Genomic DNA, 72,089 nt, shown 5'->3' with positions numbered 1-72,089 from the left:
TACTTTTGAAACGAGATAAGTTTTTTACTGTCTAAATAATAACCTTGGGCAAACTGAAAGCACAGAATCGTTTACAGACGCTATGTCTCTTTACCGAATACGTACAGTGAACGCCACTGCGCGCGGTCGCCGCGATGGAGTCTCCCGAACCGGCTTCTTGCGTGAAAGGTAGGCAAACGCTGAGAGCAGAGTATGTGAAATATGTTCTTATAGTGTTTGTATAACTAAATGGAGCGTAATAGAACGAAGCCTCAATGCAGCGATCGCGCAGATTCCCAGCGACCGGCGTGTCGGGATGCTTGTCCGCGCACTGTTTCGCTTTCACCGCGTGCGCGTTTTCGCTCCGTGCGATAAGCTTTAGGCCGCAGAATATGAGCATTTGACAGTATACAAGCAACCATTGTTGCGTGGGCGCTATCAGAACTATTCAAAAATAATTTCATTGTAGAGGCTTCGACGCCTACGGGGACTGTGATGCGCCGTCGCGACGATTCAACGCTTCTTTCTTCTAAATTCTTGGACGTTTCAATATTACTTCTCGAGTTGCGCCGCACTGTATGTTTATCGGCGTTCACAGCGTGCGATTTCCCGCTGCTTCTCTTTTGGTAATCCAGTGCATTAATCCATAACACAAACATGACCATATGCCATGAATGTGCTTCTTACCACTCCCTTTCCACTCCAGTGAACTTGCCAGTATCTATAGCATCGACAAATTCATAGACCAAACCGTCATGACATTAGTCGGGCAGCGGACTCGGGCGAGCGTCTCAGTACGCGTTTTCCGAACATCGCATACCCGGCGGCGTAGCAGAAATCTTTCTCGCGTCTGTGCTTGCTGCATACCCGAGTTGTAGCCGATGACCGTTTGCCGGTTTTATGTTTCGCGAGCCAAGCTTCACGCAGCTTCTTGTCCTGCGGCTACGTGTGAATAAGGCTGACACCGGGCTCTGCTGCGTAAGTCCGGCACTGCGGCACCGAGCAGTAGCCTACCATGTTGTGCGCCTTCAAAGGCAGCCACTACCTATTGAAGTGCTTTCAAGCGTTGTAAAGGAGACACTCGAAGCGGGAGAATCTCACCACTAAATGAAGACCGCAGCGTACGAGGGAATTTAAACTCTCGTTTTCAGCTCGCTTCGGCGCTCCCCAAGCAGCCGACGCGGCCGCTATGTCCACGTGATCCCTCCTAGCACGTAACGCCGACGGTGGCGCCAGCTTTTCCAGTGGTGGAGCTCGAGGCCAATATCAGAGCGAGTCCAGATAGGGCAAGTATAAAAAATAATTAATGGCTTACGCGTAATCATTGCACTGTTTTAGCGATGCTTGCAAAAAGACATGTAGGTAAGTACGATATTTTAGTTCTTAGTAAATTTCAGTAGTATGTTTTGTTCGCTATGATATTCAAGCGTTTGCAAGTAAGAGTATTGTGATAAGTATCTCCTAGCTTTATTGCAGAATTCCATCGCAGTAAACATGATGCTTCATTATTTTCTTATTCTTCAATTCACCGGAATTATTTCTTAACAATGGATGCCTAAGTAGAAAGTCTGCGCCCAACAGTCCATAGATTAGAACTTAATATTTTATGTGCAACGAGAGTCATCATGTCAGAATTGGTGCACTGAAATCCAAGCGAAGGGTTTCTCCGTTCAACTCCCATGTATTTAGAGGCACCACGTATTTAGATAACATGTTCTTAGACACCATGTATTTAGACAGCAGCTCCTTAGGTAAACATGTGCCTTAGGATTATATATTGAGCGAACAAACTTTTTAAACGCTTGGAGATTCAAGTTCCTGTCTTGTCTTCTGAAACTGGAGGTGTTTACAACTAATTTTGTGCCGCGCAGTGACAGCTTCTTTCGCATTAATTGCAGCCAGTCCGTTTGCTTCTATGGTTAGAAAATCGTTTTCACATTTTCAGTCATAATGCCATTGAACAAGTTCATAGGAAACGGTTACGTAGTACTCCTCTATTCTAATATCGAACCAAGCGATGACGCCATCCAAGCCGTACGGAGAAAATTTCTTCATCATTTTTGTGTTTGCAGTGCGATAAAGTGATCAGTTAAAAAACTAAAAGACTGCCGACTACTGTTAAACAAAAAAAAATTTTTTTAATAAGGACATTCAGAATTGCGTGACGCGTGAGGTGTCCAGCGTGGTTCGAAGACAGTCTTCTTCAACTTTTTTTTTTCTTACCATTCGTATGCGAATCCCAGACAAGTGAAAGAGTCTCCGAAGACAATTATTCCGATGACTCATCCACTGTCGAAGCATACAACGCGAGCAAAAATAGGCACAGCAGATCTCAAACGGTAGACCACCTGTGCAGTAATTTCCTTGCAGTAAGAATATCCCAGTGAAGGAGAAAAAAGAAGCTTTTGAGTAGGCTGCTAATCATAGAAAACGCTGTCGAGACGATCCTGGGTATAGCGCAACTCGGTATAGATTTTGAAAAGTACGTTCTCGTGGAAATGAGATGCAATAGTTTAGCACTGTGAATGCTTAATTACTGAAATTAAGAATTACGCTGCGGAAGCACGATATGAAGTTAGAAACCACATCCTTAAGAAAAAAAGGAAAACAGCGAGGAGCTTAGAGACAGTCACAGGCGTATTGACTTTAGCAGGGAAGAAGTTTGGGCGTGTTGGTGGGATGTATTCAGACTGGGATACATAGCACAAAAAATATCAAGGAAAGAGCTCGAATTTTTGGGCATAATAGTCACATGACTGTCTTTTCCCCCTTCCCTTCAGCGTGTTCTATTGTAGTGGCGTCCCAGTGAGTATATATATACTCACCAGCTGCAATAAATCAATTGTTGAAAGTTAGCGCTCGTCCTGTGTTCTGCTTGTCCCTGTGTAATTTTTTGCGCTATGTATCCCAGTCTGAATGCGTATTGACAGGCAGTCGCGCACGAATGGTTTTGAATGAATATCATGTTTCCACTACCCAATAATTTTATTGTAAGCAATCCGTACTCAGTAATGTTATAAAGAGACACAAGATATTAATAAATTAAGCTGTGTAAGTAAATTACCAATGTACAGAAGCAAAGCGACCGCTCTTATCCAGAGAGAATGTTTGAAAAGCCAGAAAAAGAAAAGAAGCAAAAGCGAAATGGTGGTGCCGACGTCGCCTTGAAGTTCCTACCGCACCATGCTATGATGTTATATATATTGACAACCTCAGCTTACGGGGCTTCAATATCTTTAACAGCAAAGAATAAGTGCGTTGGGTTAGAAAGAAACCAAGCGCTCAACTTAGCAAATTTCGACAGCTCATGTTCCACCAGAGCGACCCAAATATGAAAATATGTTTATGTATAAAGGCTTACCCCCTACTAGCTTAAGTCTTTGGTGACGTGAAGTGTTTGTACGTCATACTCATCCTATTTCTATATCCACTGCAGGACGAGGGGCTGCCCCAGCGATGCCTAATTACCCCTGTCTTGCACTGGCTGATTCCCACTTGCGCCTCCAAAGTCATGCATATACTAGTGCAGTAATTTTTCCTATAAGTATATAGTTACGCTCTTCTACTGAGTCCCATGTTAATTTCTATTTGTCGTCCTCAGCTGAATGCAGTATCTGCAGAGCTTACTGTAATTCCGATTCAATTTCTGTGTACTTTACGCACAGCGCACAAAAGAATTCACGTGTGAGAATTATGTCGATTATATTGTTACGCTTGAGAGGTATTTAATTAGTCAGAGTGGTTGAGTGATGGCGCACACGGTGAGCCTGAACGTTGTTTTTCCCTTCTTACAGTTGTCTGACGGTGCTTCTGTGGATCGAATAGGAAGCGTATATGTGAAATGATGCATTCTTCGATAGACACAGAGTGAGCGTACTTATAGCGTTGGATTTGCACTTCTACGGTCTTCTTGTCGCATGCCAACTGTAGCAAAAATTGTCCTGCAGAAGAACGTAAATGTTCACTGTGTTGTTGTCAACCTCATGTTGTGGGGCGATTAGGGCAAACTTTCAAGCCGCGTCTGCGATTCTCTATAAATCCAATAGTACTTCTTAGGCCATTTCACCAGTTTTCGCGGTACAGTTACGGTGGGGCTTTCACCGCCGATACTAAGGCGCCGATGCAAGGGCGTGTGCTCCAGCGCAGCTGAGTCGCATTCATCGCCGAACTCGAACAAATATAGTTTTAAAGATAAGCTTTTTTTTTGCCTCTTCTCCCGACTTTCAGGGCGCTGCTGCTTCTGTGGTCTGGCTCATACGCACCGTTGGGTTTCTTGCAACACCACCAGATGGTGCTCGCCTCCGCGCATCTTGCAGGGCTTGGCGGCGCAACCTACCCCGTTCCAAAGGGGACGCTCATAACGTCCATCCATCCATCCATCCATCCATCCATCCATCCATCCATCCATCCATCCATCCATCCATCCATCCATCCATCCATCCATCCATCCATCCATCCATCCATCCATCCATCCATCCATCCATCCATCCATCCATCCATCCATCCATCCATCCATCCATCCATCCATCCATCCATCCATCCAGTCAGTTAGTGAGTGTCTGGCGATTGCCAAGACCGAGCAGCGCTCCCTCCTATGCTGCTTCCTAGAGGTAGGAAAGGCATAGGACAATGTACCGCACGCTGCACTTTTTGACTGCTTGCCTGAAATGGAAATCCCGGCTACATCACTATCTGTCGTGTAGTAAAGGGCCTGTACAAAAATAACACTGTCACAGCTCGCTTTGGGGTGTAATATACGCACCTGTCAAGGTTACGAGGCGACTACGACAGAGATACCTTCTATCCCTACAGCTATATATATATATATATATATATATATATATATATATATATATATATATATATATATATATATATATATATATATATATATATATATATATATACATATATATATATATATATATATATATATATATATATATATATATATATATATATATATATATATATATATATATATATAAACGATAAGAAAAGGGGTTAACCGAGGGGCCCAATTTTTATTAGTCATATCATGAGAAGCCAACAAACACTGACACCAAGGACAACATAGGGAAAATTACTTGTGCCTAATAAATGGAAAGAAGAAACGATAGGTTAATGGAAATTAAAGTGGATGAAAAAAAAGATCCTTTTTCTCGTTGAAAAAAAACCCTTTTCTTCTCGTTTGTTACATACGAGGGTCTCGAATACGGCAACATTGATGCCTTCACGTCGCATATGTGGGATTATTGGCCAGTTGCCTTCACCCAAAAAGATCACGTTCTCGTGACGCCTGTGGCAACAAGGACGTCCCACGTCCGCCGCCAAGGTCTGTGAGTGGTGGCGCTGGCTAACACTCCTAGGGTTCTGCTAGTACACATAAGTACCCAAGAAAGTGGTTGGGGAAACAGCGCCACGGTTGCTTAATTGGTAGAGCATCGCACGCGAAATGCCAAGGTTGTGGGTTCGGTTCCCAGCTGCGGCAAATTGTTTTTTCATCCACTTTAATTTCCATTAACTTATCGTTTCTTCATTCCATTTATTAGGCACAAGTTATTTCCCCTATGTTGTCCTTGGTGTCACTGTTTGTTGGCTTCTCATGATATGACTATATATATATATATATATATATATATATATATATATATATATATATATATATATATATATATATATATATATATATATATATATATATATATATATATATATATATATATAATTCTCTGTGTGGCCAACCTAGCGCACAAACTTCTCAGTAGTAGTTTCCGTTTCCAGCTACGATTTAATACGATGGGCGGGGATGAGGGATGCAAATCATCTGTTCCCACCTTTGCTGGTGACTTTGTGTGGGCTGGAGCGGCGGAGCGGCTCCAGCCAACAGAGTGGCTGGAGCGGCGCCAGCGAGAGCTTGGTCGAATCGCTCTCGGCTGTAGTGGTGCGGTGGCCAACCTAGGATGGTCGACCTTTGAGGCTCGGGAGGCGGTCAGCAAAATCACATACCGCGTCCGCCTACTCTACATGCCTCGAGAGCAGTGAGCGCGGCGTCTATTTGAACACTTGCCTACGATTGCATGCGCACTCCGTAGGTGAGGTGCTCATGCAGCATAGAGAATAAATACGGCCTGTTTCACTCCCCAATAAGCGAAAGCTCAATGGCGGATAGGGTAACATAGCCACGGGAACGAGTGCAGGGCGAAGAAGAAACACGTTGGATGCGAAATATTGCCGCGAAGTCTACGTTGGCTGGTGTAGGAGTTGAGGAGGACTTCGGTATGAAAAAACTTGGGGGGTTTATTTTACATTATTTATTGTGAGACGTCATTGAACAGTCGTACAGTCATTACGGGCCGGCAGCAACTCGGACGCTGCGGCCCGCGGCAGGAAGTTCGAGAGAGATGAATCAGGGAATGCTTTGCGATCTCTGGCATGCTCCTCTGCTGCTCCCGGTCTCCGTCTTTTAAGCCCTTCGATGACTGGAAGACGCGTCATGTTCGGCCAATTGGAGAGTCCGCTCAGATGACGCCATTTTCGGCCAATGGTAGGCGCCCGTGCGGTGGTGTCACACCCGGCGGCTCCCTGCGGTCTTGCCTTGCTGACTTACGATGCTGACTTACGGTGCTGACTTACGCGCCGTCACAAAGGCGGACGGGGGGGGGGGGCGACGCCTGGGCCCCAATTGTCCGAGGGCCCCCTACTCCCGGCGGTATGGCCTCTCTGGCTTGCAAATGCCCTCTTCAAAGGCGGCCGGTGCGACGCTGCCAAGCCTTCCCGGTACATCACAGCCATCTGGCTTCGGGACTCACGTTACCTGGAACAGTGCCGGGCTATCCCCTCGCTTTCTGGAAGAGTCAAGCAGTGAATAGCTCCACAGGCTGTGTACGAAGTAGGGGCCTTCAACTTGTTTGCACGTGCGCTCCTTTGGAATGCGCTTTCCGTGTTTCTGCGCTTCTCAATTAGCTGTGCTGCGATTCGATGTGGTCTGGGGAACTCGAAGGGGGCTCAGAAAAAGGTCCCGTATCTAACACTGGGTACCGATGTCGTAAGAACACTATTGGCATGGTGCACCTATATGAGAATTCACTTGGGAGTAGTTTGCTTTTTGCAGCTAGAGCTCGTGTGCTCCGTACACTTGCGTGCCTTCAAAGCATAAACAATGATGCGCGCGATATGCGGTGTCAGGCATGCGGAGAGGAGGACGAAACAGTTGAACGGGTGGTGCTACGGTGTGAGGGTATTTGGACATCTGTTGCGCAGGGTGTATCCCTGGACGCTGCTTTTGGCTTCGAACAAACTAGTGGAGAAGACCATGCATGCGGTGCCGACAGAGCCGCAGTCACGGAGATGAACATACGCCTCGAATGCTGGCGAGTGGCACTTGCAGATAGGCACTAATGTCTGCCGATCAGTGAAGCATGTTTTCTCCCTTTTCCTTTTTTCTTTTCTTTTCTTTCTTTTTATTTTGGTGTTCGCATCTTTACTTTTTGCTACCTGTGCTTGATTTCCTCTAATAGGTAGGCAATAGAGCGTCGTCCTGGCTTAAGCGTGGTTGCTATGTCCAACCAATGCGAAGTGTTAGTAACAACAACTACATCATCCGGCCGGTGCCGCCGCGGAAGCGGTTCACAGTTTGTGCGTATGGCACGTGCTGTGCTTGCTTTTGCTATGCGACAAAAATGAAGGTGTTTGGCTGTGGAGGTCGCGTGTTGGGCTGTGATAGTGCAAACGTTACAATCATCGATAGCTTCAAGAGAGCGCTTGGAACTGGCGTCTCGACAGCGTGCTGGCCAAGTATGCAGAACGAGCACGTAAACACGCGCCAGCAGAATGGCTCCAAAGCGCGTACTCAGCGTCAAGGACACCTAGACCTGAAAGAAGGGTCGCGCGGAATAGGAGTGGCTTCGCTACTTAGCGAAACGTGGTGCAAACCGCTGCTGCCAAGGTGCGATGTGCCATGTGAGGAAACGATAATGCTCAACCCTCTCAGAGATTATGCACAATGACGCACAACGACGCCTCCAGCAAACACAGCAAGCCAGCAAGCCCTGTGTGTTCTGTGGACTACGCAGGCAAACAGCAGTGGTGCACGCAAGGAAACGTTTAACATCACTCACCACGCTCATATTGGACTAAACGCTGAAGAAATTACACATTCACCACCAACAGCACCGCTAATTATCTTCAATCAAACCAAACAGCTTACAAAACGTTGCTTACGTCGATTCCCACAGTGCGTCGGATCCGCAGAACGTTTTTTAGAAATTTATATTACATTGTTTTTTAACAGTTTTCTGGTCGTCGTGCGGGAGCTTTGCGACATCTGAATGTTTACATGCAGTGGTGGGCCACTCGGGAAGAAGAGCCTCCCTCTTACAGGTACGCACCACTTTAAAAAAGCAGGGTAGTTCCCTGGTTTGGTTACTGCACGCGTCTTATTAAAGCGATAGCTTTCTCTTTGTACTTCCCCCTGTTTTCTTTGTTAACCTCGCCTGGACAGAGGTAGCTCCTGTACAGGGAAGCCAAGTGAGTGGAGATGGCGGCCTGAGTGGAGGAAGAGGGCACAGCGCCGGAATGGGTTTCACGCGTTCTGACGTCACGGGTGGAAATGTCCACGTAGCTGAGCCGTATGGCATTTGGTTACGATCTTTGTGTACGAGATCATCGTGAACAATCTTACACGGGAGCGTATGTTTGACAGTGCTTTTATTTTAAGTCGTAGTGTATACCTAACTCCTTTTCTCTTGCGTAGAGTAGCAAACCGGCTGTGCGTCTGGTTGACCTCCGTGCCTATCCTTCCCTTTTCGCCCTTTCTTTCCTCTTACTATGAAACAAAATAAACTGCACTGCAGCACCTACGTTCGAACTGCATGATAACTGCAATGAAAATGAAGTCAAGCATTAAGTTTAATGCTAAAATTACTAGAAAGAAATCTGGCGCAGCAGGTCATTCAACCAGCATGGAAATCGTAGGCAGTGTAAAATCTTTCTAAGAACCGGCACGCTTTTTTTACAAAAGCGAATTGTAATTCTGTTATTTATATGTGATGTTCAGTTATGATAACTGTTAGCCTTGCAGTGTTTCTTCCTAGCAGTCAAATGTATCAAGGTAAAAACCAATTATCTTTTGAACCAGAAAGGCGATGAGGCTGGAAAACATCCAGAATAAGAGAGAAAGAGAGAAATATAAGCTTTAATGACATGCTGGAGATCCATCAACATTCTACAGCACTATATACTAATGTGATATACCGTACACTAGTAAGGTAACGTAACCACTACCACCTCACTTGAAACTCAACAGAGAAGACAACGTTATTTTAAGAAGACTACAAATGAACTCCTATGGTAACGGTATTCTATTGCACAGGATATCTCCAGCGCAATTCTGCTACCTTTGCAAGTTTTGCGGAGTTGCCGACACTGCAATGTGTCAAGTGGGCGACTACCGGGAGCAGAATGTATCAGCCTTGTGAAGACGACGACGAGATGTTGTGGTTGCATGAGAGCGCCGAAAAAATAATTCGAAGACGACGACAACAGCGGTGGCACGAGGCGTGAAGCCAAACATGAAGTGGCCATCGAATGAGTGACGTACACGGCAGTGGCGTGTAGCAGCCATATAAATCGGGCCACGGGGCGAGGGACTATGGAGGTGGAAATTGTCTGGGTACCGGCACACTCTGGGAACCCTGGGAACGAGGCGGCTCACATGAATGCTCGAGGTTTCGTCAGCCGAGCAGGTGAGCCGGACGTTCCAGGGAGGTCCACGAGAGATGGGCTGGTGTCCTTTCACGACATTACTAACCATTACAAACTTGAGCGGAGAGTTTACCCTCCACCGGACAAGCAATTGGTGAAGGAGCAGGAAAGCGTCTGGCGAAGATTGCAGACGAGATCTTTCTATACCCATACGTGTTAAACAAAATCTACCCGGACGTTCAGGCGGAATGCAAATGGTGCCAGGAACTGGCCACCTATGACCACATAATGGAGCTGTAGCGTAGCGCCGCCACCGGCGGATATTATGCGCGATCCTTCTCTCGAGCAGTGGGAGGCCGTGTTGGCCAGCTCAGACCCGGTCGTCCAGACCAGGGCCGTGGAGTGGGCCACCCAGGTCGCCGTCAGCCATGAGCTGATGGCCATCTAGCACGGAATCGTCCGCACATGCGTTCTGACGAAAATAAAGTTTTTCCATCCATCCATCCATCTGGCCAGCCATCTAGCAAGGAGTTCGCCAGTGCTTCAGGCACCGGAGTGAAGTACCCTGGCGTCGGGCCCGTGCTTCATGCCTCTTACTGGACCAGGATGTTGTTCCAGAGGCGTCGTTCACGCGTTGTTTTGATCGCAAGCAGGAGGGTGCCGACTGACGGAGAAATGAAGCCCATGTACCTGGAATACAGGTGGAGCCATCGGACTTGGTGTCCGACGTTGCGGCTTCTACCGTGCCAAGGCCAATTATCTCAAATTGGCCAACTTGCTCACGTTCCCAACGTCAAAACCTAACTTACTCCTGCATCATTGGATCCCGGTTGTTCGCCTGGGGGTGGCCGGGATTTTTCTTCGGCGGTGCCTGTCTTCGGCACCGCTTCTACATTCCTAACAATGCCTCCGTCGCCACCTCTAGTCCATATCGCAGCTCCAGTGCAGACCATGAAACTGTAGGCCCCTTCTTAACTCGATCTTTTCCTTGTAGACTTTTTGAGGGTTTGATTAGATTGCAGAGCTTCGTTTTCTTACTGGGCTGTATTTTCTGAAATGAACGGCTTGTTGTCTGGTAACGAAGGGCTTCGTCACTTCATGCGCTGAGGTTGTGCCTCAGCAGCGATTAATTAATAGAAAGAACCTCATCAGAACCACCTTGCGCCACATAATGGTGGAGTCTCGGGACTCACGGGACACCGCAAAAAGCGAAGACGGAAGATCAAGGAACAGCCAAATGAGAGGCGACAGATGAGGACCAGGAAGAACTGTGGGAGGCCATGCTGTTTTACCCAGTCCTGGACGACCAGCGAAAGCTGGTGGAGCGGGTCAGGGTGGCATCGAGAGCCCACGAATTCCTGAAGTGAGGAAGCCTATGGGCGATATAAAGAAGATCTATTTATTTATTTATTTATTTATTTTATTTATTCATACTGCAGGCCAACATACTGGCCCATGCAGGAGGGGTAATACAGTTTACAAGGTAATAACAATGCAACAAAGATAATAAAAAATGTATATATAACCAGTGCATGAAAATGATGCATCCCATAGCCACGTTACAAAGATCATAATGCTTCCCTTAGCACAGTAACTGTCTCCTTAATTCACAAATAATTGTTTCTGTTTATTTCTCTCTCTCTTTCTCTCTCTCTCTCTCTCCGTCTCGTTTTCGTGCTCATAACAGAATCATAACAAACTGATTTGATGACGGTGGGGCAGCTGGATTCGACGCAGTCTGACTGTGCTCTCACCGTGTTGCAAAGATACAATCCCGCTACGGAAATCCAGCTGCACAGTTTGCCGTCATCGGGAAAAGCTTCAACCGGTTTCGGCTGTTCCAGCCATCGTAATATCCTCGGTGGAAGGATTCTGCGCCAAGTATTCAACGCGCCTGCGCGTCCACACACCAGCGCCTATAAGACCTATAAGCGCCTATGGGACCCATTCGTCGTCAAACCATTTTGGCGGCTGCGGGACATCTGCATTCTAAGCAACCTGACCGTGCTCTCACCTTGTTGTACAGGTTGGTCGTTCTACTTATATATTTTAGCCCTTATTCTCAGTTTTGCTGTCCTTGCTGCTGCCAGTGCTAATTTTTTGTGCATGTTGAAATATTGCTCTGCGAAATACAATGGCAGCTCTTCTTAATAAGCTCAGAGAAGAACTTGAGGAGGAACTGAAAAAGGTAGGAGTAAGCTCAAAAGACATCTGAGGAAAGAACTAAGAGAACTTAAATATAATCGTGATATTTTCATTGTAAAGTTTGAAGCAACGAAAAAGGAACCTAAGTGTTGAAAAGAAAAACAATGGAGGATTAAAGAAAGCAGATGAAACCTTGATAAACGAATGCCAAGGCAAGAGGAAGCTGCTCGAGGACCATGAATTAGAATAACTGCGTGCGAGCACTACTCCAGGAAGTGTAATATCGAAAAAGGAAAATGTCAAAACTGTTTGCGACATGGGGACAGCACTGGGCAAATCAATAACTTCGCAAGACATTGAAAGTTGTCAGAGAGTTAAGGTTCGAAACAGCCAGTCATGTCCTAACATAGTTGTGCAGTTCAGGAGCCGTGCAAAGAGTGGCACACCTCTCCAGAAAGCAAAGCGAATTAGTTTTTAGAGGTCCGATTTTGGTTTCTCGCCCAGCACACCTGTCGAGGCGAACCAACACTTCTGACCGACCCTGAAAAGAATGCTAGGGTTTGCAATCGAGAAACAAAGGAGGCCTGCAAATGGGAAGTTCTTCTGGACCAGAGGGAAGAAAATTATTGCTTGAAGAAAAACGAACAATCACATGTAATCTACGTGCGTAACGAGCACGACCTTGACAAAATTGCGTGAATGGCTGCACGATTGATGGTCAAAAAAAAAAAGCAGGACCCTATCTATTCTTCATTTCAAAGTTCGGTCAGTCCGAGCCAGTGAGGACCAGTTAAACTGCCTGCTTGAACAGTTCGAAAAGCTTGCAATAGTGCTCATAATAGTGCTCACGGAGACATGGTATTCCTCCGCTTATGGCATTATAAAAACCAAGGAATATGAAACTTTATCAGAAGGTAGCGAAATCGGGGCTCTGGAAGGTTATTTAGTGTGCCTCATTGCATTCACTATGAAATACTTGAATAAATTATCTTGATAACTAGTGATGTCGAATGCCTTGCTTTGGTGCAACGAAAGTATGTTCGCAGCAATCTACCGCCCACCCAGATAAGCGAATATTCAGTTTTTTCTTTCATTATCTGGAATCAATTTTCGAATAAGTGACTGAATATAGATACGCGCTAGTTCTCAGCGGTGATTTCAGCCTCGACATGTTAGACTATTGCGCCTCTGTCCAGGAACTTAAGATCTTATTATGATCACATAAATATTTAATGTGATTCAAACGCCGACGCATATAACCACGAGCATTAGCACTCTAATTGACCTATTCGTCACAAACCTTAAGGCAGAACAATTAGCTTCAGGCGTCATAGCGTACATGTCAGCGACCATTTACCTAAATTTTTACCTGTCGGTCAGGTTCGTCGACAGGGAAAAGATCTAATACCAGTAGAAAAGTTCAAGACATCTGTCCAAGAACCCTCGAAGATATCCGTGCAAAACTTTCATAACTGGATAAGGATGCAGCACACAGTTCGCACACGCATGACCAGGCATACAGTAATTTCATATCGGGAAGAAAGGGAGTTCACCGAGGGGCCCGATTTTTATTAATCATCTCATAGGGAGCCAACAAACAAAGACACCAAGGACAACACAGAGGAAATGACTTGTACTTACTAATTGAAATAAAGAAGTTATAAATTACTGGAATTGAAAGTGAATGAAAACACTTGCCGCAGGTAGGGAACGATCCCACGTCTGGGATCGCGTGCGATGCTCTACCGATTGAGCTACCGCGGCGCCGTGTCCCCATCCACTTTCTGGGGTATTCATGTGTTAATACTAGAACTTGAAACTGGAAGACGGCGCCGCGGTAGCTCAATTTGTAGAGCATCGCACGCGTAATGCGAAGACGTGGGATCGCTCCCCACCTGCGGCAAGTTGTTTTTAAAGCGAAAGCTTTACTGGTCGCGAACTTCCGATTTCGCCGTGGCGGTGCTTCGAGGAGGTACACGACGTCCCAACGTGCGCCTCGCCGTGGATATTTGTCTGTCTCACTTCGTAGACACTACCGAACTACAGGTGTTCGAGCCACAGGTGTTCACCGAGCCACAGGTGTTCCGCCGCTGCTCAGCGCCGCGCCTTTCCACCGCCGCCGTTTGGTATGACGTCACACCGCGTTCTTCGACGTTGCGCCCACCTCCACTCGCTTTGCCAGCTGCATCGCATGCCTGATAACATTTCGGATGATTGAAAAGGAGAGGTCGCGTGCGCCGTAACCACAGTTGAGGCGGCAGTATGGACGGCGACAATTCTGATACGCAGGAGGAGGCCTGGAATCGACATCGGAACGAGATGAAGAGGAAACGAGTCGCCCAGGAAACAGACGAACAGCGCGCCGAACGACTGGCTAAACGCCGAAACATAGCTAGGCAACCAGACTAACCTGGACTTGCAATCAAGATTAACCAAGGCTAACCAAGGCTAACCATGCTATGCCTCAGCTTTCGCTACGTATATCGTGGCATAGCCGAGCTAAGCCACTGTAAATTTTTTTCATTCACTTTCAGTTCCATTAATTTATAATTTATTTATTTCAGTTAGTAAGTACAAGTAATTTCCCTTTGTTGTCCTTCGTATCTTTGTTCGTTGGCTCCTTATGAAGTAATTTCACATCGTCGTTTAAGCAAGCTTACTTGAAATATTTCACTGTAATAGCTGTAAAAAGGATGAGACATGCGTGCAAGCCCTGGATAAGGAATGAATATCTCAAGATGATACAAATAAAATATGCATTTTTCGAAGGTTTTCTAAGCGCACATGACAGTGCTGATCGGGAAGCTTTCAGACAACTCAGAAATAAAATTGCCTTCCTGTGTAATGTCTTCCTGCGTAATAGAAAACGCGACTATCTTTAAATTTTTTTTTCAGCCGCATATTTACAAAAAGCATAAGGTGTTATGGAGAAAGATAAACGAAATATGTGGTCGTTCTGCGGTAGCTGAAACTGTTACCGTACTTATTGTAAATGGTGTAACAATGCGAGGCTCAAAATCAGCCGGAAGGTTTAACAACCTTTTGTGTATTCAGTAGCAAGCCAGCATTATGATGAGGTATTGGATAGTATAACATCAAACATTCTATTTTTATCCTTTAACTAAAAATGAAGTTCTGAAAATATTTCGTTCCCTTAACAATAGCTCACCATGTGATGTTGATAGTATACAAATAAGGCCAGTCAGGTGCGTATTAGATTTAATTTACAACTCCTTGTTTATGTGTACAACCTTGCGATTTCAGCAGGTCATTTTCCGAATATGATGCAAAATTTCAGAAGTTACTGTGTTATTTAAAGGAGCGGATAAAAATAATTTATCTAATTACCAGCCAATCTCTGTACTGTGTGTCTGAGTGTCTTGGGAAAGCTGCACATTCTAGAATAACAAAGATCGTCCGAAAATTAAAGTTATTATCTCCCTCGAAATTTGGTTTCAGAAAGGCCATTCTACAGAACTCACTCTTTTTAGCTCAAAAATAATTTATTGAGAAGCGTTTCGGAAGAACGAAGTTGCAACTGGGATATATGCAGATTTTTTAAAAAGGCATTTGATTGCCTGAACTACACCACCCTACTTAGGAAGATGGAACTATATGGTGTACGAGGGATCACACTTGCATTAATATTTTCATACCAGAACCGCCGTATGCAGAGCGTCATAATTGACGACATCTCCTAATTACAGCCTATGGCAACGTGCCAACAAATGCTGCCCCTCAAGGCAGCATCCTTGGACCATTGCTGTTCAGCTTCGATATTAATGGCATCACACACATTTGCGAGAAAACCACCTACGTAGTTTATGCGGAATACGCGACACTGTTATTCCCAAGCATAAAATTGCCCATTTCTTGCGCAGACATAAATGAAGTTCTGAAAACTTTAAGCAGGTGGACTGACATTAACTCGCGGCGGATTAACGTCACCAAACAAAAAGCGGCACCCTATTCACCAAGACAGTCACCCGTACCAACGTTACTTGATAACTTATATCTTTGCGAAACAGCGATTGAAATAGTTGACTCAGTCAGAATACTGGGTGCTCAATTCCACAATATTATGCCCTCGGACGCACATATAGTTCAAGTAACTGCTCGTTTGTATAAAGCTTTAGGTATACTAGCTCGTCCTTGGTTTTTAAAAGCGCAAGAATTTCTACGCCTACCCAACGAGAAACTTGTGCGTCACGTAAGACAATGAATGACTTATATCCCCGCAAGCTAGCAAAACGATGCAGTGATGCAGAGAGTAGACACTTTAAATCCCATTTGCAAGATACTTATTTTATTTTGCCCCAATTTATTAAAAGCAGAAAAAATAACCCTTTTTTTTCACTGCTCGATTAATGGCCGATCCTCCAGAATGGATGGCGTCATTTCACTATAGAACAACAAGAACAAGACTCATACCCACGTAAAGTAGACGCTACAAGCGCCCGGCAAGTGAAGCGAACAGCTCGTACATTCATTGAAATTACCAATACAGCATACCGAACAACATACGTTTCAATAAAGAACATGCTCAAAACAAGCATCCGAACCATCAGTAATGCATTACATACTCCCCTCAGCAAAGGTAGTATAGTGGTTTTGCAACAGCCTCGCTTAATTAACCTTAATTTTTCTTCATCCATGAATCCATGTTTCCTATCGAACACGATAAGCCAACGATCGATGAGGGTTGATAAGGGCTTATGCTGGTCGGATCAAGTACTATAACATTGATAATGACATCGGGCGGTGTGGAGATGAGCAAGTGGCATAATGCTTACGCATACTAACAATCATTAAACTTCAGTTATACAACGCATTCTCTTTATCCCATTTAAACTAGTGTTTTCTTGTCTTGGGAAGAACTATGCTAACCAGTCAAACTAGGAAAGTAAAAAAAAAAACACTCAGTGCTTTTCCACTCTGTCAAGAAGGGTGACGGGCGAAGCTGTGTATGTAGGCCCCTTAATGGCGAAGTACACCTCCGCCGCGGGACGGCCCGGCATTGCACTATCTTCGGCATCGGCCCACGTATGGGGAGTGCTTAACGCCTGCTTCACTTCCGCCGCGGGTCGGGCAGGTATTGCACTATCTTCGGGATCAGTCCACGTATGGGAGTGCTTAACGCCTGCTACACCTCCGCCGTGGGTCAGCCCGGCATGCCACTATCTTCGGAGTCGGCCCACGTGTAGAGTGATTAACGCCTGCTTCACCTCCGCCGCGGGTCGGTCCGGCATTGCACTATCTTCGGTATCGGCCCACGTGTAGGGAGTGCTTAACGCCTCCTTCACCTTCGTCGTGGGTCGTCCCGGCATCGCACTATCTTCGGGGTCGGCCCACGTGTGGGGAGTGATTAACGCCTGCTTCACCTTCGCCACGGGTCGGGCCGGTATTGCACTCTCTTCGGGATCGGCACACGTATGGGGAATGTTTTGCTTACCACGCCAACGACACGGAAATTTCCTTGGGCGGTAGTGGTATACAGCTCCGCTGTAAAAAGCCATTCCACACGTAGCTTGAGCAGACGGTAAAGCGCATATTGGGCTATTGTTTCATCGCTTCAACTTGGTTTCTGTACAATGGCTGTATTAATGTATATTGGCTTGGCAACAGAAACAACTCCTCAACACCCCGGAAATTACGTTTCTCAGTCAGGCGAGACTGCCATTTAAAGGAATGAAGAAAAACTCGCGTATACACTCTATGCTCAAATGAGCATAGGGAAGTGCCATTTTCCAGAACTGAAATAGCAAAACAGAAGTTTCAAAATTGCAAAACAGAAACGGTTCGCTTCCGGTTTTATTAAAACTGACCAGGACGAATTTCTCTACAAAGGAACCCGCATGGGTTTCCTTTGTAGCATTTGCTACGAACGGGTGGATGTCTGACTTTAGCTTTATCAATTAGTTCTCTCCACGTTGCGGGTTTCCGCAGAACTATTACGTGAAACATACCACGCGTAACTAAAACGTTCAAGTTGAAAGTATTAGTAGCAAAGTGATCGGACATGTGTGTGTGTGTGTGTGTGTGTATGTGTGTGTGTGTGTGTGTGTGTGTGTGTGTGTGTGTGTGTGTGTGTGTGAGAGAGTGTGTGTGTGTGTGTGTGTGTGTGTGTGTGTGTGTGAGTGTGTGTGTGTGTGTGTGCGTGTGTGTGTGTGTGTGTGCGTGTGTGTGTGCGTGCGTGCGTGCGTGCATTTACGATGTGTGGCTTCATGTATTCTTGAGTGTCATTCATAAGCAAAAAGTAAACTTGAAAGGGCAGTAAAAATCTCATCGGAAACTATTTTTTTGTTTTGTTGTATGTAGTGACATGAATGTAAATGATTGATAGTGTGTACAGGTTAAATTTCTTGCATGCCATACATATATTTCGCCAGTTTGTCTGCTACTTAGTAATGCTGCAGTGGTATATTACGAAAATCTTTATCATCAGATATGTTTTCCTTCATGTGCTCATTTGAATTTGTTAACGTTCTACTGTGGTTATTATCCAGCGCGGAAAATTAGTGTGCCGTCTCAATTCTGTTACTGCTGTACCGCTTTGTTAAAGAGGCCTTGTGAAGTGAACCCTTGTCAAGTGACCTAGATTTCACTTTTCCTTCTAGCCCGAACCATTAATGAAAATTGAGAAATGAATATATTTCTGTTTAAAAATAAATTCATTTGTCATTTCGCAGTTTCGACGCTGTAGAGCTTGCCTTGTCGCAATTTCTAGGTGATAATTCAGCAGTACCGCACCATACAAGTAATCATGTTTTATTCTCTTTAGAATGCATATTTTTCCTGCACTAAGCCGCTACGAACATCGTGCACGAGTATCCCTGTAATATCAGCGTTGCTTGTAACATCATGGCTGCTGACAATATTGTTACGTAAGTAGACGCAAATGAAAAGCTATGCACAAGTATATTTACAACGTAATACGCCGCACTTGGCCAGGAGGCAACAGCCCGCGCTAGCCTCCAATCGTCGTCGTCGTCTTCTTACTGCTCGCCTCTTCTTCATTGGAAATAATTTTCCGTAGCAATATCATGGTAAAGCCTCATAAAAGAATTTGGCTGCCACAAATCCAGTCGAGCGCTATGTAATGCGAAGCATTGTTGTTTGGCAGTAAACGGGTATACTCACAAGCCATGGTAATATTTTGAAGCTAAACGTACGTACGCAGTACCTCGTAAAGTTTAAATGATTGTATGATATTGCATTGGTAAAGATGATGGTTATGTAGAGTTTTGCACTGTTAGAGTACATACAATTATACTTATGTACCGTCGCTTGGCATAATTACTCAATTACCATCTATTCACTGATAGCGCTTTCGACTGCGTCTTGAACGGTGACCTAATCCGTGGCTTCATTGGTGGAGTCACAGGTTTGGCTAGAGCAAGCACAATGCGAGTCCTTGCTGACGTGCACATGAGCAAGGACTTAGGTGTGGTATGCCTAGAACTTAAGAGCGGATGTGTAAAGCGATAAGTCGTTGCAGATTGTTTCATCGGTGCCCTGCCGGGTCTGAAGGTCACAGCGTTTCATAAGAGCTCTGCCCTCCTATCGCGGTGCTACGTCAATGTTTAAAACACTGCATTAGACTGCATTGCCGTCAAGATTAGCCCACGAAAGGGTCAGAAACCTTGCAGGGAAATTTAACCTACATTCCACAAGAGCACATTAAAAGCAAAATAAGGAAAATGTTTCGCGAAGTTGAATGGGTTCGAACCATGAATCCCCACGGCTCTGCAGGGGGGGGGGGGGGGGGGGGGGGTTCGTCCATTACTCATCGCAGCGTTGTAATGTAAATGACGTGCAGCTTGTTTGAGTTAGCGAGGTAGCAGCAGTAGCAGATGACGTGAGCACAAACTCATCGCCTGCAGCTGTTAGCTGTCGTCGTCACGAGGAGAAAAAGTGGCGCTTGATGATTGTCAAGGAAAGAATGTTGACGAGAAGCGTATGGTAGAGAGAAGCACACCACCTATCAAAATATATTCAAGGCTTCCTGCCCGCTGTGTTACTGTGGCACATTTATTCTTGGGGAGGGGCTAAAAATGGCACATCTCCTAATGGCACTTTCCCCGTTGCACATGCCCGATTTCGACCCGCCGCTGTGGCTTAGCGGCTATGGTGTCGCGCTGCTAAACACGAGGTGGCGTGATCGAATCCCGACCACGGCGGCCGCATTTCGATGGAGGCGAAATGCAAAAATGCCCGTGGCCCGTGCATTGGGAGCACATTAAAGATACTGGTGGTCAAAATTTATCCGCAGTCCCACGCCAAGGCGTGTCTCATAATCAAATCGTGACTTTGGCACATAAAATCGCGGAATTCATACCCAGTGCCGAAGTTGTCTGTTCGGACACATACCTAGTGACCTAAGTTGTCTGATGGGCCAAACCGCAACAAGTAGCAAGTTGTCTATTCGGGTAGATACACAGGGGCCCAAGTTGTCTTCATGTATCCCCAAATACATCCAGCAAGGAAACGACGACGAACCGCAAACTCAGAGGAAGAAGCAAGGAAAGCTTCGCTTTGAAGGACCGCCGAGGATGATTCGCATAATTTAGTAGCAATATTTCAACGCGCTGGCATTCTTACGGTACTTCACGAACTTTTCGGGGCTACCTATATATATATATATATATATATATATATATATATATATATATATATATATATATATATATATATATATATATATATATATATATATTTGTATCTCACCGTTCTGCCGCCTACCTGGTTCACTGGGTAGTCAGTGGTCGAATGGGTCATGCATCAGACTGCTGTGCTGAGTTAACAAGGTTGAAAACCAATCATTGGACCAACTTGGGCCACTGAGTATGTGACAATCTGCACAAACGCACCTACGTGCCGCTCTTCAACGAACCTTGGGTAACCTTGAACGAACCTTGGGCTTCAACGGCGCCGGATACGGGAAGCATTGTTCGCTTCCCATATTAATTACTGTAGTCGCGTATAGTTGACCACTACACAAAGGAATATTATGAGGATTTGTTTATTACAAAATAAAGTTGTTCGCAATATCGCAAATATCGATTATTTAGCTTCCACAGAATATTATTTTAGGTTGTACAACATTATGAAAATACAACATATGTATGAATTTCGTGTTTTGCGTTCATTCTATGTGTCTTCACCCACTTTTAAAAACTTTATTAGTACAACAGCACTGCTTCAGCAAAATACCAATGTTCGTACACGTTCTCTTGACTTTTGGATAAGTCCGCGTTTCCGCACTTTTTACAAACTGCAGTCTTTGAAATATAATCTTCCGTTAATCCTAAATAAATACAAAGATATAGTAAAGCCCACACTAGCATTACTCCAACAGCTCTTTCCTTACATAAAATATCATACCTACCACTATTGTCGTGAAGCTACGTACATCCAGAATTCTTTTTTTTTTCTTTAACAGAAGCTAAATACTCCTGTGTCTGCTTGTATTTCACATTGTAGTGTTTTTGGAATGTGATATCTTTTCCTGATGTATTATATGTGTTTCTGTGTATGCATGTTTGAATTCATGTATATACATGTATGTGTGCATATATATGTGTGTATGTATATATATGTATACGTTAGTTTCCCTCTTTCTTTCATTATATTTGACTTATATATATATATATATATATATATATATATATATATATATATATATATATATATATATATATATATATATATATATATATATATATATATATATATATATATATATATATATATATATCTGCTTCTGTATACAAAGCATTATATCTGGTATTATGTATTCTTATTCTGATGAACTTGTTATTTTCTGTACGTTTTTGTTTACCGGTTCGACATTCACGCCGAGGTTAAGCCCTGCCTCGAATATGGTGTCCGGGCCTCTGTCAAGCTGCAGACCGTAGCTTTTAGCCCTGTCAACCACAAAACTTGTTTTGGAAAATAAAGAATTTGAATTTGACTTGGGTAACTATAGGTACGTGCCATTGGGGAATGTGCCGCTCTACAATGACGAACAAAAAATGCCCCGAATACCTCCGATACTTAGCGGAATCGAACCCACGTCACAAGGGTTCTTAAGGGACAGCGCCCGTACGCATTATCAGGCTGCACCACAAATACACTGAGTACGTGCCGCTTTCCAATGAACCTCTCGCCAACGTAGGTCGCCGAGTATGTGCCACTGAGTGTGCGGCAAGTGAGGGAAGAATTCTCAACGTTCGCTGAGATCTGTGCGCACGCATGCACTTCTCGGCAGAGCCAACAGATGGAGCAGCTTGTCCAGAGAGAAGCGCGAGAGCGGAGCTCGGTTGCCGGCGTGGCGCGTTTCTCAGCGTTCGCCACACTCGGCGCGCCCACGCATTTCGGAGGCCACGCACAGGCTTCGTTAATATACTGACCGAATGGAGGAACGGGAATAAACTAGGAAAAAGAATTGCGATACGTAGCCAGCCTTGGCAAGTAAGCTCGCCGTGAGGCAAGTCTCTTCGCTCTTCATCCTCGCAGTATTGGTCCAGCACGTGACCTCCGAAATTGCGTATTGGACGAGAAAGTTTGTTTTCCGGTAGTTCTTAATCAACGAAAATTTTTTTCGGCTGCTCTGCCGAAGCTTTGCCTTTTGCTGAGCTGGAGCACTCGAGCCTACCACGAACTCTGATATGATGATCACACGTTAGGCTGACAGGATTGGCTTCAATCGGCGTTGCGCAATGCTCTAGCATAATTCCTTCCTTTCTTCATGCCGTGACCACGGCGGCTGTTTCATGAATGCGCAGCCGAGACAAAGGCGCGCCGCACTCTTTTTTCTTTCTGTACGAGCACTGTCTTCATATCCAGCCCTTACTGCGACACGACTTCAGCAAAAATATTTTCCGGTGTCGCGACGTCGTGGTAATGCTGAGGACGCCAGTTGTGGCCTTTCGAGTCCCGATTTACTGTTTAATAAACACAGCTTGTTTCGCAACCTTCATGTACTGGGTGAGTATCATTAGTTCACTCTTGCAGATTCTGCATAGAAATTTCTACAGCTTCAAAAGTGTACGGGACCCGCAATGGCGAGGCACTGCTACGGTCGCGGGCTTGATCCGCGCCGAGGCGGCCGTATTTGACTTAGACTTAAGTGCACAAGACCCCGTGGTGAAAAAATTATTTCCGAGTCTCCCCACTACGACGTGACTCACAATGAGATTGTGCTTTTGGCTCGCAAAAAGAAATTTTGATGTTTTTGATATGTGCCAATGCTCCTTCAAATAAGGTTGTGTCAATACTTTTGCATTCTCAACCTCGCACATCCGATATCACAAGATCTACAAAGTATGGTTAGCAATTCGAAGCACTGACAATATCATTTTTTTTTTCATTTCGTAAAAATGCCCAAATGACATTCATGGCAATCCGCAAAGCGAAGCTGCAATCAGGAAAATCAAAGTCGCCACCAACCCGAGGATTGCGGGAATGCCATAAGAAAACCAGTTTGCACTTCCTTTATAGCAATGCGGTACGATCAGGCGAGTTCAAGAGAGTGGAAAGCAGTACGTGCTTGTTGGTACATGAGAAAAATGACTAAACTGATGCGCTTTAGCGCATCAGTTTAGTCATTTTTAGTCATTAGTCATTTTAGTTCAGTCACGGTGAGAAGGAAATTAAGTTGGCGTTTCTGCCACTCGAAAGAGAGACAAAAAGAAACTACAGGAGACGGAATGTTCGTAGAAATGCAAGGTCGTTTATTTTCATTCGTTTGCTTCGCGCCGAAGAAAAAAAAGAAGAGGTCAGCGACTGGCCATGTTAGGGCAAAAAAAAAAAGCGCCCTTTGTCTCACAACAGTAATACAGCGTCACAGTGCACTGCGTACTGTACAGGCACACTGCCGCGATTGTAGACCGCATATTATACAAAAGATATGTGCGCACGCAAGTCGCGCGGAGAGGTGCATTGCTCGGGCTATTGGCCGACCACAGAGCCGTGTGAGTGCATATGCAAATTCGTGCATTGATTGTTCCTTGCATCCTAATATGACGTGTAGCATTGTGAATAAGGTACAGACAGCATCGTACGGGCATGTAGCATCTGCGAAAGCACTGCTCCTATTTATACAAAATCACAATGCTCTTTCACACGAGGGTAAAACGTGAGCAGATGCACAAAGGAAATAATGATGTGATTGCACATGTCAGGCATCTGTAGTAGAAAAAAAAAGAAAGCACTGGCGACAAGTTAGTGGTCACAGAGCGCAATGCAGGAGACAGATAACAAACAGTCAACCCCGAACCCGAGAGCTTGTACAATGTGGCACTGATCTGCTGATAGAGCTATGGACAAGAGTAAACAGTGTCAAGGCATCGAAACTGTACAAAAATATGTGTAAACGCACAAAGGAATCTCGAGTTAACAAGACAATCAATACCAGTCACAACTTCCTATACAAAGAGAGAATGAACACTGAGCACGTGATACTTAAGTCGGTGGGTTGTTCGAGACATATGCCTCATTAACCATGTTTCTGTGTGTGTCAGTGTATGTGTTCGTGCACATGGGTGCCTGCGTGTCTGTGTGTTGGCAACGACCATTTCGAGAATTTCCAAGAAGAAACTTGAAACACGTTTTGCACATGTGGTTGCGAGTTTTAATTTATGATTGATAGATGTGAAGATGAGCAGATAAATAGAATGTGAGATGAAGTGAGATGGTTTTAAAAAGGTGTCCGCGCGTAGGTATCGAGGGATACAGTGCAATAAAATCTGTGACGATGAAAGGACGTTATGGCAGAATGCATGTTGACTCTTAGGTGGTTAGTTGCCGAGATAAGGAGAGTGAGTGATATTTGTGAGTGTCGTGTCGTTACTTGTGGCAAGCGACGCCGTACAAATGAAAGTAAAAAGAAAAGGCATCAAAGTTCGGGGCAACGCATCGGCATTGCTTGATATGTGCTGCCTGCTGAATTAGCGATGCCGCAAAGCTTCACACGTCGATAGCCTTTAGAGAGAAACTTAATGTTTCCGATAAGCGAGGATCCGAAGGAGGTAATAAAGGAATGAGATAACAGGAACGCTTGATCGACGCAAGAGGTGTTTGTGTAAACACGGGCACATTAAACAAGGAACACAGACGTCAGCGCAAAAACGCTCCGTAGAGATCAAGGCTCCTCAAGTGTACACACCAAGGTCAGGAAATAAATACTCGACAAACACCAAGAAATAGACAAACATCGACAAGGAAATGAAACGAGCCTCCCGCAAAATTGTCGAACACGTCGGGCAAGTACGCGACTTGGCGAGCTGGTGAGGAATGATCCGAAGCTGTGCGCTGCTTTCTTTGCTTTTTTTCTCTTTTACGTAAATTAAAACGCCTTCAGTCGACAATTAAGATGCTCAGCTTGCGGAAAACTACTGAGCATGTGTGGGAAGCCTCCCGCTTTTACGATTACAGTGAAACCACCGTATGACGTTCGTATACTTTTCCCCCGTCAATACCGTAGAAACATACGTGACGACCTTCTCGAGAAAGCTTTCTTGTGATCACCTATTAAACTTTTCTTAGGAAAGCGTCTGCCACGCACAAGAACCTCAAATACGTTGCTAGTCTGAATACGGTTCGAGTTTTTCTAAGCTTCTTAATGGAAATGTGGCAATCTTCCGACCGACTCGTAGTGAAGGACAACGATGTCCTCTGAGCAAGCTGGCCCATATGCCGTTCATTTCTGAGAGATTCGTTTTTCTAATCTTACACTTTCTTTGCTGCAGTTAACGTCCTGCGACCTTCAGACTCGGCAACGCTTATCTGCGCTTCTGCTGCTGAAGATAAAGAGACGCCCAACGGCACTCGCTGGCTTCTGATACCCGCACTGACGTCCGGAGGTGCTAAAGTAGAGCTAATGTTTAGTGGTTTCTCACGCAGTCTGTCGAGCACAAGGCTTTTCTTTTATGTTCAGATCATTGCGTCTAGTCAAATCAAGGCTGATCAAACAGTGAACAACTTTACTAACTAATGAGTTTTAAAGAGATCATTATCAGCTACCAGGAAGCGGCAGCATATATGAAGCGCAGTTAAACGCAGAACAGAACGCTCATTTTAAAGCACTTTGCGTTTTGAACTTAGCGGCATAACCAGACGGTTCCGAACCGGCGCGACCCGTCCTAACCCTCAGTGAGTGAGGAGGTAGAATCTCGTCAAGAGGCGTCAGTTGAAGGCTGCGAATAGTCATCTCAAAAGAACACGCATGAGATCGTAACAAGTGAGTCCTTAGTGGTTATTGTGAAAGGTACAGGTAAAAAAAAATTTAAAAGGAGAGAGAAAGGAGAAAGAACGAAGTAACATACTTTTGTGGTTACAAATCGTTATTTGGGGTTGCATGGCATGCGTATAGCATCAGTCACTCTTCGCCATCTTGGTTCACAATACATCACAAAAAGACTCCAACGGACTAGTGCTTCCACCTGTTAATCTATCCATATTCACTTGAACAATACATTAACGCGCACAGCGACGATACTGGATAATTATGCGCGCTCTCTCACGACAACACACTCGGAATGAGAGACGCTCGTGTGGCATTTCGTGAAAAGTTCGCGGTGTTGAACAATTATGCATGTGTTTCATTCGTCGCAAGAAACTTGGAAGGAAGTGCCCATTAAAAAGAGTATATGCAGAAATAGTGATTCTGAAGGTAATCGCTAAATAACGCTGGTTAAGAGCGGGCACTTGCGATCCCAGCATCAAACAGATAAAAGGTCAGTAAACATGTAGACATGTGTAAAACCCTCTATTGGCAAATCGGCCATTAACTTGTCATACAGCGCCTCCTGGTGCACTCTAGGCGCACATGCTCCGGTTGCATCGGAAAAACGGACGCAAGAACTGCAAGCTCTATTGAATGAGGCACACATTGCTTAGTGAAAGCAACGTCAACGTGCGTTGGCTAAGCTCAGTGCCTGATCAGTGTTTTCACTGAATACGGGCTGGAAGAAGGCACCTGTATCACCAAACGTGAAACCTGCCACGACACAGCCGTTCGATGAAGACTCAGTTACGCGGACGTCTAGAGGACAGCCATTCCGTGCACAACAAAGGCACTTAGTGTCGGAAGCTCTTTTTGTTTTTATAGCTACAATTCTATCGTGTGGTGTACAGGGGAGACCATGCATACAAGTGTCGTGAAAATACAGCCCTTTCCCTGCGTGCCACTGAGCTTTCCGACAAGCATTTGACATTGCTGGATACAAGAGAAACAACAGATCATCACCGCGCTTTCTGGACGTGAACACAAACAATAGCACTGCTTGGAGAAGAAGAATGCGTCCTTAAGTAGTGTGCCTGAGACCAGGGCTTCGTAATTGCTCTTCGTTCGAGTAAAGGTAACAAATGCAATCGCCTGCTGCCGGGCCGACGCGTTCAAGCAGCGTCGATCGGCAATAGCCAAAAGGTCTAGTTGTGACGCACGGCTCGTGCAACTCGTGATGCGCGGTCACGATTTGTTTTGTAAGGCCTGACTTCCGGCCAGCGGAAGTAGCGTCCATGCCGCGGTCGCGCGGCTGCTGTGTGTGTGTGTGTGTGTGTGTGTGTTTGCGTGTGCGTGTGGCGTTTCGGGCATGGTCCCAGCTGGGCGGCTGTGCTCTGGGCTGCCCTCGTCTTTGGCGGTAGTGGTGGTTCGCTCGCCCCACGGTGGCGAGGGAACGAGGTCGTACGACGCCGACGCGACCGGCACGCCGGGTGCCTCCCAGGATGTCGTGGCCGGCATGCGGACCGACGGTGGCCCCGGGGTAGACGTCGCCGAGCCACGGACGACTCGGATCGTTTGTGACGCGCTCGTTTCTGTCGGCTAGCCACGACAGGAACGCTACCGAGGGGTCATCCGTAGCGAGATGGGCTCCTCCGGTGTAGTAATGAGCCGCATCTTGATTTGGACGTCCTTGTCCGTGCTCGGCGTCAGCTCGAACTTTTGCACCGTCTGCCGGAGAGGAAAGCGAAGAGATCGTATTGCAGACAAAGTCCAACAGGTTCGACACCCGCGCTGATGCAGTACAGGCACGTGACAACTCTATTCGCAGCAATGTGCAATGTTTTCGCAGCTTTGCAGAAGCTGACATCAAGAAGCATACGTGATGTTTATGTTGCAGCGGCAACTGCAGAAAAGATAGCATAACTAAATGGCATAGGCCCAGTGGATCCACACTATGACTTGTGTATGACTTCCGAAGCAGACGAGAGACCATTTCACCGAATGTTGTGCATTCGCTCTCATTACATTTGCTGCTTATATTAACAGCAAAGCATTTGGTTTCTGACATCAACTGAAATTGCAAATTATAATTAAGGAAACGATGCACAACATATCAGCAACTTTCAATTCTGTGGTGCACATTTGAGTACGTTAGGTTATTCGTACATTGGACATCGCTAAGAATACATGTAATGAAGAAGCACATGTCGAATGCGGAAAGCATGTTTCCTGTAAACATATTTCATTGCAGATATGTGCGAGCCATTTCTAAACCAATGCTACTGTGTCCTCGCAACTCACCCCTTCAACAATGAGGAGCTCTCCATAGTTGCCAGCCATTAATTTGCAGTGACATACCACAGAAGCTAAATAGTAACATTTTGTTGTGGCAAGACAGTTCATGCTGATCAATCAGAATCCGTGGTTCTAACTGAACTACCATGAGATTTGCAGAAGGCTGCGCAAAGGCAAGCTAATCTATACAAATGGAAGCGCTAGTAACTGAAATAACACACTGCCCAAAAGAATACCCGCAGAAAGCAGCATGATAAAGGTAGTTCATTAAGTGATTTATGTTTGCCATCCGCTTTGTGGCTGCTTGCAATCCAGTGTATGGCAGATTTAGGTTTCATTTCCGAAAGATTAGTGCTGCAACACAAAAGCGGGAGCAAGAGGCTCACTTTCGAGCTAAAAAATTTAGGCATCTGCGTGAAAGCTTTTAAGGAAATTCAGAGAGTAGTTGGTGCATATGTGACAGGATTAAAAAGCGCATAAGAAACGGACACGGCACGAAAGAAAAGCGTAGACACGGTACAGTTAACAGTAGTAGCACGTGTCCCGTATCTATCCTTTTCTTTCATGCCATGTCTGTTTTTTTTGTTCATTTCATTTCATTGTTTCCGACAGATTACAGGTGAAGAGAAGGTATGGCAGAAAAGGCTGCCTCATAAAAGCCCTACCACCATGTACTGTTCAGCAGTAGCGTGAACATTCTATAAGTGTTACAACACGTAGATAGCGGATGCACTGTATGGAAAAAAAAAACTTGCTACAGAAAATAAGCGGCAAATAACAACAGACTTTAGTAATTAATGACACATTTTGCACAGTTTCCGCAGAACTCGATCAATTGGTGATTACTGCATGGCCTCCGACAGCGGGCAGCACGCATCTCAGAGGCCATGATTAACGCGAAAAGTACACGGGCGCGGTACTCACCCGTGCGATGAGGAACTGCATCTGGACCTCGGCCACCCGGCGTCCGATGCAAGAACGGGCGCCGAGGCCGAACGGAAGGCAGGCCCACGAGTTCACCTGTCCCATGCGGTCGCGATCTCGCAGCCATCTCTCAGGCCTGAACGCGTGCGGCTCCGAAAAGTGCTGTTCGTCCCGTCCCGTCGTGTACAGGGACATCAAGATGAGTTTCTGCAGAGAGAAAAAGAAAATGCGAACACGTCTACGGTGAGAGAAGCAACCACAACGTGGTTGAATTAAGGCCAGCCACAAGTTAATTACGTGTAAAAGTGCGAAAGACGTAGTGGTGATACTAATAGCACGAGAAAACGATTTCCTGCGAGTACGTTTTACATTATGATGATGATGACCTTAGAAGCTGGAGTGCATCACTGGATGATCGGCCAAGAATCGGGCAGTGGTGTAAGAAAAATAGGTGTGTCTGATTTTTTAAATTTATTTTTTGCTTGAGAATGAGCCTGATCCCTACTCAGCACACCACATGGTGTAGGCTCACGCGGTACAGTTGCTGACGGACAGTTTAGTCGATTAATCAAATCAGTGCTCGCTTTGATAGCCGGTTATTGAGTATAGTGTGTTGAAGACGTTAGCTCCTTTCATCCGCCGTGGTGCTTGAAGGTGACGTCACTAGTTTTCACCCTCCTTTCTGTGCTTTTATATTCGTGTACCTTGGTCGAGCAATAGAAAGGTAGACAATAGCGAAACAACGTTTTTTTTTTTTAACGGAAAACCCTAGCCAAGTAGTTTTAAGGTTTTGCTAGTGACACCCAAGTTGTCTCAAGTTATTTCCCATTCCCGTTAAATTCTCCGGAATTCCTTTTCAGGTTCTTCTCTTTCAAGATACATCCGATTCGGGTGATTGTGAGGCATGCCTAGTGATTCACGTTGGGTCATTGAAGGCGGTCTCTGTATGAGAAGCGGTGCGTATGAATGGCAACGAAGGTTCTGGAACGTCTTACTCGCTGAAAGCGCAGTGCTGCAATGCAATCTGAACCATCGTCAAATCTCGCTCCGCCCACCTCCCTGCAACAGAGGCAACCTTCAAGGGTGTCACGCGAGCCAGCAATATCGCGCATCCAAGTAACACGTGGGAGCGCTCGGCGGGGAAGTGCAGATTTTTTTTTTCGCTCCTCTGCGAACACGATACTGCGAAGAAAAGACCGAGCGGTGTCTGGCACGGTCCGCTTAGATTGTACAAAAACTTGGCGCCGCAATATGAAGCTGAGATAGATACAAGTGCGCAACTCTTGAGGTGGCCAGCATATATGCTTTGTCGCACGACAGCAGAAAGAAGGAACTTGGCGGAATCTCAGGAAGAAGGAAGCGGAGGGAGGACGTGAAACATTACCGACTCTTTAAAGCTCACAAAAAAAAACATCACTGACTGAAAAATGTAAGAAACATTGCAGAGACAAAAATTATATATGCGAGAAGAATGCACTAGTTGAAGCGCGCAAGACTAGGAGTGATCTTTGCAGGCACCTACCCCAGCGGGGATGTGGTATCCATCCAGGACAATATCCTCGGACAGGATCCTCGTCAGGAAAGGTGCCACCGGGTACAACCTGAAAAAAGGATCCCGATGCCGAAGCTCAATACGACTGCAACCCAACTGCAAACTGCATGCGCAGAAATGACGCAATAAACAAGAATGTACTGAACGAACTAGTGACTCAGTAATTTCTCTATATTTTCTTTCAGTCTCTGTGGTGAGCACACCACTGTGGGAACCGTATCCAACAAAAATTACGCTCTTCCATCTATGGCAAGTATCAAGTTGGCGAGTTGACTTCTGGTACAGTTAAACAGTCAAACGTGAAGTACACCAGGGGACAACCAATAAGATTCCCTTACGGTGAGAGTGTTCAATAGATCCAGATCTAAATTGTTCTGCCATTGAACGACAGTACACCAGCCTTGATACTGTGCTAGATTCACCCGTACATTCCTCACAGGACATCCCTCAAAACAGTTCACGGTCACTAATACACTCACCAAATCCTGATAATGCAGTTCTAGAGATTAGCTTGTAGCAGCATCTTTGGTGGTATATTGGGGCATATACCACCAAAGGTATATTGGTGGTATATTGGGCATATGGACTGATCGGACAGAATGGCTGCAGCGAGTAGCCGATTGACGGTAGGCTGGCACGCTACACCTGATAATCAGTTTCTTCGGGTCCCTAGTTTTGTTCACTTGCTAAGAGCAGTGTTCTGTAAACGCTTACACTCTATTTCAGGTAGGAAAGCGATAATGAGCGAAAATTCTCATGAATTGGGACTGACCGTAGGGCCTCCCGGATGACCGCCTTGACGTAGGGTAGCCGCGCAAGGCTCTCCTCGGTGATTGGCTGCCCCGCAGGTACCACGCTACGCACCGAGTGGAGTAACCGCTCCTGCTGTTCGGGGTGTTTGGCGAGAAGGTACAGCGCCCACTGGGTGGCATGCGAAGTCTGCGAGGAAAGAATTGACAACTGGTTAGTGAGCGTGGCCATCGTGAGCACTTTCGAGTACGGACGCGTTTGTCCGTACGCCATACCAAAACTATCAGCCTAAGTAAAACAAACATATAATATCGAAAAAGGCACAGCGTACGTTCAGGGCAACTGCTGCAGTGTTGCCTTCGTTGTCGTGCGAGATAACGTTGTTGTCACGCTTCATTGTTTCTGTGCGCACTGTCACACTCTCTAGCATATACTTACGCTGCAGCAACTGAAACTAAAACGTACATTGGCCAAGTGGTAGGATAGCCATGCGCGATGCAATGAGGAGCCGTTAGGATGCGAATGCTTCCGCGAAACCTACTGATTGCACCGTTGCTGACTGTCGCTGACGGATTTTGAAGTGGTGAAAGCAGAGTCATTTCACATGCTCGACAAAAGTGAGGTTGACGATCAAAAAGTGCAAGCCAGCAGAAAACATGGGAGGTTTGTATCAGCACAGAAGGCAGTTAAAAATCTCGCTACAGTTGTGCATGATGGAACGTCGATTTGATCAGTGTAGAAGCAAAAAGCTCTCACAAAGGTGACGTTCGCTTTGACAACTATACCTCTTTTCTTTTAACGCGGATACAGATTGACGTTTTGTGAGTGGAGATACTGACCGTGTCGGCAGCGGCGAGGAAGAGGTCAGTGACGATGCGGACGAGTTCTTCTTCTGAGATTTTCTCGTTGAGCAAGAGTTGACTTAGAATGCCTTGGTTGTGCCGGGCAGCGGACGATGGATCTTTGGCGATTGCTTTCACGTTCTCCTCGACGTAGTCTCTCGCTGCGAGCAAAAAACAGAAAAGAAAAAGCTATAGGATCTCTGGTTTAGGCATCCTACGAAAGAAATTCGAAAAAGTCGATGTCAATGGAAAATAATGTAGAGCCTATTGGCATTACTCCGCAATCAACATGGCGTTCTGCTACCCTTTCAGACTCTTGACCCGTTACTGACGTTGTGGCAGTAGGACCCATTTTTGCAGCTTACATTTCCAAATCGGCTTGCGCACAAGCTTTAATACAGCACTACGTTTTATTGTACCCATGGTTATTAGATATAGAGTACTGTTTATCGCACACGACGAACGTTGCAGTACAGACCGTGAAAAGTGCTGGCAACCGCCTGGGCAACGAAGTTGCAGATTATAAGAACGACAGAAAGCTGAGCTAGTTGGTAAGGATTCATTATGCAAAATATAAGTGAGGCGTGCAGACAGGACACAAGAGGAGAGAAGTGGACAACACGAACGCCGACTATCAACTGAAGGGAGCACTGAGGCGAAAAAAAGAAAGAAGACAGATGAGTTGCGCAGATGAGTTTTGTGTCTTCTTTCTTTTTTTCGCCTCAGTGCTCCCTTCAGTTGATAGTCGGCGTTCGTGTTGTCCACTTCTCTCCTCTTGTGTCCTGTCTGCACGCCTCACTTATATTTTGCAGATTATGCTGCTGCTCACATTTCTAAGCCTTAAAGCTTCCCGAATACCTCGCTTGCTAGACGAGTCATTGAGGAACGTGGCATCCGGAAGAATGTGCTCGTGCCTATGGGTTTCCTCCCTTGTTTTGCATTGTTCAAACAACCATGCTCCCTTGTTTCCTCCCTTGTTTTGCATTGTTCAACAACCGTGCTCGTGAACTTAAAGACAACTGTTCGGCAAGCCACTGCATTTGTAAACTTAGCGATAGAACAGCAGCCGCCGCAGTACCGCGCACACCTACCGAGCTCGAGGGCACGTCCCGCTGCTCGGACGAAGCGCCGCCAGACGGGCAGCCGAAGACGGTAGGCGAGGCGCGGCGAGAACATGGACATCTTGGCCGACTCGTTGAAGATCTGCTGCACGCAGTGGACGAACTCGTGCACGTTGTCCATACTCGAGGTTTGCGCGATGCAGCCCAGCCGCCGGCCAAAGATCATGGCCCCCAGCGCTGCAGAAGGAGTGCAGGACAACGTTAAACGTGCCACGGGTCGCGACACAAAACAAGCTTCGTGTTCGCAATCACAAGTGCCCTCGGCTGCACAAGTTTGTGCAAGACACGATAGTCTAACTGACCGCACAAAAAGCAAGGACTCGCACTGCATACTTCAACAGGACAGTATTAGCGTTTTGTATAAAGAACTGGTACGATTTGCAGAACAAATGCACCCGTAATCACTCCGATTTGAAAAATGAATCCGAAACGAAAACGAATTACTGGATCTTGATATGATTTCAAGTTTTTCAAACAATTTGACGTTTTTAGCAATTAATTGCTCCTGTCAAGTTGTAATTACGTTGTTCTATATTAAGTTCCATGCATGACACGCGCTCCTGTCTAGAGGGCACACTAAGGCCCCCGAGTATTTTAGCACTCATTATCATTTTCGCATTTTTAATAAAATATTAACATGAAACGTACATTCTATGGACCAGTTGTAAAGTTCACGCTCGACGTTTTCCAAGATGCCTCTGTCGTTGCGGGCGTCGTGCCACCGATTCAGGAGGTCCGTGATGACGTCGTTGAAGACGGGCACGTTGTCAGTGACAGTCTTCGTTTTGAGGAACACATTGTTGAGGCTTCGGCGTCGGTCGATCCACTCCGGGCCATCCCTGCGGTCAAGCGAACAAAAAAAGTAGGACAAGGAAAATGAGTGCCGATAAATCACATGAACCCCGCCCTAAATTTTACTGTGTAATGGGAGCCATCTAAATCGAGTCCCCTGGGTTACTATACATCCACCCATGTCGCCAGTCACTGTATTCTCCTGCGGGACAGACGCCGCGCGTCGGTGCAAGTCGCTGTGAGAGTTATTGGACAAGCATCGTGGACCCCACTGACTCGTTTTTCTAGCAAGCATGCGCAAGGCACGACAGGAAAATAAACAAAACAAACGAATTGCCCAACTAGAAAGAGTCAATTCAGAAAGCGTAGATACTGTTCCCCTTGTTCCAACTGTTAGTTCTCGACGGAAGTCTTGGCGTTCGTATCCCCGCCTCCCGCATTTTCAACCTGGCAGTTAGCGGCGCAGCAGGAGCAAAGCGGTATCGTTGCGCGGCTGGTGACAAACGGCAGGAATCTAAAGCTGCGCTAGAGACGTACGATGAACCGGAACGTCAGTAAGAAAGCGATGATACGGCAGTCGAGAGAAAGAGAATCGGCAACGTGCGCCAAGTAAAAACAAGGTTGAAAAAAAATTCCGGTGACGTTTCACTTCGTGAACGCGGGTCACGCGCAAGCATATCGGTGCTATAGCGCATACGACGCTACTGGCCCTCAGTGCACCAAGACACCTACACTGTCCGCATCGCAGTTCGTATTAAAAACGGGACTCGCGCGGCCGCGCCGTATGTTGCGGCCTCCGGAGTAGAATGCCCAATTGTAAACATTCGCTTACTGTCTAAATTACTTTGCAAGGTGTTAGCGCGCACAGGCTAAGATGAACACTTGACACTCGACGACCGCGGACGCTCGCTGTCAAAACGCTGGCGTGAGGAATCGCGGCAGAAGCAGCGAGCGAAGTTACCTTCAGGCTGCCTCAACGCAAACTGAGCGGTGGGAACACAGCGCACGCAAATCTGCGAGCCGTCGGCCCACACAGACTGTGCCTGCAAAGTAAATCGCTTTCTAGGTAAAGCCCGTGCGACCGCTTGCGGCCACAGAACAACGGCCCCCTCTCTCCCCACCTACGGTGCCATGCGCGCCGGAATACGGTGCGCTTCCTCCCCTTGCGCACGTGAGATTGAGCTGCCATCGTCGGCTCACCGCCGCACGCTTTCACTCGTGCACATAGCGCACGGCACGCGAGGACGATGTTATCACGAGACGAACCCGGTACGTATGCATCGCAAAGAAAACCTCTAGCAACTCCCAGAGGAGGTCAACCCCAGTGTGCCTCCGCCTACCTTTCTCCTACGAGACGCTTCGCCCCGTTTCTCCATCTCCACATCGCTCAACGTTACCTACACATTATTCTAGGTGGCGTTACATTGGTCGCGCGCTCCTTCGTACTTTACCCGGCGCGCAATTCTCTTCACCTCCAGGCGCCTTTCTTGCTCGCTTGCTTCGCGGCTTCAGATAGACAGCGCCGATTTTACGGGCTGGCCAGTTGCGCGCAAATGTTAAAGGGTCAAACGAATCTCGCGGCTACTGCCGAGTCGCATGCGCTATGGCGCTCACCGAGAGAGACCGAGGTGTAGCGAGACAAACGAGCAAACCATGAGCAGTAGCAGAAGAAGAAACGGTGGACGATGAATTACGAGATGTCCGCCTGTGCTGTGTGCGAGCGAACGTGCCCCCTGTCACACCGCCATCTGTCACACGCGAGCACTGCGCTGCCCTTGTCGGAGGAGAGGCAGTGCACGGGCCCCCTCTGCCACGGGAAAGGGAGACGAATGTTGGTTTGCGGACGCCCCGGCGTACACCGTGGCGGACGCGGACGGCAGCCGCCATGCACCCCCTGCATTTGGAATGAACGAGACGCGCGCCTCCCGTCAGGAGGCGAAGAGTGAGGAGAGGGGGCCATTACATGTGGGGTTGCCATCAGGGTTGTCGGTCGGTCGGCCTCTGCGCATACACCTGTTGCGGAGGCCTAACCTTGGCCTTGAAACCACTTTCAGCCTCCCTGGAGGACCGGACGGCTCGTTCCTCCGTTCCCCGGCCGGCTGTGATTCATGGGCATGGCTATATAACTCTCGGTTTCTTGTAGCACTGTTGCCGTGGTTGCTGCTGCTGCTCAAGCGTGTCTGCGGCTCTGGTAACGGTTTGGCGGAATGCTTTCTAGGCGTTCCCCATCACGCCCGCTTGGCTCTGTCGTGTCTGCGGGCTCGGTGGGCATGAGATACGGCCGAGCCAAATCTGCTCACCGTGTGAAGCTCGAGGTGTTGCTCATTCTTTTCTGTGTCGCTGAGGGAGAGAAGTCGAAGTCAACTGGAGACTGCTAACGATGCGAGCGCTCCTGCTACGTTTTGGACGTGTACGTTTGCAATAGTGAACATTCCTCATATTCCTTGCATCTTTATATTTCCTTTTCTTCTCCGACAACTATGTTTTCATATTTACCTTCTAATCAGTGTCGTGCCTTGCAGTCGGGTAATTCCGTAGTCTTGAGTAGTTAGCGCAGTTTCAGCACACACGCTTCATTTCAGGAAACCAAGATATGACCATCGACGTGTCATACCGTGAAGAAGAGTTCTGGAAACCTATGTGAACACACCCACGCCTCGTGCATTTATAAAAGGACTTGTACGGATACACGCCAGCTTCTCGCATTTTCTTTATCGTGTTTGTTTTGGGTCCATCAGCCCACCGATTCGACGCATAGCTCTGGTTCAGTTGAGGGTAGGTTAACCCCCGAGAACTTTCATCGCTGTTTTCCCACAGAGCACGCAGCTGGCTGTCGTGACCAAAACCACCAGTTTATTCTCTCCCAAGTACCATCCGTTGCAAGTGGTGCTATTTGTGAGGAGGTAAACCGAGACGATTCGTAAGGAAAAAAAAAACTGTCGGCATGCCTACACGGAAAGAAACGCGTAAAGATCACGCCAGCAGAAGCGATTTCTGAGATCCCGCGAACGCACCCCCCTTCCCCCCCCCCCCCCCCCCTAACCCTAAGGTCACTGGGAACTGAACAGCGCGCGAATGCAATTACGAAGATGGGTATGGGAAAAAAGATTATCAGGGATCAACAAGCTGCAACGCAGTGTCTCCCGCGTGTAGAATTTAGGTATGTCGTCAGCCAAGCAGGTTCACAAAAGAATCAACATGGCGAACGAACATCCACACGCTTCCCAATTGCGATATGTTGCTGCTTTCGCACGTAGAACCAGAGTAGAGTTTAAAACAGAACGGGGCCGGTGCTAACGAAGCTCAAAGGCCCTTTTCAAATATACGGTTCTCCCATTCCAGCGACATTCTCGGTTCGGTTGGGCTATTTTTTAAAGGATGACAAATGTTAACTAGTTTAGTTGTTTTATATCACAAGTAGCTACGATAAATGTTCACTTCGATCACCGGCTTGTTCAATTTTCTCATATGCTAAACCATATTGATAACCCCCTTCACCAAAATCATCGCTCAGGATCAAGGTTGACAATTATACAATACCGTGTAGAATTAATCCGCAGACTTGATCATTAGGGTGAACACGTGAAGCAAGGCCAACATAAATTCCAATTAGCCCGTTTGCAACTATCTCATGTTAAAATCGTGAACCAGTGGAAATACATAAATGCGCTCTGCAGAAAGCGGTCAATGCACAATCTGAACACCGTACGCACCTCCGCACAGCTCTGCGAATTTCCCGTCGCGGATCTCTTCGCGTTGTCTGAAAACTACTCCGCTCACACTGTTTGCAACTTCGACGTCGAAATGACCCGCTACGGCATCTCAAAGGTCACTGCGTTTTAGTTGCTTAGCACATAAAGTCTCGCGTACGACTCGCTGCCAAGGCTGTCGCATTGTTCACACGTCGAACGCAAAGGCGCCCTTTAAGTCCAGGCGCCCAAACTCGAGATATTAGTATCATTTTGTTACCTTAAATCTCGCCGATCACAAACGTCACCTGGTGAAACGAACGCCAGCAAAGTCTCGGTGTACGTCAGAGTTGACACCGGCAAGACAACGCGCACGTGTGTCAATGGGCGACGTGTCTTCGAGCTGCCCCTACCATGATGATTTCGGTCTTTCATTCCTCCCGCCTTTTTTATTTTTTCATTCGCATCGCGCACCTTTCGCGATCACCGAACAAAAGCCTGGGATGTCCACGGAAAGCTCGGCAACTACCGGGAAGCCACACTGTATACGCCTCGATCATTTGCGACGTGGTTATGCACACGGCACGATCGTACACCCGCGTCAGCGCACGACCTTTCTCTCCGCGCACAGCTGCCGTGACGTGAGCGATGAGTCTGCTCCTCATTTAAGGCGTTCTATTTTTTTTTTATTTTTGATTACAGGAATGAAAAATAAATAAACGGATGTAGTCGTCTTATAATGGCGAAGGAGTCTCCTTTTCGCATAGCAGAAAGAAGAATATCAAAAATACGTATGTAGTAAGAAAATGAAAAGAAACCACGTCATAGAGCCAGAAATCCACAGCACACGTTGTTTCGTTCCACCTAAACATGAGCAAAACGGCATCGCTTTGATAGCAACGCCGAATGCGAGACTGACCGTTTTCGTAATCTTCCCATATTTCATTTAGGAAGGAGTAGCTCGTTATTTTCCACAAAAAGTACCGAAAATGTTTCTCGCTCGCGACAGAGGCCGGCGCACACATTCTTGACGACGCTGAAAAAAAAGAAATTTAATAACAAAAATGACATAGCCCGGGTTTCCGGCATCCCCGCTGTGATTCGGACCTGCTGTTTTCTTTCATTCTTTTCTCTCAATGCACTGATCCACTTGACATTTCTACGCACGAAACGCCCTCGATCTCGCACATAAAGCGCGCATTATTAAAGCTGATTAAATTCTATGGCGTCAAACGAAAGCGATTAACGCCAGACACTTCGTATACGCCGCGAACCGCCATGCAGTTGTCACGTGGGCATAGATTTTACACCGATCCATACTTTTGCACCGCAGCTGTTAGCCTTGCTGGCTGGCAATCGATTACCGCACTGAAATTTTCCGCACGAATTTCGCCAATAAGTGTAAGTACTAAGCCAGTAGGCACTCGCTGCGCTGTTATAGCACGCTGTTAACACACTGCTGTTCTGCTCCGGGAGGGATGCCAGCTGAGCGAGTGTTCACAATAGTCGCGCATGCGCATTCAATAAGTGCAGGAGACAATGTAGTGGGCATTAAAGATGCGCCTAAATCGTCCCACAGCTGAGAGTAGCGTTATGCGAAACCTCTGAGCCGTTTCCTGACGACCAATCTGTGAGCCTCTGTAAAAATAAATTTCCAATGCCTGTATACTTTCTGTAAAGATCCGATAGACTGCCTTTCTCATCCTATAGACTTGTCCTTAAGTCTATACATGAAGTTATTATGCTGTGTGTCGACAGCAGTCGTTAGCTTCATCTGATACAAAGACGTCCAAATGATTGCTTTTAGGCGTGGTCTGTAGATACAATATTAGACGAACAGTGTAGGTCATTGTAGTCCAAAGGCTGTCGTTTGTATTTGTAGAATTGATGAAATGGCACTTAGAGCAAGCAATAAAAGTGAGAAAGATACTAAAGGAACAGTGAAATGCTTAGACGATAAAAAAAAACGAAAACAGGCGTCATACATCCAGCCTTAAGACGGACGCACCGCGTTCTGGTTTTGCGTGGCGTGAATGGATTCGCGCCACCGGTGGTTAGCCACGTGACATCAATGAAACCGACGGGCCTAGTTTATCTCGCCATTCAGGGTCAGCTCCGGGAGGGCGCTGCAGCGGCGTGGGTAGAAAACAATTCGTAAAAGAAAGAAAAAAAAAAGAAGGGTGTGGAGACAGGTGAGACCACCAGACGTGTTTCCTGCGACTGGGGAGGCAGCACGCATGAGGTCGGAAAGACGACTTCAAAAGTAGTTTGCAGGCAAGAGAGAAAGATGAAAAAAATGAAATGGAGAAAGAAATGATAAGTCAGCTTGCGGTCGGCGCTTCTTGCAGATAAAGTGTTGCCGTCTTGCGAAGGACAGGTTTCGGCTTCATCGTTTCTTTTTCGTTCTTTTTCCCCCCCCGTTTCTTTGCCTGAAAAGAGGTATTTTTGTTCTTTTCTTCTTTTGCCAGATCTAACAGGGTGTGCCCTCATATGCGCTGGGCTGGCTGTACACCTCCCAAATCTGGTGCTTTTCTATCGCTGAATGAAACCGCCAGAGCGCTCAGAGTGGTCATTGAGATCATGAAACGCACGGGCAAATTGAGCGCTTTCTGATAATAGTAGGACGACGTTAAAATTCTGTGCATTTTTGTTTGACGTCAAATACGGCACGTTAAAAATAAAAAGAAAACGAGCGGGACAGCTACTGCCATTTACTGATACCGTCGCAACCCAGTTTGGTGGTGTACCCCGCGGCCTTTATGTAGAAGTTGAGGCTGTTGTCTCAGCTGGGGCGCTTTTCTTTTTATGGACGAGGAGTAAGCGCCTGTTCGCATGAGCCTGCTACGCTAGTCAGCGCAGTTTATTTCGCGCAATTGTCACGAAAAGCTTGCCAGCACGAGGCAAGTCCTAAATTCTGTAGCCATCGTATTGATAAAGCAGGATAACGGATGACGGAGTAGCAGAAACGTTTTTTTTTTTTTTAATGCACCAGATAATCTAGGCGTTCCGACGTTTCCCAAAAAAGAAAGAACACCTTAACCTGAAAGCTGCAAAATAAATATGAGCAACAAAGTAGTCTGTACAATAGCCCATGCATGAATTGGGCACCCTTGTCGCAGCCGAGTTGTCTCATTGGGGAGCTATAGCTAAAATAGCGCCTACATGCCGCCATGGCCTGTGAAATGAACTTACGAAATGCGAAAACACCCGTGTACGTTACATAACCCCAGGTGGTCGAAATTTCCGGAGTCCCCTACTACGGTGTGCCTCATAACCAGAAAGTGGTTTTGGCACGTAAAACCCCATAATTTATTTTATTTTTTGCTTTGGAATGCAACGTTCTCGCAATTAAACCCTATAGTCAAATTGCATAAGTAAGTGAATGTGTATTGTACTAAAATACGGAGATCTCGTGATGCCGTCGCACGAATGAGTGAAATCTCATAGCCCATGCAGGCGTTGGTTGGTTTTTGTCTACCAATACTATACGCATCCGGACACCACAAGACCACGTAGACCTCCTTGGAGATTTTTTTCACATGTGTTAGCAGTTCTTTTAGGCACCGAAACGTTCTGTTACGGGCGTTCTTCAGCTCATAGTACGGCTACCATCACCGTCATCAGAAATCGCAACTTTGTACTGGGCAGTTATTGCCACCGCCGGAGGCAAAGCGGCCGGCGCGCTGTGGCGTTGTTGGTATCCATAAAAAACAGAAACAACCAGAAACCATAAAACAGAAACTATAAAAGTCAGAAACAACCTCAAAAGGGTGACAAGTTTCGCCCGTGGATGCCACGAACAATAGTTTTCGGTGCAGCTTGCGATTTCTCGTGGCAATTGAAGAAATTCGCGCTTGTACTCCGACTCGCTTCACACGCATTTTTCCCCCTCCGCATAGGTGGAGCCCGTATGCGAAACTCGAAATGATTCGCCGACGAAGAAGGAAACAAGATGGTGTCGGAAAACCGGCGACGGTGATTGCATATAAAGTGTACCAGCTGTCAGTATCTGGCCTTCAGTCATTCGGTTGCGCCAATATTGGACTAGTACACGGGCGCACGGATCATTTTCGGCGCATCAGACAGAAATGAATGAATGAATGACCCTCCAAGATTTAGCATGGGCTCGTGAAATTAATACAAAAATAGTCAAAATTGAACCTGTGGCAGTCTTAGTCGAGTCGGATTGTCAGGGACATAAAGGGAGGAGAGTTGTAGAAGGGTGCATAAGGCTTTGGAAATGGTTTTAACTACATGTCCATACAGAATAGCATGCGGACGGGTTTTTTGCGCGTGGGTGTGTGCTGTCGCGCGTGCTCGCGTATCGCTTCTCCCGATGCCCGACTGACGCCACTCTATCGGTTTAGGGATCTCGTTCACGGACTGCAATCACAGAGAATAAAAAAAAAGTGGCAAACAAACGCGCAAGGCTGAATAAATGCTCTCGTAAAGCGTTTCTGTCGCTTCCCTCCTTCCTTTTTTTTTCTTTCGTGCGTCCGTATGATTATAGTTCGTGGTGTACTAGATCCTACACATTTATCGGCCAAGAGACATTTGACACTGCCACTTTGTTCCTTGCCGTCGATAATGGCGCAGTGCAGTATATACGTAGATCTGTCAGAACATAAGGTCCCGAGACTTGCATATTGATGCACGATTCACACAGGCGCCGCAACGCACAGCGTTTCTCTCTTTCTCATTTCTTTTTTGCTTGATAACGCGAAGAAAAGCTTTTATCAAGGGCGCATTGCGACGCAAGGCAGTGTACTCTAAAGAGGTTGGGCAACTGAACTGAGCGATAAGATGGCACAAAGAACCCGCTCGCGCTGGCAAGAAACAAGTTGTTTCGTGTATCACTCGGTCTCGCAGATGCGATCGAAGTCAACGACCGCCTCACTGAGCTGTTTTATTTCGTTAAGCTGGGTGAAGAAGCGTAAAAATCGAAAGGAGGGGGCTGGGGGCAATTTCAAGGGCATTAGAACCCGTCGTTGGGTTGACCAATTATATTTATACATTGATTCGGGGATCTTATGTGCCGGAATCGCGCTCTCGTTGTGAGACACGCCGTAGTCGAGGACTCCGGCTTGAATCCTGCTCCCATCGGAATGCGGGCCGCAGCTGGCGTGGATCAAGCCATGCGCGCTGTAGAACGCCGCCACTGCACTGACACACTCACCAAGCCGCTGTTATCTGAACAATGAGACAATTAGCTTGTGTCGGAAAGAAACCTTTTCCAGTGGCCGGGTTTGCAGGGAGACCACGGGTACGACACGGCGTCGTTGCAAGAAAGAAGGCCCACCAAGCGCGTGCCTGACGCATCACACCAGTGTAGACAGTCGTCCCAGTTTAAATAGACGCGATAAGGGAAAGAATGGACGGTGAAGGATGTCAGCGGGAGCGATGTGAACTGAATGTCTCTTCCGATACAAAGACAATCCGCAGACAGCAGCATGCGGCCCCCAGGATTGAAAGGAAGCTAGATAAAGGGACATGAAATTGAGTGCCACGGATAAGTGGTGTCCATGGAATACCCCCTCCCCCCGAGAACAAGTGATATTGGAACGTTAGGAGTGGTAAACAACCAAGTAATGTAGTACTTTCATGGGGCGTACACGATGCGACAGGACTACATATGCTAGTAAGGAGGTAGGATGAGTGCTCACTGTCAAATGCTTAATACTTCAATGAAAAAGCATGCAAGTACAAAAGCTTAACAAAAGATACATGACATTTCTGCCACCACTGGTTGGCTACCGCGCGGGCATGTGGAGCTTGTACGATTAACACGACGCCCCACAATTCGAGCCACCGCTTATACTTAGCCGAGACGACACATTTAATGAACACAATGCTAAAACATTCCGGCGATGAGTGCCACCGCTAAGCGACACAGGCACTTCGCGAGGCAAGCTGACCTCTGGGAAGTGCGCGTTTTTTCGCTCCCTGCACATTTTCCACGATAAATACGCCGCGCGTTTCCTTCTGCGGAATTGGTGCGAGTTCACGGGAAACAACAGTAATCGCATTTCCTCAATACCTTTCTACTGTTCATTAAAGGACATAAAACTGTCCCCGGGTAGTAACTGCCCAAATACATGTACCGCCGCAAGTATTGTTTCGCAGCTGTTGAAAAATGTGAATCATATCTCGCCTTTCTTTCGTGTTCAGATTTGCAGCCTGCGTTGTTATAAGCGACCAATGTATCACTGTACTTCTTTCGAGCATGCAAGCGCGAACCGCTATCAAATTGTGTTTCTTTCTTGGTTCCTATTTTGTTTTCTTCCTTTTAGTAACGGAACCGGCGCTCTGCATTCTTTTGGCGTCGAGGCCGTCGACAATGCTTCGCGGTGGTATTGAAAAACTGACTAGAAGAATGCCGTGTGGGAGGTGATAAGCGAAACAGAGAAAAAAAAAGAAGTGTAGATAAATGCTCGGCTACAGAACTGCGCTGTCACTTCTGTCCCCCTGTTTGCAACTATACCAACTTGTGCAGCATTTATCTCCTCAACTCTGTGTTGCAACTCGGCGCCGGCGCTCGTGCATGATATCTGCGTGATTACCAAACTCGATGACAGTACCGCGACAATCGCGCGAAGAAGCATGCCTGGCACCAGTTAAGTGTTTCGTAATTATAGCAGTTCGTCTCGAGAGCGTCTGCCCTTTACCCGATATGCCGCAGTACTTACGATCAAAGCACCGTATTTACAGCTACAGGCTTGCCTTCCTAACTTGCCGCTACGATATTGGCTTGTCAGTGAGCCAGTCACCTGCCTGTTGGTGTGTATTTGCAACGTCCAAATCCCCTTTGTTATCGTGACTTGCCTCAGAGGTAATTGGTTCGTTAAGTTGTAAGGATTCCACAGATAATTGGAAGGTGACATCAGAAAGAAAGGTACCTACCAGGGTTGAGGATTGGGCGAGTTGGTGTTGCATTCTAGAAAGCGCTCTGTTCCTTTATCTGGCCGGCTCAGCTTGTTTCTCACTTTGTATGTTGCGCTGTACCAGTTCTAGAAAGATACCTACCACAATGCGGCAGCGCGTCAAGCGTCTTTCTTACTGTTGTGTCAACGCATGTGTGTTCGGAGCTGTTCTTCAAATCACTGTCCCGAGTCAGTCACACATCCGCTTTCATGGTGGTCGTGTTCGGAATTATTCGTGTTATTGTGATGCGATTTACTCGCATTTTTCAACTGCCGATCTGAGATGAAAGTCCCCGTCTGGACGAAATAAGTTGAGTAGGCCCTGAGCTAGCAATTTCTCTTCCCCTGCGAGACATGTGAATTATTAACTCGTGCGAAATGCACACGTCCTTCATCAAGATGTGCCGCGAGCTGCGTGCTATTATAATTCGCAAATTTCTTTCGTTTAAGAGAAAACACCGACAGCAGAACAAGTTCAGTTTAGGGCGTTTTACTGCGGACAACCATTAACAATCGCCTTTTTTTTTTTTAGCAGCGTGCAAAATGCGCATCATAAACACAAATCGTGAAGACATGCCCTTTCACTATCAAAGAGAACACCAGGTGTTTGTGTCATGAAATTTGTGGGTTGTCACCCTCAAAATTCCGAGGAATAACTCTGTCAAGAAGTTAAGAAAAGATATGATAGGCTTTAGCGATACAATGGTGTGGCAATATAACCCGCGTGTCATACAGCAAGGCGTGGCATGTACGTGTACCTAAAAATATAGGGAAATTTTCACTCATGGACAACTCTGCCGACGCCGCATTTTTTGCGACACCGGGCCTTAACGCTATCGCCTTAAAAAAAGTAAAAGAAAAGTTTCCAAGTTAGCGGCCGAGCTGCTCTCGGTTCTGTAAACCCCAGAGGCTTGTAAAGCGGAGATGAATCTCAAAGAATTCTCGAGAAGTGAAATTTACGAATAGGTAATTTCAGTAAAAGCAGAGAAAACCATCGCGGAGGAAGCAGCGAATGGCACCGCTGTAGCAGGTGTTAAAAGCAGCATCTACGTCTCACAACACAGTCTATAGTCAAACAATATCGGAATTTGCGTCGGTGTTTTCTTTGTTCGAAGCTGTCCACGACTGTAGAAGTTCGCCTCACCCGCCAAGCACTTCATGCGGTTACTCGACAAGGGGTGCCGCCGGACATGCCCGCAAGTTATGCCGTGAAGCCAATAGTAACCGATTCACGAAATACGGCAAACATGCTAAGCGATTCTCTGAACGTCTGGACTTCGCCACGCTCCTCGGTTGACGGATATGCATGCACAAGCACTAGGATCACGTGCTGGAATAACATGAACTCAAAACTGGACGGCCAAGTCAGGACATTGCTTTGGCACGAGGACGACAAGTTATCCAGCAACGACTTTCCAAGAAAGGAATCGGCGATTCAGCTCGCACGAACGACTGCCATCGTTTATTATTTCTAGTCCAGCAACGCCTAACACGCAGCTAGAGCTTTACTCTGCATATGAATTTTAACCATACCGATCGTGACAGCACTTTTTTTTTTTAGAAGTATGTAATCGTTTTTGCGATGCGCGCACGGAAAACATTAGCGTGGACTATCCGTTTTTATTGTGTATTTTAATCCGCTGTAACAGCGGATTAAATGTAATTTGCTTTTCACTGCCAGCCAAGCGTCATCAGCACTGATATAGCGCGTCTTGAAATGACTGCTACTTTCCTAATTTTTCATTCAGCGGGCTGTACAGGATGTGAAAGGCATGCCGTACATTCCGAAGCATTTAAGGCAGCGCGCGTGCGAAATTCAAATGCTGCGCGTAGAATAGAGGCTCTGCAGCGATGCACGAGCTGATAGAGTTGCAGTGGCGCCTGCCTGAATGTATCTGTCACGTATGCTTGTCCTTCACTGCTGATATCAGCGAATAGTGTCAAGCGCCGCAATCGATTACCTGCGCGCCGAAGTTTGGAGCGCATTCCCATTGTTCTCTGTGGTTAGAGACGATAAGACTCGAATAATTACACAATCGCGCTGGTAGGAAGCTTGCAAGGAACGCTCGCCCGCGTGCTCATGTCAAGCAGTGTTGTAGAGATAGGGCGCGGACTAATGGATAAAGTCAACAGCCACTCGCCTCCGCAAAAGCACTTAAGTTGCGGCGATGTCACTGTCAGAGCTAACGCACATCTTACCGAGGGAGAAACCGCTGATCACACTGGTACCGTATTTAAGAACATATTAAAAAATAAAGTGGGTGATCGGACATTTGAAACATCGCAAAGGTGAATCCCAAGAGCCTCACACGTCAGACTTCACGAACATCTATCTCCATACATGACACTTGGAAGCATGCTGGCACCTCGGCACGGCGTATTACGTCGGAAAGCACAAACATAGGAAAAATACTTCAAAAGAGTACGCATTTGGGCTGGTTGGTTCATGATTCCGAGCAATAAAAACAGCGCTAAACGACAGGACGAGTGAAGGGACACAGACAACGGCGCTGTTGTCTGTGTCCCTTCACTCGCCCTGTCGTTTAGCGCTGTTTTTATTGCTCGGAAAAATACTTATTGCAGCCGTAGCGGAGAAACAAAAGAAATCGTCGCATAAGCTCGCAACGACATTGATGGAAGCTACATACGTCATCGTATATATCAAACGGTTCCACACAGGAATGACGTTCGGGAAAATACGTGCATCGCTTAAGTTTTGTCTCTACAGCAGGCTGTTGCCAGGCAAGCTAGCGCGAGTTACTGTTTCATCGAAGCCACTGTAATCGGCGACGATTAAAAGCATGAAAATAGTTGTCGCACTACGAACGACCCGAGTGACACTTGTTAGCCGTGTTAAGCAAGCGCACGCACGAGACGCATTCACTGTCCATCGACGGCCCGAACCGCGAAAGGGACTACTCACATGAAGAAGAGTCCGCGCTGAATTCCTTTGACTTCGTTGTAGATGAGCCAGGCCTCGGGCACCATGTGCATGGGGAACTTGCCTTCGTTGGTGTACACCTTCTGAATGAGCGCACTGTCGGCCACGAAGACGGCGTCCACGCTGCCTAACGTCTCGCGGTAGATGGGTCCCAGCTCGCGGTGCCGCCGGTCACAGTACTCGTGGATCTTGGGCGCGCCCCCGGCCCGTAGCACGTCCACCGCCGTGCCCAGCACGGGCAGCCCCTTGGGACTGGGCAGCGACGTGAAGGGCCTCCGCGCCGGCCCCTTCGACACGTACGGTTCCGCTCCGCTCCACGACGCCTGCTCCGCTCCCGCGGAGCGGTTCGTCGCCGGTTCCAGCGCCGCGCCGCCGCGATGGAATGGGCAGCCGGCGGTGTCACTGGAGCGCGCGCGCCGGCCCAGTCCGGCCGCGGCTTGACGCGCGAGGCGACGGGCTAGTGCAGCGGACGACATCGGTGTGCGACACGCCGCGGCGCTCTTTTTGTTTTTTGTTTTTTGCGCGTGCGGTGCGCGTTTTCACGACACACGCGGGTCCCGCTCCGAATACAGCCCGGCAAGTCGAAGCCGGCAGCTTTTATGCGCGGAGAGGGCGAGAAAAGGCGAGGAGCGAGCGCGTCTCTCGGGGCGGGCTTCTTCTTCGCCTCCTCCTCCTCTTTCGCGGTGAGCGCCGACGATGGCTCCGCTGTTCCCCTCCTCGCGCAGATCGCGCAGCAGCTTCTGTTCGCGGCCGCCACTGCCGCCACAACGGCCGGCACGGGGGTCGCGGACGGACGTGCCGTAGCGCCGCGCGCCTGTTCGTCGTCGGCACCAGCTGCGAGTCTTGGGAGTGTGCGACGAGGCCTACCGTCTGCAGAAAGAGAGAAATCCCAGATGTGTATGTGCGTGCGCGCTTTTGTGACATGTGTGCGTGTACGAGCGTTTCCTTGTGAGCGAGCATGCGTGTGTGTTTGTAATTTACAACCCCTGTAACACTGGCACTCTCGACCGTGCCTGGGTAACTTTCAAGAACGCTGTAACTTCGATGCTTCTTAGTTGCGCATTCTTCTTGCTCCGATCGCTCTCGGAATGTTGAGCACAGATCGACTTCAGCGAATTTTCACTCGCGGGCTCTCGAACGGGCTCATTTGAGTGCAGAGCGAAGTCCGTGTTGAGATGCAGCGCATCTAGAAATCGGTTTCAAGCACGCTCGAGTTTGATTCTCTTATCGCTCGCACATGCTTCTTGTTTTGATTGCGTTTGTACAGTTCGATGCATGTTCAATTCAACGAGGATCCGAACTGTCGGCGCGATAGAGGTATTAAAAAAAAAAAGAAAAATCCGCAACTCGGTTCGCTAACAGCATTGCGTGTCGAGGGCGACAGAACTGTAGTGCTGGCTCTCAAGAGATCCGGCCAGTATTACTGTACCTCTGCAAGGTTCGTTCAAGTACGAGCTCGCCGAAATGCCGCTTTTAATTGATTTCGAAAAAGCGAAGCTGTCCATTTGTCTCGCACAAGAAAAAAAAAGGTTGCGCCCTACAAGTGGCCATCAAAATAACCTGTATTATATAGAAAAAGAAAAGTTCGGGGAACTCGGTGATCGTGTATTATTCACCATTCTTTCCGCTCGACATATCAGTCTGGCCTTGGGATGGCCCTTGCATCATGCGTAATTGACCACATAGTAAGTGCGAACCCAACACAATATCGAGAAATTAGGATTGTTATGCTAAGAAACCACTAAACACGTATGAACGACGAAAGGCCTTCCGTTTAAACAGTAACAAAAGTCCCTCCAACTTTCACCATGCAGCGTCAATACCTGAACCTGGCTTGTGCTCAAAACATTACGGTAAATACGCTATGAGCACTGCGGGGCAATGCAGATAATCCATACTGCTCATATCTACCTCTAAATATACTTTTATACCACTTTCTTGGCGTTTTTTTTTATCAACGCTACATGCCTACAATATAATTACTGAGGCTACGCTCACGTGAGCAGTTGCTCTAGACCAAACAAGACCAAGACTTCCACTTGCAGAGACGCACACTTTAACAGTCGGAGCCCCCCGGACTGCAGATATAAAACCGCTTTCATACCCTATTGCAATCTTCCTTTTTTTTTTTCTCACAGGCCTGCAGGCTCCTCTTTCAAGCAGTAACAAAAGCGAATGCCCATTTGGCTGCACCGGCTGCTATACAGGGTGTTTCACGCAACTTTATTCTTTTTTACGAAAGTTTTCCAGCACTACTTTTTTAAGACGAGGACAAAGAAAGACCTGACAGGACGGGCACTTACACTATGTTTAATGAAAGAGACACACGCTACCTTTATGAATAATGAAGGCACTGAACATATGCGCATTCATGACTGCAGGAAAAGAAAATCTATGCACACACTCCAAAACGTTAGATTAAGATGAACAGACTGCATATTATCTCCCTTTGTTTAGTAATCTGAATTCACTGGCTCGCAGCGAGACTGATGCGGTGCCGACGCACGTGTCGCCTCTTTGCATGATAAAAAAAGGGGGCTTCTGATATGTTCGCGAGCTAATCTGTTCTTACTTCTATTTTATTCCCTCAAGTCGTGGCTCACAGTCAGCAGTGGCGACCCTGCGACTTCCGGCTGTGGAATGAAGCACGCGAAGCCTTAAGAACGGCACGTAGCCTTACGGGCCATGGGCGTGGTCTACGAGATCCCCCATTCTTGTGTCAAAGTGTATGTTGGTCGAACTGGACGCTGTGCCAATGAACGCGCCAGGGAACACGAAAGTTAACCGGGAGTCATTGGGGCCTCGTTCTAGAATCTACCCGCACATTGCCGCTCCTGCAGAGATGTAAGCCTCACAACGCAGCCTATAGGCTGCGTTGTGAGGCTATACTATATATATATAGTATTCGCATACTATATATATATAGTATACTATACTATATAGTATACTATATATATACTAGTATATATATACTAGTAGTACTAGTATATATATATATATATATATATATATATATATATATATATATATATATATATATATATATATATATATATATATATATACTATACTATATATATATATATAGTATTCGCATTTACAGCCTCTACCAGTATATGTGAATGGCATTGTGATGTTCGTTTTTATTTACTACTGTTACAGGCTGCTCGGAAATTGAACGTTTTGTGAGATCCCATGGTCCGGAAACTTTTGTGGCCGAGTGTACATATGACCAACGATAGCCAAGTAGGAGGGGAATAGGAATAACCCTTATGGCAAAAGTTATTCGAACACTGATGACCTCACACAAACTAAGATAACGGCCGCCGCTTAGAATAAAGATGCGAATGACAAGAGTCCACCGCTGTCTGCCGACAAGCTTTATGCCACGCTCAAAAACACGCCCACACATGCAGGCGGAAAGCTTCCTGGTTGCGTTATCTAAGCTCCGACTTGATTTTTAAAGAACATATAAAAAGAACTATACACTCAGGTATTTGGCAGCCAGCCGTCCTAGGGATTGTGACCGTCGCATGAACCCTCCAGCTGACTTTAGCATGGCTTTACTTTGTCGTTCAGAAGTCTTTTACGTCGGGCCGGTAGGCTGTGCTGACGGGAACCCCTGCAGTTCGCACGGCGTTAAACCTGCACAAATTTTTCACATTACCAGAGAACGTAATCGAGTGCTCGCGTCGCTACTGATTTCGAATACTCGCATTGAAACAGCTGCGCTGCTTGTATGAGCGATTCTTGCAGACATCTCGCGATCTATTGATTGATAGAATACTTGCTACAAAGCTTCAACCTTGACCATCAACCGAATTAGGTTCACTGCGAAACAAAAGCCTTTCGTTATGCGTACGCTCCCAGCTGTTTCGAAACAAGTCGCAAAAGTGATTTAGAGGACCCGGTCAAGCGCAGTCTGCAGTCAATATTAGACGCTGAGCAAAAGGATTAAACTATATATCATCGTTAAGATCTTCGACGGGGATATGCTTCGCACGAGTTTCAGAACATGGGGAGCCTGCCATATACACTACTGTACATGCCTAAATATGCCACTCCCACGCCATTCAATGCATTTAATTAGAATTGAGCTATAGAGAGAGATATAGCAAAGAGAGGAAAGGCAGGGAGGCCAACCAGATGAGCGTCCGGTTTGCTAACCTACACTGGGGGAATGGAAAGGGGGAGCAGAAATAGGAAAGCGGGATGGAGGAAACACTGCGTGTGCACGCAGCAAAGCGCCTGGAAATCAGTCCAAGTCAAAGTAAGTGCCCCGCTGATGCATTAGGCTGCCGCCATTCTGCTGCCTGAAGCTAATCTTGGTGCTTCCCCATACCTGGCGATGCACGTTAAAGTCACCTGTGGAGACCAAGGAGCCACTAGCCGTCAGCAATACGTTGCAGTAGGTGGCAATATATCGGTAAAGTAAAACCCAGCTTTTTTTTTTTACTTCAGTGTGAATAGAATGCTGCGAGTGAGCCATGATGCTTACTCAAGACTTCCAAGTACTGAATTGAGAGCATTGCACTTCGCGCTGATGGTGTGTACAGGTTATTCAAGAGCATTCCAATGTATCCATCAGAGACCAGAGCATCCTAACCACTTGCTGGGCTTCGGGTAATTTGTCAAGAACCCGCGCTGTGCACTCTACAGCGGTGGGCAGCTGTATCACTTGGCGTGGCTCTGGCTGCGGTATCGGTTGTGGTTTCCGCTGTGGCTTAGGCTTTGGCTCTGGCTTTAGCAGCGCGGAACAAGTTGTATTGTTCTCCGCCATGACCTTGTCAGATTTATATTTGGTTCCGCCAGGCCTAGGGGGCAAAGGAGGTGGTGTTGTCGGATGGGGCGTACTCTTCACAGAGGCATCATGGGTCTTTGGAGTCCGACGGCGCCTGGAGCATCGATTTCTAACGGCCGCAACAGCGTGCCGACGAGACAAACGGTCTCTGAACATATGCTTGAAGACCGCCTTTTCGTACTTCATTTTGGGGCAGCCCTTTGAGGAAGCATTACGATACCCAAGGCAATTGGTGCATTTGAGAACCCCGGCTGCACAAGAGTCTGCAGCGTGAGCAAACTCTCGTGCTCTCGTGTCCAGGCCTCGTACAATTGTGGCATTGGAGTGGCCTTGGGATGAATGGTCGCACGGTGTGCCTAAAGTGCCCTACCTTGACGTGCGAAGGGAGAGTCTCGCCCTTGAAAATTATTTTCACACAGTGTGTTGAGGCGATACACATGGGTTATAGCGATGCCATCAACGGCAGGCTTCACTAGAATCGGCAAGTCAGCGCTGGAGATGGGGACGTCCACGTCGTAGATGACACCAGTAGTGGAACCGCTGTCCAGAGGGATGTACGAGTGGGGCTGTATGCCCCCAAGTTCGGTTACTTTACTCAAATTTCTCAGCGCAGTCTCATGTGTGGCGTCAATAGCAAAGACATATTTTCGTGGGTTTACTCTAACGCCTGTGTTTTGATCTGGCGCTACCGCTTCAAGTTGCACAGAGACAGACTGTCTGTTGAGTCGCCTCAGATTGCCGGTAGCGAGTTCTAGTACAAATGAAATAGCACTGACTGCGGTATTCAGAGTTGGTCCTGCCGTTGGCGTGCTCGAAGACATGGATGCCCTGGTGGTGTGGCTTCGTCTCACCTTGCGGCTCCGCACAAGCTCGAAGGCGTCATCGGAGAAGTCCTCACTGCTGAGGGAGTAGACACTGGTGTCATCGCTGTCGGTGTGGCTCTGGAGGCTGGTTCGCTTGCTAGACGCAGCCGCCGCTGAAGTTGCCATCCCCGGCCGAGGCGCGGGGTCGTCAACTTGCATCCGCGCCACGAACCATGGCGGCTCTCCAAAGATGTACGCAGAAATCAGAAGAAAACAGCTGAGCTAGAGAAATAGCGTCCTGACTCGCAGACCCTTCATCTTCGTCCCCCTTGTGCTAAAATCAACCTTCTTTTATAGTTCTAAATGCCACTATAGTAAATAAGTTCACCGACCATTACGATACTCCCTAATGCGAAACTTGAGCGTAGCTCTATGCGTGTTTTTATTTCGTGATATATTGGCTGGCGCTGACAATGTGTCTCACGCGGCACGTTGCAAACGGAGCGTAGTGTGGCGCGACTGCCTCGCTAATCGCGAGAGGCAGCGCGTGGACGTGATTCACAGCAGCCGCCACAGACAGACCGATGCTCATGCAGGGCCTTGTTTCCATATATGGTATCGGTGGCGTCATCGGAGAACAAACGATGCACAGTGCTCTGGGGCCATCTCGTAGCCATCGTAGCCATAAATTTCCAATATTTGCACCCCGAAAAAAAAATACTAGTTAGTTTAAAACCGATTTCCTCCAGAAGTAGGCCCTTTCGTAAAGGATCAAACTAATAAACGCTGCCTACCTTTTGTGGGCAACTGGTCAATATATATATTTATCATTGTATTATTTTCATTATTATTAATATACAAATATCAAAAATACCTCGTTTTCATTTACCAGCATATATATAAGAAGTATTATGTATTGAGCGGCTGCCGGCGTTTTATTAAAAGGAACCTTGTTGCCTTTTTTTTAGTAGCCGCGTTTATATGAATATGACAATGTGGCAATGCACCTACACGATGCATGCCCCACCCACTGACTAGAGACTGTGTTATCAGGAGACAGTATCATCTGTATTTTGGAGACTTTCTTCTACAGCGCTGTGGAGTTATTTAACTTGTAGATTGTATGTACCATGTGTCTTTACGTCATAGCGTTACCTTGAAAACGTTGCTCGGCAAGTTCTAGTGCTTGTACGAGAAGGTTGTTTGATATGTAATCTTGAACCCTGCATATGTTGTAGGCTAGACCCATTCAAGAGCTAAAGAGCATTCGGTGCCTTACATTGTGCGTCAACATCTCCTTATATGGTAACGATAATAATAAAAAAAGAATACGACAACGGCACATTGCGTCGCATCCGCCGCACGTTGTATATGCCTGTGAGCATTGGTAATGCACTAGCAAGCGAATTAAAACAGCGCTAGCGTTGCTGTGCATTGCGAACGATACCTGTGACGTAAGGGGAAGCTTACGCAACTGCGATACGTTGAAACAAGGGTGGCTGATGCGTCTAGTTGCTATTTCATTAATTCTGTTGCAAGAGCGCATGTTGGGGACCGGTAAAACCGGGCGACAACAGACAGGCATGAAAGGCGTGAGAGGTCGCCCCCCCCCCTTTCCCTCTCATGGTATGGGCACAGAAGTGCTCCGAAACCACATAATAATGTATTTTAACAAGTGCTTGTAAGATGCCCAAGCATGCCCGTGTGCGCTGTGTTTTGCACTTTTTCCGTATATAGTTAAGAAATTACAGAGAAAAATAAAGTAATGATGGGATCAGAATAGCCGTCTCTATTTGTTGTTTTTGTCAATGAGGTTTCTCGTAAACGTAGTAACAGCGTCTCACAACGAGGATTTGTGGAGACGAGTTGCGAGAAGATGCTTTTGCCATTACGTGTTCCTGTGATTGAGCTCGCTTGTTTAAATGGAACGCTTGTGTGGAAAAGGAGGCCATCGCTTGAGTTCGTCGTTTGTAAAGTTATCCGAAACATCTCGAACTTTGCTGCCAGACAATAAAAATTTTTACCCCTCTAGTTTCAAAAAATGTAAAGCCCCGAAAACGAAGGACCTTAAATATATTACGTCGCACACACTGTGGGAAGAAATATCTCAAAACTGGTGTCATCCTCAGAGATCGTTTAAGCCTTGCGAACTCACAGGCGACAATTTGTAAACTGAGTCACGTGCAGTGAATTATATAGTTTAAAAATTATTTAGTGAAATATTGTTGATTATTTGATTATGCGTTTCCGTTCCTCGTGCAAGTATTATCCGCCTTTTATATTAATCCAGCTGAAGCAGCAATTGTGCCATCTCAAACAGACTGTGTTTTAAAAGCTCTGCATACTAATATATATATATATATATATATATATATATATATATATATATATATATATATATATATATATATATATATATATATATATATATATATATATATATATATATATATATATATATATATATATTACGCCCTATAAACTGACGACATGTAGCAGGTGAGCACTGAACTGTCGTTTCCTCTTTAACCTCGTTGTATATATAAAACGACATCAATGACGACAGAAAAAAAAAAGAAGACAGAAATGTACCTTTTTAGACTTTTCTTCCCGCCGTCTCTTCGGCAACTTGGTAGCAGTGTCTCAAAAAATTAAGAGTTGGGGGCTCACGGGCACCGCTTTCGATCTACGCGCCTGATCGGAGATATCCACCGCGAGCGGCGTTTTACTGAGCGCGGCACTGCTAAAATACCGCGTGCCGGTCCATTTTGCTTTATTTCACGAGCCGGCGATTCCCGCCTTGGAAGTCAGGCGAGCAGCTGGCGCGCGCGCCTCCAAGTCTCCTAACTGCTCTTGGCAGCTTGCGACGGTGACGCATCTCCCTTAACCCGCGATGTCTGCACACGATTCCTGGGAGCCAGCGCGCGCAGGGAAGACGTCGCCGTGACGCAGCGGCGAGCGGTAATTGCGTGATGATACATACCGTCGCCGGCGACGAACCATTGGCCTTTCCGCGAGAAAAAAGGTTGCTACATTGTTCTAGCGTCGGATATATAGGCTAGAGTACTACTGCAAGGAGAATGCCGGCAAACTAGGAAAAAGTAAGACGAATCGAGAGGCAGACGTAGGCACAGCGACAGGAAGGTGGCTGGAAGACACTTCCCTCCAGCCACTTTCTTGTCGCTTTGCCTATGTCTGCCCCTCGATTTTTTTTTCCCTTTTCCTAGTTTGCTGGAATTCTCCTAGCATAAGCATGTATTATAGACCAATCTGCTTACTGTCCGTTGCCTACAAAGTATTTACTAAGGTAATCGGAAATAGAATCAGGAACACCTTAGACTTCTGTCAAACAATGGACCAGGCAGGATTCCGTAAAGGCTACTCAACAATACACCATATTCACACTATCCATCAGGTGATAGAGAAATGTGCGGAATATAACCAACCCTTATATATAGCTTTCATTGATTACGAGAAAGCGTTTGATTCTGTCGAAACCTCAGCAGTCATGGAGGCATTACGGAATCTGGGTGTAGACGAGCCGTATGTAAATATACTGAAAGATATCTATAGCGGATCCACAGCCACCGTAGTCCTCCATAAAGAAAGCAACAGAATACCAATAAAGAAAGGCGTCACGCAGGGAGAAACGATCTCGCCAATGCTATTCACAGTGTTTTTACAGGAGGTATTCAGAGACCTGGATTGGGAAGAATTGGGGATAAAAGTTAATGGAAATACCTTAGTAACTTGCGATTCGCGGATGATATTGCCTTGCTTAGTAACTCAGGGGACGAATTGCAATACATGCTCACTGACCTGGACAGGCAAAGCAGAAGGGTACGTCTAAAAATTTATCTGCAGAAAACTAAAGTAATGTTTAACAGTCTCGGAAGAGAACAGCAGTTTACGATAGGTAGCGAGGCACTGGAAGTGGTAAGGGAATACATCTACTTAGGGCAGGTAGTGACCGCAGATCCGGATCATGAGACTGAAATAATCAGAAGAATAAGAATGGGTTGGAGGGCGTTTGGCAGGCATTCTCAAATCATGAACAGCAGGTTGCCACTATCCCTCAAAAGGAAAGTGTATAACAGCTGTGTGTTACCAGTACTCACATATGGGGCAGAAACCTGGAGGCTTACGAAAAGGGTTCTGCTGAAATTGAGGACGACGCAACGAGCTATGGAAAGAAGAATGATGGGTGTAACGTTAAGGGATAAGAAAAGAGCAGATTGGGTGAGGCAACAAACGCGGGTAAATGACATCTCAGTTGAAATCAAGAAAAAGAAATGGGCATGGGCCGGACATGTAATGAGGAGGGAAGATAACCGATGGTCATTAAGGATTACGGACTGGATTCCAAGGGAAGGGAAGCGTAGCAGGGGGTGGCAGAAAGTTAGGTGGGCGGATGACATTAAGACGTTTGCAGGGACAACATGGCCACAATTAGTACATGACCGGGGTAGTTGGAGAAGTTTGGGAGAGGCCTTTGCCCTGCAGTGGGCGTAACTAGGCTGATGATGATGATGATAATGTAGGTTTAATTAATTTCCTCGTAATTGACATTATCAGTCCTTTATTAACCCTAATTTATCTCACCACCTCCTCAGTACTCACTACACATAGCCATACTCATAAATCTCCGTAGTCATTCGAAGTCACAAGGCATTGGCATATATATATATACTCCCATTGGACCCCGAACATACCTACAGAACGCATCGCGTCACTCGTTACAGACGGGCACATTTCCGAGGGAAGGAGCCCTAGAATGCTTACGCATTAAAAAATGTGTCTACACTTTCGAGCGCCGCGATCGCAGGGCTCTCAATACCGCAAAGTACCACTCGCATAAACGAGCGGCACTTACAAGCTTGTACGCTGCCCGCGAGAAGTGGCGGGGTGGTGACGATTTCAGCTTCGTCATTGAGCGGCCGCACCTGTAGCCTTCGCAGGCGCAACCCTAGCGTGGATGTCGAAGCCAGCGCTTGCGTCACTGCCCTGCCATTTCCACAACGGCAGGACGGCAGCTCACTACGTTAAAAGGCCAGCATGTTCACATGTAGCACCTTTGAGAGCACTGCGAGCGCGTTATCACGTTTTTTTTTTTTCTCGCATACTTCACGAACCTTTTTTACGACGTGGAAAGAATAGTTACGCCGTCAGCTAGAAGTTAAATAAATACTGCTGGAATCGGAGGTTTCTTAGAACGCTCTGCAATTCCGTATTGGAAACATTGCTCTAAATTTAAGACCCGTCGCGGTATAGCTGCGAAGTTGCACTCACAGATATAGTGCTCGACCTTTCGTCTCTTCGGTATTTTTCTTTCAATTGTGACGCAAGAAGCCGTGCCTCAAGATTATAACAACCATAGGTGACCCGCTGCGGTAGCCCTGTTGCTATGGCCTGGCGTTGCTGAGCTTGATGTCGCGTCTTCGACGCTGACAACGGCGGCCACATTTTGACGGAGGCGAAATGGCGCACGTTAAAGAACCGCAGCTGGACAAAATTAATTCGTAGTCAACCACTACGGCGCGTCTCATAATGAGATCATAGTTTCCGCACGTGAAGCCCCAAGATATAATTTACTTATTTTGAATTTAGGACCTGCGAAGTTGATCAACTAATCCTGACTAATTATGGAACTGAATACAAAGCGAAATTTGCTTGGTTTATTCTATAGAGTGGTCAACAACATGATTTTATTCGTATTCTTCTACATAGCACTCCAGAATATCTTTAAACATTGGCTAAAGCGAACAAAAGAAATGGGCACCGAGTTCGTGCTTTCTTCGGAATTATGCTGTACTGACGCAGGAGCCTCACCATTCCATCATTCCATGGTATGTGACATTCAATAGCTAATTTTTTAAACGGTCACGCGGTGCATATTATACATGTCGAAAGCTGGAGTGAGCATACATCAAAACAGCGGCGTGTTGCTGGAAATTCCTTTCCAAGCTGTTAGACATATGCTTCGCCTCCTTTCATTCTTCTTTAATTTTCTTATTTCTTTGTCTAGCCACGATTGCAGAGGAATAGCACTCAAACGACATGCTTCAAGAGGGCCCAAGTGCGCGAACATACTTGCATATCATTTGCGTCACACTGATGTATTGAAGCAGAAGTTTCTGCGCGAAACTCATTAAAGCGACTTCAATAAGGTGTAAGTATCGGCTGCTGTATCAGAGTTAAATTGTGCAGGACCAGCGCTTTGACGAAGCAAAGGGAAAATAAGGCCATGCTTTTAAATGTCAAGCATTTCTTGGCGAACATTTGCCACTTTGATAGTATCTGCCTTGCAGCGTACGTCTTGGTGCACTCATTGTCGCTTCGTTAATTTGGTTATGTACCAAAATTGGCATAGTATATATAGGACAGGAGGGTCTGATGAAATAAATGATTAATCATGACATGAATATCATGACATGTGTGTCATGTAGGTCATGAAACAGCCACCTATGTCTTGGAGCTCTGATGGTCGTTTTATTAACTTGGTATGAACCAAAATTTGCATATTATGACAAGAATTTATGACGAACATAAGTGATCGGGCATGACATGCGTGCCATGTAGGTCATGAAAAAGCCGTCTACGTCTTAGTGCTCTCATGGTCGTTTCGTTAACTTCGTAAATACCAAAACTGGCATAGTATGTCAAGAGTGTATGACGAACATAAATGATAGGTCATGACATGGATATCATGACAAGTGTGTCGTGTAGGCCATGAAACACGCCTACGTCTTGTTGCTCTCATGGTCGTTTCGTTAGCTTGGTATGTGCCACAACTGGCATAATAGGACAAGAGTGTATGACAAACATGAATGATAGGTCATGTGATGAATGTCATTACATGTGTATCAAGTAGGTCGCCGCCGCTGCCAAAATTTCGTCCTGCCTCCCTTGTGCTTAGCAGCTCAACGTCAAGACAGCGAGAGCGGTCATAAGGCAAAGGCAGGGAGGTTAACCAGGCTGAGCCCGGTAGGCTACCCTGCACTGGGGGAGGGGGAAAGGCGATTGAAACAGGAGAAGGAAAAAAGAAGTTCACAGTTTGCACTGTTATACACGCAAGCGTTCATCGCTGAGTCAGTCACAGGTGGTCATACAGGCTCGTGTATTTCAAGAAACGCACCAGCGCCTTTGTGACCTTGCACATAGCAGACGCACGAGGCCATGGGCCCGAGGTATTCTTTGTGAAGAGCCGGTCGCCTATGTGCCCGAAAAATGTCTGAAGGGTACTCATCTTATCTTCTTATGTGGGGCAGTCACACAGGAGATGTTTGGTCGTTGCATCGACACCACACGGGCTGCAATTGGCGCTGCCCGCCATTCCAATTCCGCTATTCCAAAGAAACTCCTACCCGCAGGTGGCACAGTAACGTCAGTTCCCGTTGGTTACAACCAGCTAAAGTTGTAATTTCATATGCGCGTTTATGGCATATAGGCGCCGGTTGGTGAACTCCGTTGTGTTCCATTTTCTTAGAGTAATATTATGGGCAAGACCGCTCAGGTGCCGTGCTGCATCCGTTGTCGACAATGGTATTGAGGGGCTTTCACATTCATCACGTGCTCTACGGGCACCTTTGTCGGCACTTTGATTGCCAGTAATGTTGCAGTGCTCAGGTAGTCCCTAAAATACAATGTCCTGGCTTCTGTCCAAGGCTTGATGGTAGCGTAATCGTACCTCTGCTACGATATGTTCATGTGGGCTGTGGCGCAGAGCTGATAAGAGTTATTGGAGGGCTGCCTTTGGGCCACAGAATATAGCCCAGTGATTTGGTGACTTTTGCTGCACATACAGTACTGCACGAAGAAGGGCAGAAAGTTCGGAGCATGTTGATGTTGTGGCGTGTCTGATATTGAACTTATTAGAGATCGACATCGACGGAATGAGTAGCGCACCAGTAGAGCTAGCTTGAGTCGAAGAGCCATCTGTATAAATGTGAACTCGATTGGAGTATGAATCATGCCGTAGATGTAGAGTGTCTTGATTCAAAGCACCAGTTGTGAAGTCGGACTTCTTTCCAACTCCTGGAATGGAAGGCGCCACACTTGTGGGTGCCGGAGACGCCACAGAGGACAAGGTGATCATGCTGAAGGCGTGAGATCGAATGGAAGAGAGGATCGGTACGAGGCTAGAACGCCCGAAAAAGTTGTCTCTGGTCTATTTTCCGAGAGAGAAGCAAGCGGTTCAGACTGGAGTCTGGAAAGGTGACGAAGATGATTTCTAAGGGTGTCTGTGGCGATATACGCACTGGTGGGATGTTCACTGGCGATGACAATTGTTGCGGTTGTTGAACCGCATCGCGGTAGACCAAGACACGTTTTAAGCGCTTGATCTTGCACGCTCCTCAAGCATATTGAGATTTGCCCTCCGGGTGGTTGATAGCACCGAAGCGCTGTAACGCAGGAAAACCATGAAGAGCACTTTGTACAGTTGAAACACAGAACACACCGAAGGTCCCCATGATTTTCCAGCAATGACTTTGAAAAGGTCCCTCAAAGCCGACGACTCAAAGGTAGTGACGTCAAAGTCACCACGGCGGGTGAAGGGGTTTGATAATCACGTTGTTATCATAAGGTCTCAATTGGCGTCATGGGGTGTCTTTTTTACGTGGTATTAAAATTTGGTCTGTAGCCGCTGAGAGAAAGGCCATTTTAATGTGAGCAAAGCAGAGAGGTCGACCGGAGGAGCTTTGTCCCTGGCCTACTAGTCTACGCAGGGGAAATAGTGACGGCGAAGAAAAAAGGAGGGCGATGGAGTGCAGATGACGATGACAGTTTACAGGGGAACTAGGTGCGCATATGACATGAACTATGCTAACGCACCTCACCCACGTCACATTTTGCGGGCGTCTCTCATGCAGCTCTAGAGCCTGGAAGTGAGGCCGCTCAGGTAAAAATGCCAAGAGCGCTCTTGTTGCTCGCAGTGCACTTTTACTGCTGTTCCATGGCCCTAGTATCTGCTGCCCTGAAACGGGTATATCGTCCAAACAAGACAATGTGGAGTTAAGCGGTAAGCACGGCAGTCGCAGAGGATGTGTGAGGTCGTCTCGTAAGTTTCCCATTCCTGACAGTAATTTTCGCGGCCTATCTTATGAAGATAACGTCGCATGAGCGGCACTACGAGCCCCAGTAGAGTTTCACGGCTTCGCTTTGCTTTGGGTGGAATTATGAGTGTTAAGTCTGGGTCTGGTGCAAAAAGATCATCTTAGAGTTGGGATTATCCCAGCGCGAACTGTAGGCTCTCTGCAAACGCAGAAGAGAACAGTGCTGTAACTTCGTGTTCGGAGAAGGCAGTGGTTACTGAGTTGGCGTCAGTATGCGCAAGCTTCGCTTCTGTATCTGCTGACTCATTGCCTAAGATACCGCAGTGATTGGGTATGCACTAGAGTACTATGACGTGGCCCTTCTCATGTAGCAGAGCTACGTCTGTGATGAGTTGATCGTTCCTTCCTCTCTTCAATCAATATCTGGATCCTTGTAGAGCTGACTTAGAATTTGAAAATATTATCCACCGCCGTGTCATGTCACTACACATACATCAGTCGTAATGCCCCACGGATAGGTATTGATTCCTCTGATGTTGAAGATGTCTTGTGAGCAACGTTGAAGCTTCGGCTTAAACCACTTGTAAGAATCCCGACTGCTGCTGTTGCAGAAACATGAGTGGGGTGGTAGAACCATTTGTAGACCCAAGGCGCATGGCTCTTAAGATGATTACATAGGGATGAAGGGAAAGCGGGGACTGGCCACCTCCACCACATAAAGAAGAATAGGAAAAAATGAAATATAGGGAGGTTAATCGACTCGACAGTCATTTCCCGTTGGCTACTTTTTATTAGAGATAAGGAAGTGCTGTAAAATAGATAAGAGGAAAGAAATAAAGGGAGGAAGAAAGAAGGAACTATTAAGACTACATTTGTGAGCGCTGTATAAGCAGCCTGTCAAACAACAGTCGAACAAGAGACGCCTCAGGCTGGAGCCAATGTTTCTACAAGGGGACTACATCTACGGGGCAAGTTGCTCTGACGACGGTTGCTTTTCATCATCCTGTGTGCTCTCCTCATTGATCGTCATCGCCCTTTTTTCTCGCTTGCGGCACTGTGATACTTTTACAAAGTGTCCAAACAAAATAGACGATGACAGGGAGATGGATAAAAAGCGCTCGACAGCGGGTCAACAAAGGAAACCTTAGACTGAAGCCAAAGTAGTTGTCCTAACGAAGATGAGCCCTCTTTTCGAAAAATTGGTTCAAGAAATAGGAGCTCATTTCGAAGAATGAGTTCCACTGCAAAAGAATCTTCCCTTGTTTAGCCATGGTCGATGACGTATCGAATAAAAGTCACGTGCACGTACATACAACGTCTCACAGTGCAGAGAGCTAGACGAGAGACAGTCTGTTTCATAATCCGTGAAAGCTACTCGCACTGATGTTGATCGAGACTACAGTTCGAGAATCTTGATTTGTTAGGGTGGACGTTTCTAAATATTTTCTGGTGCCAACGAGGGCGCTCCTCTTTGGTGGTGAAAAAAGCAATACTGCCGCCAGTAAGGGCACAAGAAATGCTTAACTTAAAGAGAAAGAAAGGTACATAGAAAAAAAAAACAGATGGTGATAGAATAAGAAGGGAAAGAATAAAGAAAAAAAGGAACATAACAAAGAAATATAAATGCGATGTGCGCCCACCGAAGAAAATAATAGAACGACTCACATGGTCGTCCAGTGCATCACTCAGTGTCCGGCAGGTTGTTCACTAATATACACAAGGTTTCACCACATCTGTAGTAATGAGTGTTTAGAGTTCGATCAGCAGCACTGTTGATTGAAGCCCCGTTCAAATAATAAACGAATGTGCCCATTCCAAAACGATAGAAAGGACTCTGAAATTGATAACATCTAGACACGTGGTAACTGCGGAAAAAAATTATAACCGAACGTGTCCCCATCAAAAACGACAGAATGACTCTCTAAGATTGATAATGTCGAAACGGGAGGCCAGTGGGGAGAAGAATGAACACTGCAGCACTTGTAAGCCTACAAAAGTAGGAGTTTTTAAAGTGTTGCCACCTGCGTATTAAGCAAGGAACAGTCGCAGATTAATTTGCCAAGTGCATCTGTTGTATCACGGGAAGCACGCAATCCACCAAGAAAAAGTTCTTGTCAACGCAAACATCACTTTGGAGCGTTAAGGAATACGGTGCCGTCATAGTGCAGCGTAATAAGACTCGACACCCTAGGCGAAGCCGCAATGTAAACAGCGCAAATACGTATAGTTCCATCTCTCAAGTTTAAGTCAAATAGAAGCATTGGCACAATGCAGCTTGAAATAAACGAGACCACACCATGTCGAAAACGCGATGGAAGTGCGTCCTACACAGTTGCAGCCTAAGGCTTCGCATAGCTGTGTAAAAAGCACCATGGACTTGACAAAAACAGCGCGAAAATTCCGACACACAAAGAAACCGGCCCACACACACAAGTAGCACAGAGAAAAGGAACAGAAAAGGCGCTTCGTGGCCGTGTTCGACCCTCGTTCATTTGCGTCTCGTGGTATTTCCACTGTCCCTTTTCAATATGACCCACGGCTTACTCGCAGTCTCCTATTCGCGCAACGACCACTGGCCTTTAGGTCATTCCATCATCACATCATGTATTCAACGCACACCACCAGCTATGAAACTTTGGTGGCACGGCGCTTCACTGCAAGCACAGTGTTCCCTCCCTTGGGCTTTGCCTCTTTCTATTCCCTGCAAACACAGTTTTCAATCCCTTCCTCTTTTCCTCTTTCTATTCCCCCTTTCCCTTACCCCTATCATAGGCTCGCAAACCGAACGCTTGTCTGGTTGACCTCCCTGCCTTGGCTCTCCTTGCTTTCTCCCTGTCCCGTTTAATATGACTCAGCAACTCGTCCAAGTTTCAACACTGGTTTCAAGATCAGGGCCTCCATTGGAAATTAACTCCAGGTTCGCGCAGGGGACTGAGCAATATTCGCGCTACAGCAGCTTGGGGTCACGGCGGCAATGACAATGACTTTTCGTTCCTAAGAGGAAATGAAAAGTTCTAGGTCCCGTTAACAAAGAATGTGCCTGCGGGACTTCTGCTTCTCCGGTTTTTTTTTTGCTTTTCATCGCCTGCAATTTCGCCACGTTTGCCGTTCCACGGCACAGTAGGCGGCGGCGAGTAGCGCCGACAGCCCTCTCGGCTACGCACACGCGTCGCAGTTGCAACACTTGCTCGTACTGGCAGGCCGGCAAGATGAGATATGGCACGTGGGATGCACGTGAAAGCGGTAAGGGAACACTGAACGACAAAAAAAAATGAAAGATGATTAAAATGTCGACACGCGCATGCCTTTTGGAAGGCCCGCCGTAGTATATAGGAAAGACAGAGAGAGAACGCGAGAGAAAGCGAACGGCTGCTTATGTGTTCTTAAGAATGTACCTCGTATTTAAAAGTGGCCGCGCAGTACGACAGGTGCAAGAATGGGCCGCTGTGCAAAATTTTTCAATCGTCGCTCCATATTTCTGTGAGGCTTAAGAATAACCTCCATGAGGAAAAGGAGTAATTTCAGAAGCGCGCGAACGGCGAGATACTCGAATAATGTCAAAGTATGTGCTTGGAGCAGTAAATAGAAGGCCAAATTATTATTTTTTCTTCTTTCTTTAAAGAGAGAAAAAAAAACGTGACCAGCGAAAGGTTTAAAAGGTTATCCATGGGTACTTTCGTGTTGGATATGCTGTTTGGAAGTCCGTTAAACTACTCAGCTTGTCAAGTGAGCGGAAAGAGAGATTCCATTGCGACCTATGTCATCATGTCCATGGCAATAACCGCGTCAATGTGCTGTGACAACAGCACACCAGGTGGAGACAGAAAATTGGGCCCGTTGCGTGTAATGTAAGGACATAAGCTTGACCAAAGGCAGAACAAAAATCTTATCCATCAAGCTAAAAAGTTTAAAAGCACTTAAAAAATTATCCGTTGCAGTGGGATGCGTTAAACGTCTTGCTTATGCAGCTCAGGGTGTATGGCCACTAGGGCACAGAAGTTACGTAACCAAATACACAAATGGCATTTACTTGCTTATTACATAGATTGCATGCTTAACTTATGAGACGGCTGGCCGGTGTCCTACGGTCTAATCTTACAATCTTTTTCGCTTCCTATTCGTACTGGCTCCGCCGTGGTGAAAATTGATGGGCACGAATTGGCATCCCTCTTTCTTGCTGCCCGAGTCCCTTCACACCATTTCTGGGTGCTACGTCTCGAACGAGGCGATGCCATGGCAGAGCAACCGTCAAATTTCTGGAACTGATTACAAAGTTGCAAGTCTTATCATTTCTGATGAACACAGGTTTGATTTTGATTAATTACACGCACTACGGCTGAGCTAGCTCCCTCAAACGTAGCCACTCCTGCTCAGATCGATGCTTCTGAACGCCGAGCGAGAGGCTAAGTTTAGCTCCAATTGCATCATGCGCGGTGTGACTAGAGCGCCATTTGTGTGCACGAACCACGCATGATCGAGTAATAACTTCTTTCCTCTACACATAAATGCCAATGCAAAGCGCATTGATAGTGCGGTTGCAAAAATGTAAGCGACAGTAGTATTACATGACTTTACCAAGTGACCCCCAGTGCTGACCGAACTGAAAGTCGTTTGACGTGAAAAAAGCGTTATCTCTCCTGGTGCAATTACCGGAAGCCCAGGGGATGCAGGGAAACAAGCTATTTCATTACTTCGATCGCGAGACACACATCCCTGTTAGCCCTGCTTTGAGGCTGACGCGTAAGTGCCCGAGGACTCTTCGCGCAGGGCACAGAAAACGGCATCGATCTACACTGTGAGGCATCCGATAGTCGACGAAGTGCCTCTTCATACGTTCAAACGCCATGCTACTTCCCTCATTTGATACACATATTCCTCGTTTAGGCATGCTCTATATTTATCGCCTATTCTTACGTCGATGGTCAACGCGAGATGTGAAATTCTGCCCGCTACGTTTTTTTTTTCTATGTGAATGCGTTATCTTCTATTTAGAAGCCGGAGCTTGCGTTGAAATAAATAGTTCTTAAGTTACGAGAGCACCGCGAGCTTCGCTTCTCTTGCTCCATGTCGCCGTTCTTTTGCTCACCGTTTACAATGAATACGTTCCAACTTGCCTAACTAGAAGTCGTTCTAAAGCGCAAGCACACTAACACTGGCCAGCGATGTCGCGACACGCCTTATAGAGCGCCACCAGTGTCACCTGGCCTGCCAGGTGGGCTAGGGTTACACGAACGCATCCTTCACACTTGTGCTGGACGTGTCTACGCACGAGCCCAGTGCTCGCCATATTTCTTGAATTCCTGCCTTCTGACCCTATACCTTCCTCACTCGTGAGTGGGCTGGACCACTCCAACCGAACACACCCACACTCCGTGCTCTGCCGACTCTTACGCGTCTAACACATCCCGCACATCCAGGGGTATTTGTCAACCACAAAGTAACACATGACATACGAAGCTACGAGCGGTGATGGCTCCAAGAATGGGTCATCACCCTTTCTCGGAGTAAACTTGATACCCTTATCTCTTCCTTCTACCACTGCAGGTTACTATACGCACAAAAAAAAAGAATTAAATAATGAAATAATGAAATAAAATTGTTACCACCAAGCAGCTCTATTTCGGTATCAGTAACAAGAAGTACAGACAGCCCGAATCATATGCTGGCTGAGAAATTGGGCAAAAGCTCGAGGAAAACTGAAAAACTGACGGCGCGCAAGCAGTACCCACGCATACTGAAAAGACGAGAACGACGAGAGTCCGCACTAAAGGCGAGCAAATGTAAGTAAGTTGCGTCACGCATCGCTGCAAGCGCTGCCGAGACGCTGCCCGTGTTCCCCATCATCGTCCTCGTGCATGTTCGCCCGTCAGGACTTCGACGGTATACGCCACTGGTAAAGAGAGGGTGACGTGGCGGGCACCTCGCAGTTCGGAGAGATTTCGAGGAACAAACCTCGTTGGGCAATGATTTCGCACGACATTTACTTATGCTGACTTTAAACCACGCTGGGAATTCTCCAACAACGCAGTAAGGGTGCGTCACGTGACCTCAACTGTGAGGTGTCCTTGGTCATGTAGGCTCTTGAGAGAAATATGAGCTGCAAGTGCCCATATACAAAACCTGTCACGTCCTTTCTTCTTAAAATTAAACGATAAGGTCACGACTCTGCCATGCATGAAATGTACGAGATGACAGGCCACCTAATCTGCACATTAGAAAGAACAGCGCGAATGTCAGCACTGATAAGTCGTCAAAGAATGTCGTGCCTCGAGCTACGACATGGGATTGGCCCATGGACCGACGCTGCATGTTCTTGTGTAACGGAGTCGCCTTTAACTTGTCTCCGAAGCACCGGTCTCAATAAGATACACTGTTTGTTTGTTAGCTTGTTCGTTATGCGCAGTGGTTTGTTCCGTATGCACTGTGTACCTGTGATGTGCACTGTGCATATGATATTATTAAAGACGAAGCCTTTTATTTTTAGTGAGTTACCACCACTTTTTCGTATCAAGTATGTTTCTAGCCCTTTTCGTGGGCCCATCCTGGATGTAGAAAAGCCTAATAATGTGACCTGATATATGCTACTGGGTATCTGTCCCTGAGACCGCTGGTCGCCGCGATGTTCCAGATATATGTAGCAGGCTACTGCACTAGCGGGGCTGTGATCAAATCCTGCGGGCCAATATTTTTGTTTATTTATGCAGGACTTTGTCACAGTACCGCTAGCTCAGAAGCCCGCTACTATAACCATTATGCCACAGAATAGAACATCCTTAAGAATTTCCCGCACGCAAACCAGCGCGTGGAGGCACTCGGCGTGTTTTCCGAATGCCAACAATTTCCGTCAGTTTCAACTTCCGCCATTTAATAATACTTAAAATCTGGGCCCATCCCGAAGTATAGTCCAGTTTAAAAATGTAAGCTGATACCGAAGATAGTGCACTCTAAAGAAATTAATAAAGGTCCAACGCTCATCCTACTCCCGTCACGCGAAGGGTGAGGCAATATAGCGGTGTGCGCATAGACTCCGTCTCTATCTCACCCCCCCCCCCCCCAACACGCTCAAGAAGACTAACTCCCGTATTAAGAAATGCATCTTAACTTGAAGCCAACGCTTGACTTGATTTAAATGACATGGTTTATACGCACCAAAGGAAACACAATGGGCGTCTTGGGCACGTTCGCATGAGGCGTCATTTATATCAAGTCAAGCATGGGCTTCAAGTTAAGATGCATTTCACAATACGGGGGTTAGTCTTTCATCGACTTTAACTTGAGATTGAATCGGCTTCAACTTGATTCATAATCTACATCTGAAATTAGCATGCTTGGTCTCTCCAGCATTCATTAGGGCTTTCTCTCTCTCTCCCTCTGTCGTAAGTAAACTGCTGCAATTTATGGGCGAGTTCCCCATGGGCTGACAATTTCTGGATTAAGCAGTAGCCCTACAGGACGCGCGCTAAGTCCGTTTTTGAGTGTTGCTTGTCTTGTCCAAAAACAGAGTTCTGGAAGCTTGTCAAAAAGTGATTGAAACTTCTTTTTTTCTCTTGTCGAGATAGTCTTTCGTGGCTTTTAAGAAGCTAAAATAAAGTAATTCGGAAAGTGAATTTGACGTATATGAGAGAGAGGGCATTTGCATTTGTTGTGCCTTGTCTCAGACGTTGTGCAACGTGTCACAGCTCTGTGATTTCTTGTCATGTTTGTTCTTTTTTGTGTGTGTAAACGACTGCACCGGGTGTGATAGTGAACTGATGTATTGCCGTAAAAGTTTGTTTAACCTAATAACTTACTGCTGTGAAGAAGCCGCTGACACATTGTCAATCGCCAGTTTCATCGCATTCCATTTCACAGTCAATCACGCAGTCTTCAATAAAATAATCAAACAATGAACTAATCAAGAGAATAAGTCGATCCATGCTCAAAACCTGTGCCAGGTCACTGACTAATGGCCTGTTCGACTATGGTGAAATTAAATAGCGCTAGCGCTCGGATTGATGGTGGCGTAGAGCTTCTGGTGAATAAAATAAAAAGAATTGGCGTGGACCTACGTAATGGAACTAAGGGCACTGGATAACTATGGTGTGGGCCTCTGTCACTTGCAATTATCTCGAATTCTCAATTTTTTAGCTCCTTGCGCGCTTTGTTGCATAAGGCGCACTAATTTTTTAGCATTTGCAACGGACATGAATAAGTATTGATTATCTTTGTACATAAACAAATAACGCTGCTTCTAATTCCTGCATGTTCATACATGACGATGCCTTATTTTCACCACTCACGTCTTGTAACAAACGCCTGATAATCTGTTTTTTAATTAGTAACATTTTAAATAACTTTCCATCTTGCATTCAATTCTTATTTGCTTAGTCACTATTTTGTTACATGTGTATTTATGTTTGCCGAAAGGATGCCATTGGTGACCGTTTGCACATGCTGACTCAGGAAGTATACTGATATGCATTTGTTAGAATTGTTCTGGCCCAGCTGTCAATTGAAGGAACAGAGGCTTTCCGTTGGAAAGCTGTACACGTGTGTGCCCACCTCCATCGTACAATTTTTACGCCCTGACTCTGTGTGTAACTATTTCTAGCAGATAAAGAAAAGTGGAGAAGGACGAAAAGAAGAAAGAAAAGGTAAGGAGGTCAACCAGACGCACGTCCAGTTTGCTGCCCAACACGGCGGAAGGGGTTTAGGGGATGAAAAGAAAGAAAGGTGAGGGAGGGAAGCAGGTACTCTCAGTGTAAACACGAGTGGTTGTCCATCACTTCAAACCTAAAATCGGTCACTGGGGCCAGTCGATTTCATGAATTCTAGCAGTGCCCGCGTCGCTTTGTAAGCCTATGATGCGTGGGGCCATGGTGTGCGGATCTTAGTCTCTGAAAAGGGTCTGCTGTTTAATCACTTTAACATGCTACAAAGAACGTCGTCAGGCTAGTGTTGGAGCATAGCTGAATAGACATATTTTCATGATAGAAACCAGCTTCGATGCTACCGGATTTCTTCCTACTGTGCATTGCTAAATGTACGCGATCGCTCCTCTTCATTTCCTGCAAGAAATTCCATGCAAAGACATTTTTCATCATGGCAGATTCTGAAGCGTCAGATTCTAGGGCTTTACTTTGATTTGATTTGTAACGTCCTTACTTAAAGACAAAGAGAAAAAATAAAAGCTGCGATTTTCCTAAGCATTAGAGTCGCGTGCGGATGCCTTCTATGAAGACGTTGGTTGCGCGTATCTTCGTAGGTGGTCTGCTCGGAAGCTATGGCTTAATCTGTTTTCATTGTAGACGGATTCAGCTAGCTTTGCCCACAGAAGGTTGTAAGCCGCAGTCAACACACAAAGTAGTATGCAAAGCACCGGATTCCTGTTTGCACACACTGAGATGCCATTGTGCCAAGAATGATAAATCCAAAGGTGGGCATTGTTAAAGGGACGGGGTTTTGTTACTTTCAACAGCGTCTGCTTGGAGCTCGAACCAGATTGACCGTCGGAGAGGGTTTGGCACGGAATACGAGGTGATGGAAAAACAAATAACAGAAGTTTAATACA

General features: G+C 46.5%; 1 protein-coding gene and 1 non-coding gene across 2 annotated transcripts; one reads left to right on the top strand and one right to left on the bottom strand.

Moving 5' to 3' along the window:
• The first annotated feature begins 13,660 nt into the window (after positions 1–13,660).
• Positions 13,661–13,732, top strand: TRNAT-CGU (transfer RNA threonine (anticodon CGU)). The gene has a single exon. It is a non-coding gene; the product is annotated as a tRNA-Thr (tRNA).
• Positions 13,733–23,543: 9,811 nt separating this feature from the next.
• Positions 23,544–48,470, bottom strand: sad (Cytochrome P450 family protein sad). Its single transcript, XM_065453098.2, has 8 exons — positions 47,865–48,470; positions 34,189–34,379; positions 33,511–33,717; positions 32,417–32,580; positions 31,600–31,766; positions 30,798–30,876; positions 29,276–29,482; positions 23,544–27,784 (listed from the first exon to the last, which is right to left on the bottom strand). The coding sequence occupies exons 1-8, from the start codon at positions 48,356–48,358 to the stop codon at positions 27,674–27,676; spliced, it is 1,620 nt and encodes a 539-aa protein (XP_065309170.1). The 5' UTR covers positions 48,359–48,470; the 3' UTR covers positions 23,544–27,673.
• Positions 48,471–72,089: the final 23,619 nt, after the last annotated feature.

This window comes from Dermacentor albipictus, chromosome 2, assembly GCF_038994185.2.
Source record: "Dermacentor albipictus isolate Rhodes 1998 colony chromosome 2, USDA_Dalb.pri_finalv2, whole genome shotgun sequence".
NCBI classification, from domain to species: domain Eukaryota; kingdom Metazoa; phylum Arthropoda; class Arachnida; order Ixodida; family Ixodidae; genus Dermacentor; species Dermacentor albipictus.
The sequence above is the reverse complement of the archived record's forward strand: the minus strand, read 5'-3'. Positions and strand labels throughout refer to the sequence as shown.

What these genes read in the sequence shown, in the direction of transcription:
- sad (XM_065453098.2), bottom strand. Translation starts at nt 48,358, where the DNA reads ATGTCGTCCGCTGCACTAGCCCGTCGCCTCGCGCGTCAAGCCGCGGCC. An exon ending in TTACAACTGGTCCATAGAAT is followed by an intron (nt 33,718 to 34,188) that starts GTACGTTTCATG and finishes CTCCTTCTGCAG; the next exon opens with CGCTGGGGGCCATGATCTTT. An exon ending in GTCATCCGGGAGGCCCTACG is followed by an intron (nt 30,877 to 31,599) that starts GTCAGTCCCAAT and finishes TCCTTTTTTCAG; the next exon opens with GTTGTACCCGGTGGCACCTT.